The following is a 72,089-nucleotide window of genomic DNA, read 5'->3' as shown; positions in this document are numbered from 1 at the left end:
CCTCATAGCCAGTATATTACCTATGACATCAATCTCCTGACATTAGGAAATGTATGCGCCAGGTCCCTTTAAAAAAAAAAAGTAAGCACCACTGCCTTTGAAAAAAACTCTCTCTTTTTTGTGCATGAGGTATCTTTATTGTAAGACGTTTTGGGCCAAGGGTCTACAAAGGAACAACCTGGGGGCTCATGAAAAAAAAAGAGCTCAATTATAGACACATAAGACACAGCTTGGCTTTCACATCATCGTCTGGGCTAAATATTGCAATGCCATATATTTTACCTCCACATTTGCAACCTATTGTACGTTAAATTGCTGCACAATGATTAAACACAAGCTCTTTAAGCAACTATTGTTTGATTACTACAAAACAAAATCAATCAGATCACTTTGACTGGGTTGTTTTACAGGAAAAGAAACAGGAAGAGGGCAAAACTCACCATCATGATCACCAAACCCAACGCTTGCTCCAAATGGGTGGTCTGGATTGGACCAGTTCTTCTAAAAACCCATAAACTTTCTTAGAGGTTAATTAGGTTTGTCAATATACAACTAAAAGTGCATATAATCCATGACACTCCAGTGGACAGTAATCAGAATTTACAGTTTCATATCCATCATCACCTGAGTGGCCATATGACAACAATGCCAGGTCACATGACAAGTCCCCAGCAAGAGTTGACTGATTAGCACCTGATGCTAGATGTTAGTATTCAGAACTAATTCCATACCATTTTAAAAACATACTAGAACAGAACGTCATGAAAATCACTTGTTTGTTTGTATATTTCAGATGGAACGGTTCTGAAACGATTAACGTTTTATCTGCATTAATGATAATCATAGCGCGTCCAATGTAAGTTAACTCGTTTGTTTTTATGAATCATACAGCGCGACCAGTCGAACCTGAATCCGCGTAACTTACTACTTTATGTTTCTGCAATTTACAGAGCGACCACTGAAGTCTGAATCCTTAAAATAATGAGTCTTATAAGTTGGTTCTTTTTAGTGAATCAACAAGATACGACGCGAGCGACCAGCAGGGGTTCATCGTATCACTTTTGTTCGAATCAAAAGTGAAAGACTCGTGTGAGCCGGTTCTTTTTTAGTAAGTTAAATCAGAAACATTTTTACAGCGCGCCCAGTGATGTACGAATCCTGAGCTAGTGAGCATTTTCCTTTTTAGTAATTTTCTATTTCTTTCTTTTAGTAAGTCCGATTCCCGAGAAAATGACTCTTAGGAGCCGGATTGTTTTAGCGAATCAAAAATGTCACGACTCCTGCTCGATATTCTGAGCCGGTTCTTTTTAGTGAATCACAACACTGGAGCAGTTTCCAACTTAAACTGAACTACTACTGACTCGAACCATGGAACTGTATCATTTAAGAAATCAGCAGCATTTTTATTAAAATAAATGGAATATGTTTCCAGATTTTTACCAGGTTTTTGTTGTTTTACATTTATCATTGAAATGACTGGTGGAACAAGAATGTGGTGATTAACATGTTTTCTCTAAGCTAAGTCTCAATTTTAACTTTATTTGCATTCATCCTGTGGTGAGAAATCACTCTTCACGTAGACCTTTCACTATGATGTAAGAATCGCTAAAGCTCTTTTTATTGATAATAAAGCCTCCTTTTAGCTCCACACATGATGGATGATGTGTCTTTGTTAAATATGGATTTGCAGAACATCATGTAAGTGGTATGCACATGACTACGTTCAAACATGTATTTTCTTTGCTCTGGCTATGTTCGGGCAGACTCTGGCTCAGCTGTGAACAATAACCCAGGATACCACTAGGGTATCTCATGGCCAACTGATGCGTGAGTGAGTAATAAAATAAAAGATATATACTACGTCTCGGGCTGATGGGCTGTTTGGGGCCTAATCTGAGGCAGCCGGAACAGAGAGCTTTTCATGGCACTGTGGAGCCTAGCATTTTTTGGGAAGGAGCCACAAGTAAAAAAAAGAGCCTCCTCCACCCCCTTCCTCTAATCATTTTACTGCCACCCCTTTGTGGGGCTTTTTCACTTTGATTTCATGTTTGCCCATCTTATCCTCCTGAGAGGGGGTATCCCAAGATATTTCTCTGTATACAAAAGCCCCCACTTCTATCAAGCACCCTTTCCTCTTTCTTTTTTCGTGCATTTTTTTTTTTTTTTTTAACATTATACTACTTCGAAACAGCTGAAAGGAGGTGAATGATTTCAAGAGATCAGGACAGGTTGTGGAAAAAAATTAATCACTGTCCTTGTTTTAATGTATTTTTTTAAATAGTTTGGCATACAAGCAGTACATATATGATGTGAAAATACTTTTGTTATATAAAAAATACAGTTATATATATATATATATATATATATATATATATATATATATATATATATATATATATATATTATGGTAATGATAATAGAAGAATGACATTTTTCCCACATTAAAGTAAATAATGTAAAGTAAATATTCATTTAAATTTTTGTTTAATTCTATGCATCTATTTTTGGTTTTTTTTGAAATAAAATATGACAATTAAACATTTTCTTCACGGGTTTTGTAAGATTCACCTATAGGTTATCATTTTTGTCTCCAAATTCATGAAGGCATACAGAAAGTAGAGCAGAAAGCAAAGTTGGAGCAACTTTTATTACGCAATTCATAAATTAGAGAACAACTAAGGAACATTATGGCAAGTGCTCTTTTTCTTTTTCATGCACTCATCATCTCCTCACTCTCAACTTGTTTCTGTCAGCTAGACATGAGGTGTTTCTCCAGGATGGGGGGAAGCAGCCACATTGGGTGTTAGTGTTGCCTCTGGAGCTTTATAGACTCCCTGCTGAGAGCATCTCCTTAATGTGCACAATGAGAAGTATTTATACCAGCCTGACCATTCTGACCCCTTTAACTCTCTCCCATCGGCCCAGACTGGCGGATCTTTTCAGAGCTGTGCACAAAGCGCCCATCGGCAGTCTCTGCTCGTTGTTGTACTACTCAGCAACCTGTATCTCACTAACATGGGGAAAAGAGAGGATTAGCATTACATTCATTCATGTTTTAATTATCATCACATTTAAAATAATTGAAAATATATATGAGTGCACCCTCATACTCACTGACTTCCTCAAAATGAAAAGGAAGTTTGAAGCTCCACATAATACAGAAATGAAATTTACACCTTGTGATAACGGATGGAAAAGATTCATGTGAAACAAAATGTTTTGGCTCTCACAAACACTTTCTATTTTGGTCCTTTTTTTTGTTCTTGTCTTTTTCTCGTTACCCCTTCTCATTACCTTGTTCTTTTTCTCTTTTAAAACAGTTTACTTCTTTCATTCCAACTTCCTTTTCACTTTCAGAATTGTTTATTCCTGCTTTCATTCTTCGTTCTCTCTCTTTCAGTCCTTTGGATTTCATTCCACCCCCATTTTCTCTCAGAATGCCAGTGTTCAGGACCCATTTCTGCTGGGAATTGTGTGTGTGTGTGTGTGTGTGTGTGTGTGAGGAGGGGGTTGGGATGTACCCTGTATTTCAGTTTATGTGTGTATGCTTTCGCAGTCCCCTGCCGTGAGGAAGAAGCCTCTTTTTATCTGTCTTTGCATACCAATGCATCCTATACAGTCCCTAAACCCTGCTAAATGTTGAAAAAATTGAGAGAAAGTACTGAATGAATGATGCCTCTGTGCTAAAGCTCTTTCTTATGGATTTAGAATTTTTTTTATTTTTATTTTTTTGCTGACAGATTTTGAAACAGATAAATCCTTAAAGATTTTATTTCGATTTAGTTTCAAAGCATGGCTAAGGCTGACAAAAGGTTCTCAAGTGGTTTTGATTCAGGATTTTACATTGGTCATCAAGAGCGACCCATCAAAGTACTAAAGTTTTTATTGTGCAAAAAATAAAAATAAAATAATAATTCTTATAATCTGATAATTGAATTTATTAATAATGAATGAATAATTATATTCATCATACACACACACACACACACACACACATATTTCATATATATAATCATATTAATAATGAAATCATCTGCATAGGGCAAACAATATGCTAAATAATAGAGCCGAATAGGACAAAATATACATCCTTTTGATTTCTAAATATTTGAATTTTGAAGGTTTCATGCTTTTGGCAGCCAATAATTCAATTGAAATAATTCAAATATATATATATATATATATAATGTAAAAAAAAAATATTATTATTATTATTATTATTATTATTATTATTATTAATAACGATTTCATTTTACCTTACAAAGTTTTGTTTGTGAGAGAATAAAGGCATAGTTTTATTTAAAGGCAAATTTATTTGAACCTGTACAAAAATACTATACTGTTTGATTGGATATGCTGTAATTTTCACGTCTATGATGCCTCGTGGTCATGGCACCCATGGTGCCTGAGGGTGACTCCACAATGTAAGTTAATTAGCCAAATTAAATTGGTGGTTTGCTTTGAACTGCAAAAGGCAAGCAGGAATAGATATCTTCTGAAGTTTCTTCTGCTTACATCAACAAAAAAATCAACAACACAGTATCAGAAGGATAAATGGTGCACAAGCAGAAGCATAATTGCATAAATGCAAAGTACAACATAAATGTATTGCCTGTGCTGTATCTTCTTTTGTTCCACACTTGTGCACTTGTTAGATTAAACTGATGTTTTCTTATAAGAGCAGTTTAGATAATAAACACAGATTTCAAAGCCTTTGATGTTGTCAAGGTTGGAAACCACACATTGTGTGGTTGCAAAATCCATTTTTAACATCTTGAAGTCCTACTTGGCCTCACACTCTTTAAACAAATGTCTGTAATCATTTCACTGTTTGGACTTTCTGCCCAGAGATCAGGGTAGGGTTAAGTTTATGTGAAGCACATTGCGTCTGTGCACCTCACTGGGATCAGGTGGACACTTGTGCTCCACTGGCCTGTGCTATTTCAAGACCTAAACTTTGATCTCTGAGGTCAGTAATGGCTGGAATTCTGTAAATGTCTAGAAGGATCAGATAAGGGAGAGGTTAACGGTTAAACCGGTACCCTTGATTCAGTCAAGATTTTTTTTTTTTTTTTTATCTAGCTTCTGCACACTTCCTAGGGTGAGTAAATGAACACAGTATTTAATTTTTGGCCGAACTATCTCTTTTATTTCATATGGAAGATGAGGAAAAGTTCTTAACCCTATAAAGCATATTGGATCGTATTTGATACATGAATTTCTAAGGGCCCTATATTATCACAACGATCAAAACTTTGCTGAAAGAACTGATGTACACAATCTTCTACATGACTTCTGCCCTCTGATTGATGGTTTATAATTATTCTATTAATTCACATGTCAGACTTTAATGGCTTTATTTTCCATCTAAACAACAAACAAAACTGCAGGAAAGGCGTGCATTTACCATGTCCCACAGGAAGTGGTTCACACTTTAAACTGTAGGAGCCTCTCGGAAAAGACCTAAACTTGTACACTATAGGAAAAAGAAATGGGCTGACTCAACCAGTGTGTATCTGTCTGCAGGAAACAGCTTCATCATGTGAATGAGGGGTGACATCCCTTTGGGTGTGTGTGTGTGTGTGTGTGTGAGAGAGAGAGAGAGAGAGAGAGAGAGAGAGAGAGAGTTGACAGCATTGATGTACTTGGCCCCACACAATGGCCGTAGTGAAGAACATATATCATCACAGCCCCCCAAACAATGACCTTCTGCCTTCAATAGACTCCCCACATTTCCATATTCCAGCTTCGGAAGTCCACGGCTCATTGGAGTTGTTCAAACCCTGGAACCTGCAATATTTCTGGTATACGATTCTCTATTCATGCGCTCAAACACACACAAACTCCATTTTTCCCATTCTAGGCCCTGTAATTCCAACCACCGCACACACCCAAAATTTGTGGTTGCTTGATTCCAAATGATTGCCCTTCAGAAAAAAAAAAAACGCTCTTTAGCCAATGATGGGGAAAAAGCTGGGTGTCCTGACTCCTGTTTCTGGGCCTCTATGAATCTCCCTTAAATGAGGGTGCATCTTCACAGTGGTTCCTTCCCCGGACCTTTTGTGCTGCTAATGCAGATTAGCGCTTGGCTGACTGCCCACTTTGACCACTGCCGACGAGAGCACGCTGCCCTGATACAGATGTGGATATCACTTGCATCTCTGACCTCCTGTATGGTCGTACATCACACACACTCATGCACACACATTCTCTCATTCGTATGATGTACACAGAAGCACAGTGCAATAATATAAACAAGCTCTGATTTATATACAAAGGTGCATACTGTTCATAAGCCTTAAACCCTAATGAATGTAAAATGAAGCAGTTACATGAATCATAAACAGGACTGGCCTGATGAGATTCTGAACTCATCTTCCTGTTGAGAGAAGCTTGCATTTATACCTGCATTTCCTGTTTTAGTTATTAGAATATACCAAATTCTTAAGTCTTAAACTTCTTTAAATTATATTAAAACACATACACAGACATGCACGGTCTGATATAATCTTGTGTGAACGTGAAGACAAAAAAATAAAAAATAAATAAAATGCTGGCCAGATTTATGTATGATCAAGAGTATAGGATTTGTTTTACTTTTACAGAAAAAAAGCACTATTGCAAAAAACAAACAAACAAAGATTATTCTTAAAAAACACCTAAATATCATTAAAACTAAAATTACTTAGAAAAAAAAGCTAAAGATATTAAGACTTGTTTTTCAGAGAATATCTTGAATTAAAATTTTTATTTAGTTTATATATATTATATATATATATATATATATATATATATATATATATATATATATATATATATATATATATATTTGTCTTGTTTTGTGTAAACCTTACTAAATGTGGTTAGATTAATGTTTATGTATTATTTTATAAATATATTGCAATATTGTAAATATGACTTATAAGGATACTTCGTTATTTTGCTGGAAAACAAGACAAAAATACAGATTAGCAGTGAACACTTATTGAACTGTTTTGTTGGAGAAAGCGAGTGTGAATCAAGTATTTCTCAGCTCTGTGTCACTGCAGGGGGTTTTGGGGGGTTGAGAGTAAATTAAACCCCAGCTGTGTGTAAAGGAGCACTTCATTAGTCTCTGGGCTCACTAAAATGCTGTATTGCACAAACAGGAGAGCCTGCCGTTTGATTTGCCTCTGCAAAATGAGTTTTTCAGCTCATGTGTTTCTCTGCTTACGGCAATATATTATACAGCTTTCCACTTCTGTTATACTTTTACAACTCATTAAAAGGTGAAAAAAAAAAATTCTTTGTTCAGTAAGGCAAGCAAGATTCAAATGATTCTTAATAAGGTCTCCCAACAGAGTCATTGTGTTGTATGAGCTCAATGAAACATGACTTTTATTGAGTATGTCATATAGCAGAAGTTTCTCTGGTTTGAAGGAAGACTGTAAATGTTTGTTAGAGCAAAAAAAAAAAAAAAAATCAAATAAATAAATAAATAGTCGAGACGCATGCACATGCACACATCTTTGTGGCACTGATAAAGTGTCTGCCACAGTCTAAGGGATGTGTTTTTACATCCCAAGATCAAAAACATGAGAAGATTGGCCATATCTTTTTATGTTTAAACTTCAAAGATATCTTTTTTTTTTTTTTTTTTTTTTTAATGAAGAGGAATAACTCACCCAAAAATGAAAATGATGTCATCTTTTACTGACCCTTATGTTGCTGATTTATGCATTCAAGCTCCAAAATAAAAAAAAAAATGCCATCAATGTTCTCCATGCACTTTATATTCCAGGACTTCTGGAGACTTATAGCTTTGTATGAGGAACAAACTGAAACTTACAGCCTCAAGACAAGTTGTAAATGTTTGAATTTAACTGATAATACATGATCACAGAATATTAATTTTTGGGTGAACTGTTGCTTTAAGAAAAGTTAAAGTAAAAGCTAAGCGCACAAAATACAGTAGTTTACTGCTATTATGGTAGTATTACGCATTTACCAAAGATATGCCCTGTATTTGATTCCTCAAAGGGCTCCACACTTCTACTTTCCTCGACATGCTCTTGTTCCTGCCAGATCTGCAGATGATAGTGAATCAGTAAGTAGATGATAAGCTGCTGCTGATAACCATAGTATATGTTACTGCTGTTGTTCCACTTAATTTTTCTGCAACCAGAGCTTTTCCACGTTAGCATCGTAACCCAAGCAGATCATGTTGAATGTAACCACAGCATCAAACTTACAGATTTCCTTCTTCTCTGGATTTTCGGTTCTTTATTGATCTGTCAGGGCAGTCAATGAATCAGAAGAGAATTTTGAATACAATATCCATTAAATTGAAATAAATCCATAGTTTTAACCAAACGGTTTTTGGACACTTGGATACAAGCTACAAATGTACAAATGCTTTCACATTGTGCAACAAAGTATCAAATAAAATATTCAAATATAAATTATATATATATATATATATATATATATATATATATATATATATATATATATATATATATATATATATATATATATATATATATATATATATATATATATACAAATTATAAAAAAAAAAAACATATATTGCTCATAAGGAATTCAAACTAATATTTGCATGATATAAAATGTGTTAATTTTCAAAAATGTCTAGACCACTTGTTATCATCTTGTTGTGGACACCATATGTTTGTCTGCTCATTTCTGATGCCAAATGACTCCTTTAATTTTTAACAGACTGCACCTTTCCCAGTAATAAACTCTCTTGTGTGCTTTGTTTAAAGGTGTCTCTTTCCTGTTCACCAACACAGACAGACACACACACACACACTTCAGTACCCTTAAGGTCACACTGCATTCTTTAGAGGCAGCTCCATTTCCAGACTCACTCAGTGAGGAAATAGAGCTGTTTAATGGAGATCTGGGGCTCAGATTAGCCTTTATCACTCTCAATAACTTCCTCTCTCAGGATAAAAAACACACGCTGAAATAAAACGCTGATAAAAACCATTAAAATAAATCATGCAAGTTACAAACACAAACAAGACAAAGGAAAACAAAACTCTCCCTACGGGAGGTTGTGTTAACAGAGTAAATCGTCAGGATCATTTCGGTAACCCTCTGCCAAGTTAAACAGATTATACTAGCGCTAATGATTTTAGGGACAATTTTGAGGTAAATCAGACAAAATGCAGATGGCTTGGGAATTGGTATATGAAATTTGGGACTGGGGTGGGGGGAGCTAGACGTCTCAGTTTCTGATTCCAACAGAAAGGAGACTTCTCTGTCTGTGTGCTGTGTGTTTGCATAATGATCTTAATAATATGCTCTCTTTATTGGACCCACAAAAAATATAAATAAAGAAATTGGAAAAATGTTGACACAACAAAACTACAAAGCTATAAAATTAATATAAATTGCATAATTGTCTATCTGAGATATACAAAATATTTTAATAATATAAAATATTAAATAAATATATATGTTTAGTATCAAAGTGAACTGTCCTGCTGCTCTGGAATACTTATTTATTGCGAAAAGCGTTACACAAATACATTTGAATTCAATATGTTTCTTGTTTAGGAAGTCATCCCTCCTAAGGTAATCATTAAATTTGAGGGTCCTCAGCGCACACACACACACACACACACAAAATAAATGAATAAAACACCTTACATAAAAAGTTGAAGGTAAACAAAAACAAACAAACAAAAAAATCTACATTTAATTTTAAAAATTAATGTAATTGTTATTATTATTAAAATTAATTTATATTATTATTTTTAGGGGTAATAAAAATTGTTCCAAAATCTTTAAAGAAAGAAAGAAAGAAAAGCTATCAAACAACATTTTCCATTTTCTCTCCTTTAATCTAATTTCAGTCTAGGAGACATGGTTGCACTCTAAAAAGGCCTAATATGTGATTTCCTTTTACAAGTTGAATGTACAGCTACGGTGCTCTGTCTGTCCTTTTCCTTTAACACACACATGTATTTCATTCCTGTCTCACCCCTGAGGGCAGCCAAAAGACTATTTGGCCCGGTCATACATCATCTCAGTTTGAAGGAAGCCCCACGCAGGCAGCTAATGAGGCAAAATGAGACTGATTAGCCAACAAACCTTAAAGTCACTGACAGGGCAGCCAGGCAGTCACACTAAGACACAAACACAACCGATAAAACACTGCTACATGTTCTGTTTCTTAGTTCCTCGATAGTCCTTGTCCCCTAAACACAAAAACATCTTTGTTAAAGTCTCGTGAAGTATTTTCAAGGTGTCCTTTTCCCTGAATACTTGCTCTGTTCTCCATAATATCATCCACTTCCATGAATTCACTCCCTTACGTCCAATGACAGGCATGCTCCATTCACATGCGTCACACAGGTGAGCCCTGACCCCTCCGTGCACCGGCATAGTGGTACAGCAGTGGTGACATCAGATAATCCCTCTGTGAAGTGCACATCTCTCTGGTTTCATCAGCCGGCTGCCATGTGGCTCTGCCATTGACCTGAGGCAGGTAATGCTTCACTAATTGGCAGGGAATGACTAAACGCCATGCTGATTACTGACAGTCCACACTGGCCTGTGCCTTCTCCAGAAGGTCTGTGGTAGCTGTTGGCTAGAATATGATTAAGTGCATGGATGGGACTTTTGTGGATGGACATTTTCACACACACACACACACACACACACACACACACACACACACACACACACACACACACACACACACACACACACTCCAGGTCATCGCGAGGACAGGGAGCCATTCCTGCTGGTCATCTGTGGGCCATTGACAGACCTGTCAGCAAGAGAGAGGGTCACATGGAGTGTGTGCATTTGGTTTAAGGTAGCTGTCTATGATTATCTCGGGTCAAATCAGAGGATGCCATGAGTCCCTGGTTAAGTTAAGTTAGTGGTGAGGACAATATATTTTCATATGTGTGTGTTATGAAGTGCCAAATAGGAAAAAATTATGACATTTCAAAATGTCTCACTTTCAACATTTGATATGTTATCTATATTTTATTGTGAATAAAATATAAGTTTATGAGATTTGTAAATTATTCCATTCCTTTTTTACTCACAATTTGTACAGTGTCCCAACTTTTTTGGAATCGGGTTTGTAAATAAATAAATAAAAAAAATAATAATCACTAAGTTGGAAAAATAATCATCCCCTTGTGTCATCCCCTTGTGTCAGCATTTTGATGAACCATAACAAAAAAATTTGTTGAAATTACAGCCTTTAGTCTTTAGGGATATGTGTTTGTCTCTACTAACTTTGCACATGTAGATTTTCCTCAAGAATTTGACGGCATTTTGCCCCATGCATTTTGTCTTCTATCCTGACAAGTGCTCCAGTTCTTGCTGCACAGAAACACCAGCATAACAGTATCTTCTCACCTCCCTGCTTTACTGTATGGGAATTCTGTTATTTGGATGGTGAGCTCTATGGTTTTCCGCCAGACATTTTGTTGGTGTTGAGGCCAAATCATTCAATTTTAGTCTCATCTGCCTCAGAATCTTCAAGGTGTGTGTTGGCAAAGCTCAGTGTGACTGCATGTGGCCTTTTCTTGAGGAGTGGCTTTTTTTATTTCTTGCAACACTCCCATACAAGCCACATTTGTGGAGAATTTGAGATATTGTTTTCACATGCACACAATGACCACTCTTTGTCATAAATGCCTGCAGCTGCTTCAGAGTTGCTATAGGCCTCTTTGTCACCTCTCTGATCAGTTTCCTCCTGCTCTTTCATCCAGTTTGGAGTGATTCCCTGATCCAGGGAGGGTCTCTGTTGTTCCTTCCACTTCTTAATAATAGACTTCATTGTGCTTCTAGGCATTGATAGAGCATTTATAACTTTTTGTATCCATCTCTTGACCTGTGCATGTCCACAACTTTATCCAAGAGATTTTTTGACAGTGCCTTGCCACCCATAGTGGATTGTTTGCTTCAGTTGTACTACCAAGGACAATTTTGTGAGTTGTGCACCAAGAAAATACAGCAGGATAAAACAAAAGCTGTGTCTGTCTTCATTTCAGGCTGCAAAGCAACAAAATGTTATTATTTTAAAGGGGTGGGGGTATGTGTGTGTGTGTGTGTGTGTGTGTGTGTGTGTGTGTGTGTGTGTGTGTGTGTGTGTGTGTGTGTGTGTGTGTGTGTGTGTGTGTGTGTGTGTGTGTGTATATATGATATTTTAAATATGTATTATATTTTAAAATACTGTTTATATATATATATATATATATATTGTGTGTGTGTGTGTGTGTGTGTGTGTGTGTGTGTGTGTGTGTGTGTGTGTCATTTATTAATTTATTCATGTGATGGTGAAGCTGAATTTTCAGCATCATTACTCCAGTTGTCAGTGTCACATGACCCTTCAAAAATCATTCTAATTTGTTGATTTGCGGCTCAAGAAACATTTCCTATTATTATAGATGTTAAAAACAGCTGTGCTTTTTTTTCAGGATTCAGGATGTTTTTCAGGATCCTTTCTTAGATTAGTTTAGAAGAACAACATTTATTTGAAATAAAAATATTTTGTAACATTATAAATTTTTTTTTAGTTTAAAATATTTTGTAAAATTATTAATTTATTTACTATCACTTTTTGATCAATTTTGTGTTGACTTTTTTTATTTTTTTTTAAATTTTATGTTATTATGGGAGAGAAAGCGAACAGGAAATTGGACATGTCATCAGCAAGTAGCAGGTTCAAAGGCCAGGTGGGATGCTGACAGTCCAGTGTTTTTTCCAAGAGCTTAAACCAGATAAAATCCTTCTGTTCCAACATGTTTTGCTAATAAAGACACTGAGAAAAGTCTTGGGTTTTAACAAAGCATTGGCGCACTGTAAAAACTGGAGATGCTAATAAAAACTGAAAAAAAATTATTGGTGATAAAACTATTTCCAATAACCCAAACCTCAAGTGTAAATGTGTATTATGAGTTTAGCCATCGGGCTCTCGTCCCAATTTCATTTAGGATCAATCCTGGACATTATTAATCTTTTAATATATTTGCTCAATACAACAGAAGCAATATAATGTTTAATCAATAAATCAAGACTGATCTGGCTCCAGACTGTAAGATGTAAACTGCTCAGATGGCAGGGAAAAAATGTCATATTTCCTTTCATTTCTAACCCTTTTTAACTATGTTTTGATGTTTTGACATGTATCTATCCTGTAGGCCTGAGTAAAAATACAGTTAGGGGGCTGAGATGGGAATAATCAGACTCAAGGGACTATGCGGGATGCTGAAAAGCTCAGATTGCTCCTCTCACATGTGTCTGTGTTGTTGGGGGAGGGTTGTCTCTTCCTCCACCCCCTTCTTTACCCATGATAACACTGTATTTGGGTGTTCCTGGAGACAGTTTTCCTAGTCTGAGTCCTGGCTAACTGACTTTGACACAAACAGTTGGGATAATGTACAGTCAGATGTAATAAACCTTGACAAAGTGATCAGGAACCCAACATGAAGCTACCAGCTACTTTCCAAATAAATAAATAGATTTGAAATACTGATTTCATATGAGTCTTATGACTACTAGAAGTTATCACTAGCACAACAATTTACGAAATATATTATTCAGCTCGCGCAATCAGTTTAGTCAACCCGATCTCATTAGGAGCGTAACTATTTAATGAGGTGGTGATTTTGCTTGATGTGATTCATATAGAAACATGTCTTTTAGGGTGGAAAAATATAAGCATGAAGGTCCCACCCCTAAGCTACCCATAAACGGTGTAAGCAGATTGTAGAAAAAACCTACAAAAGTGATACTACGAATTAGCTACTAATTTACCCCAAACGTAAAATGGTCTCAAATTAAAATGAGAATTGGTTTAGCGTCATTATACCAAGTTATACTACAGCACTGTTGAATGCTAAAACCAAAACCCACAAAGACACTGACCAAACCAACATTTTTCCTGCCATCAGAGCAGTTTGACTACACTTCTCATCACGGTCTGCAGTACCACCTCTGGTGTGCATTATTTTTCTAATAATTGAACGGCCCATCGTTAATTATTCCTTACATATTTGACCTCAAAATTTTATTATCAATCAATCAGAGTCAAGTATTCCATAATACTGTCACAATCATTGCAACACAAGCTAAAACTTACAAGACACATTTTTAAGTGCAATTAGAGAAATTCAGAGCTTATACACACTAACACACAAGCTCAAACATGTACTGCTGTAATTTATGTTATAAACACCCCTGAGAAAGGAAGCAGAAGTCTATACACACACACACACACACACACACACAAGAACACTCTCTGCTAGTCTCTGAGCTTCTCTCTATTTGAGCAATACATGAACTCTCATGCCTTGTTGAACACCATGGTGGGGAGTCTTGCAGACCGCAGCACACAGACAGGCCTCATACTGGGCGATATTACAAGGTAGCCTATAGACCTATAGTGCCGCTCAAACACCCCAACACACACACACACACACACACACACACACACACACACACACACACACACACACACACCTCCAGACTGATCGATACCTGCTTGCAGTCCAGTGCTGATGTGATCTATCAGAGCCCTGATGGAAGTCAGACTGTTGTTTCCTCATGTTAGCACACACTAATGAGCTCCAGGCTCACTCTTTCAGCCTGAATATATTGTCACAAAGACTATAATATGTGCATGAAAAAGAGAGTTAGGTTAAGATATAAGACACTGACATTATATATCTACATCATATGTTAATTTTTTATAAAAGTGCTGTCCAAAATTTTAAGACCACAGTTTTGAGCAGAATAATAAAAAAAAAAAAAAAATACTAAAAGACAAATTTCTGAAAAAATATTAATTGTCTATATTATATTATATTATATTATATTATATTATATTATATTATATTATATTATATTATATTATATTATATTATATTATATTATATTATATTATATTATATTATATTATTAGGACTTCACACGGTTAATATCAGAATTTTGACTGGGTACCATGAAAGCTGTCAAAAGTTGAGCCGAATAGTAATTTTATTTAACATTTAAGACAAATTATTTTCTTAAACATATTAAATTATTAGGATTAGTACTAGTCCCTATTATATCACTTCATTTTATAGTGCAAAATCTAAATATTTATTGTATGCCCTAACTTCATCTTGCCATTTAATCTAACCCCTACCATTCCCATTTCATGAAAATTTGATCGTTATATATATATATATATATATATATATATATATATATATATATATATATATATATATATATATATATATATATATATATATCTATATATATATATATATATTATATATATATATATATATATAATATATACATACTGTATATGAGGTCTTCACTCTATGTCTTATCTTGCATTTATAAAAAGAATTAAAAACTTTTATCTTTAATTAAAAGGTTAGTTATTGCCTGGAAAAGCTTTGAGATAATAATAATAATAATAATAATAATAATAATAATAATAATAATAATAATAATAATAATAATAATAATAATAGTCTAACATATTTGTGCTTTTGATCTGATTTGCTCTTTGCCAGCTCAGATTGCATCCCTGAGCTTTAAGCACGTTTTAACACTGCTTTAATGGAAATTGAGCAAACACTCTAGTAACTGTGTCTCAAATGCAACAAACAGCCAAACAGAGACACTCAGTCTGGAATGATCTTACTGATGAAGGCCTGTAAAGGAAATATTGTTGCCGAGATTGAAGCGTCTGCCTAATGGAGACGGTTTTTACGACCTCTCCTAAAGGGCCAGGGCAATACGAGGGCCTTCACTCTCTCTGTCTCTCTCTCTTTCAGTTCAAAGCGCTAGCATGGTTGGTCTCCGGGGTCTCATTGCTCTTCCAGAGTTGAAGCAGCTCACGGTGGCTCTGATTGCAGTTAGTGGCGCTGGAGGGGAGAGCAGATAAAGCGAATCTGTCTTTCTATCCCCCCAGGATCAGCTTCATCAACTGGGCATCAATACATCCCAGAAACCCCTCTGTCACCGTGGCTCATTTGAATGCACTTGATGTGGGAAAGCTGGAAGGCAGATTTTAGATTTTTAGTTGAGACACAAAAATAAGCATCAGTCTTTATGTATTATAAAAAGGTTGCTTTTGGTCAGTTAAACCCTCTTATCTACCACTGAAACCTGACAAAATCACGACCAGTTTACCTGTGCTATAGAAATAAAATTGACATTGATATTAAATGTTGCCATAACAACAATTCTAATATGATATTAATCAAATCATTAGAATGTTTTAAACACAAATGAACCATTTGATTTGATCTTTTTCTTTAAAATAAATGGAAAGAAACGTTACATCATATTTGTTATGCCTACAGACTCTGATGGCTGACAATTTTCATTAACGAGAAGACTGATGTGCAGACGGATAGGGAGGCAGGGGAGATGAAGGAAAACCTCTGAAGATACTCACAATGCAAACACCAGACTCTCTTCATACTGTAAAAGTTGACAAAACCATAAAAAGCCACACAAAGGGATCACAGCAGCTTGATAATGGCCATAAAACAGCCTTTGCCATCTAGTCTGAAGCACTGTAAGCAGGTTATCTGGATGTTAGGCTGTTTGAGGGGTGAAGAGGGCTCCTGGCTCTATTGTTACACTAAAAAATCAACTTGGAGACCAACGCATCTGCTTAACAACAGAGACAGACAGCACATCTAGACCTCTGCTGTCCCTAACACATGCTGTCAGTCATATAACGTTTATCTCACACACACACACACACACACACACACACACACACACACACACACACACACATCAATGTTTTAACTTAAGCACGCATGACTTAAACTGAACAACTAGCACATTTGAACATGTTAACTCTATCAAACACAATGCTCAAACAGCAATTGTAGGGGGAAGTAAACATGTGTCCCTGTGACAGACTGGGCCTAGTAACTGGGACGGGTCTGTCATGCATGATGACAGAATGACAGGAGAAGAGCCCATAACCAGACCAGACAGTACACTGATCATGACAAACAGCCATAAACACTGCAGTTCTTATTAACTGGTGGGTCACAACACAAAAATGAGTGACAGGTCTGTTTACTCTGTGGACAGAAGGGAATTTTTAGAGATTTTAGCCTAATGCTGGGTTATTGGAAATATCAATACATGTACACAGTGCTTGTACTATGTTGGGCTGAGTCCTGATGCAAAACCATTTGCAAACCACTGCTCACACTCACAAACACACACACACACACACACACACACACACACACACACACACACACACACACACATATATACATGTTTATATTTATTTTTTATATATATATATATATATATATATATATATATATATATAAAAACATATATCACGCATTTTAATATGTTTAGTGTTTGACATTATAGCAGTCTGTGGCAAATCTTCAGCTTGGACCATTCCAGTGCTTACCTCCACTTCAAACTCATCTCTTTCTCTTTTCTTCCATGTTCAAATGGGACAAGCGCAAATTGCTCCATTTGGCCTGAATCTGCCATTCCATTACCCTCCAGTCCCACTGGGAATGGAGATATCCATGCTCCTCATGACCCCTGACCTCTCGCCATCAGGACATGGGGGGGAAACACAGGGGTATCTTTATGGTCACCCTGACTCTTGGGTCCACAGGGATGTCACCTTGAGATGATTTTCTACTGATGTTTTCCATGGCTCCTCTCTGGAGAGCTGCAACAAATCATGGTAAACTAATGGTACATTCATTTTTTTTGATGGCAACAGCTAGAATGCCGGAGTGCTACAAGAGAAATGTACTCGTTCTCTACTTTTAACAGGTGTCTTTTTCTTGTCTGTTCTCAAATCAACATTGCATAAATCTAAATTAGCTCAAAGACTGATAAACCTTATATGGACTATTTCATAAAATAGCAGAAGATCCTTCGCACGACCCCTCACTAATTTTGAGATAAACTCATTTAGTGAAGGACTAGCTGGAAACTCAACATGGTCTGATTTATTGTCAGGCCAGCAGTAGATCATGCTACCATTTTTGTGTCTCCACATTGGTAATCAAGTCCGTTGGATGCGGCTGGTGGTCAGAGAGCTCAAGCCAAAGAGCCACTGATTTACAGACGGATTCATCGTCTTTGTTTGGGTAAATGCTTGAGCAGATCATCATGGCTAGGTTCACACTATTCTCACAGTAAGATCCTCGCCCATTTCCTGAAAATCGATACCAATGTACACAGCAAACTGAGAAGGGGGGAAAAAACAGAAAAACATTATGATATGTCTCAGTAACTTGGGGATTACGCAATACTTGTCCTGTGAAACACATTGCCTGAGGGCAAGAAAATTAAGATACGAAAAACAAGGGGAAAACAGCTTAAGATAATTAATAAAATCATTTCAATTTTCCAATTGTGCAAAAATTGAGACACAGGACATTAGTGTAGATATCATTCAAAATTTCAATAGGTCTGGCAAGTGCCAAATATTCTTTCTCTGCTCAGTTGCCCTTTCTTCTCTATGACTTTATCCAGAAAAAAAAAGTAAATGTTGGAATAAGTCAATTAATTTCCCTAAGAATGCTTCATTTGTCCCTAAGAAGGGTCCGTACAAACTTTTAAGGATTTAGTGTATTCAAGCAGTGCTGCTAAGTTTGCGGTTTTCTCATGGAATTGGGCTACTTTTATACTGCTGCCGCAGTTGTCCACAGGTTGAAACAAAATCCCCCTGCACACCAAGTTCATTTTTCGTGGATGCATTAAGTTGTATTTAAACAATATATATATAATAAGTGTGGCTTAAGTGTCCAAATAAATAAATAAATTAAATTAAAAAATTGGGGCTACTGTGTATTTGTGAAAGCAAAATGATCTGAATTAAGGAGGGAAAATTTGCACCAATATAGGTGAGTAATAGTGATGGAATAGTCCCAGCAAAACCTTTAGAGCTGTAGAGTGAGTTCACAAAGCAGGAACACATTAAGATCAAAGTGAAAAAAAAAAGCAGAGAAACCTTTTTCATTCCAAAATCTTCTATAACTATAAATACAATACTAGCAAATTCGATGACTGATCTACAGTGAGCCTGGGATCTTTCGGCCTTTTAGAGAGACCCTCAGTTCTGGATTCATTTTCCCTCATAATGAAAGCTTTCCTATACTAATATTTAACAGATGAAAGTCCACCTTTTTCATATTTCCCTCTGATTGCAGTAATAGCCTTATTATGAGAGTCCATTCCAACTGAAGCACAGATCTCAGGCCAGGTGGAGCTGGAAGCGTGATGGAAATTAATCTAGTAATCTTCAGATCCTTTCCTTATTTTTCAAAAACTACCCTAATTCATCACTAAAATCAATGACTTAGATCAGATTGAGCCAGGTCGTTAGGTAAGGCACAATTAGCCTGGAAAAGTCAGGGCCAAAAATGTCCCAGATGTCAAAGAAACACCTGGAGCGAGAGCTTGTGAACGTACGAAGGAAACAGCTATTGTTAATACAACATGTTGTAACAGCAACACATGTAATGTGAGTTTAAGAAATGTTACCTTTGAGACTTCCTTCAGCTACTGTTCAGTTAATGTAATTATAACTTGCATGTTATTCTAGTAATATCTCTAGCACATGCGCTCTAAAGAGGAAACTGAACACAATGGATAAATGTCTTCATCAATAGACACAACCAGATCCAGAAGCCCCCTCAAAGCTCACCAGCATCCAGACCTCTTGCCCACCTTCCCATCCCTGATTAAAACAGAGATGGGGCCCCCAAAATCAGTACATGTGGGCGATTACAAAGAAACCTTCAGCAGTGTAATTTAAGCTAAATGAAACATTTACATTTTACAAAGCCACTAGATTACAATAACCCTATATGGCTTTCAGAAATGTAACATTGTTAATGTTTTTTATTATTATTATTATTATTATATCAGTTAATACATTAACTTTTATAAGCACTAAAATACTAAAAGAAAAGAAAAAAATAAGCATATTATGAAAAAAAAATTGAAACAAAACTGTAGTCATAGTTTCTGTAAACACTACAAATAAATAAATAAACAGATAAGAAGTCACAGTGAAAACTAAAAAAAATATATGTACATTTAAAGAACAAATTAAAAAATAATTAAAACAAATAATTAAAACAAAAATAAACAAATAAAATAGAACAAAAAATAGAACAAAAAAAAAAAGATTAAGATTAAATAAAACTACACAAACATATCTAATTAAATTAAACGTAAAATAAAAACTAAATTAAAAATTCAGTGGCTTTTAGTGCCTTGGCTTACTCCTGGTAGCCCAAACACACTGATTAATTAAGGAGGTTAAAAAATCTGTCTGTTCATGTGCACTGACAGCAAAGATGGCTGGATTTTCCAAAAAGTGGACTCCACTAAGAAAGTGCAAGCCTTTTTGGCTCTTCTGCAGATTGAAAAAAGGTGGTGTGTTGGGGCAATGGTCTGTTGCTTTCTTGTGACCCATTAAATGTTTTACAAAACACCTCCCTAGAGCTGGCATGTCTATTGCTGTTATCCAGGTAGCTGCCCTTGATTACAAGGACAGATGCATCCCAATTAGCATGCCGGTCCGATTAACACGACCACCAGGGCTGACTAATACCCCTGACTAATTGTGGATGGGCTTTAAAAACCTGATCCAAAAGATGAGTCATCCAGCAGCTTCATCCAGATCAGCTCACATCCCACTGCAATCAAGAACATTGAAACCTAAAGAGCCGAGAAGCAATTGGGAACAACTGCTTCCATGAATCCCTGCAGTGAAGTGCAGTGGCCAAATTAATCTCCTCATCTTCTCTCTGGACATCTCTTATCCTCCTCTGTCATAAACTTGGCCGTGCTAAAGATTTACAATCACGTCTTCTTCTCTCTCCTATGCTGCTTTTGAGTCTAATTATTTTAATGTTTAAGCCTCAACCATCTTTTTCAGACACAAATTTTCTTAGTTCCATGAACCAAATGGCAGAAGAGGCTAAGAATAACGGATTTACTTCAAGCTGTACAATAATGAAGTCATTTTTCTTCGAAAGAATTGCATCTTTAGAGATCAGCTGACAAATTTAACCTATGAGCTACTTAAGCCTCATTTTAGCCACAAATAAACCTCAGTAAATGATCAATGACATGTCAAAATATCAGGGACTATTAAATTCAAATGCAGCAGATAAATGGGGATGTTTATTTAAAGACTAGGAATGGGAATAATGTGAATAAGCTGGACTGGGAAGAAACTGGTGATGACCCAAAAATGACTACTTATTTGACTTAATTTGGACTCAAATAATGATATATATGAACCCACCTGGTTTGATAAGGTTACGGTGGTTTTAGCACTTTTTATTCCCAAACCATTTGAAGGTCTCCAGAACACATCCTTGGGCTGTCACTTTTCTCCACAGGGCGGATTTTCCCCAAACTGCAATATTTCCATGTGATTCCTATGTGCCAGAAATGAAACAATATCGGCAACCTTAAACTCTTTATGACAAGATTTGGAGTGTAAATAGGTACTTTCAGCTTCAAGGACAATTTTATCATCACCCACCCAAAGAGCAAGGGTCAGTTATTCCCACTAGAATATTTTCAGAGCACTTAAAAAATATTAATGAGAATTGTTGTGAAATAGTTTCTGGTCTTAAAGGCTAAAGTTTGCTGGCTGACTTACTTTACATTTATACATTTGGCAGGTGCTTTTATCCAAAGTGGCGTACATTTCGTTGAAGGTACACTTTTTTTTTTTTTTTTTTTTATTAATTCATGTATTCCCTGGATGAACTCAAGCTTAAACAGCAGTGCTTCAGCAACATCAAGGTCATGGGTTTGATTCCCAGGGAATTTTGATTTATCTTGGCTAAATAAAGGCAAAATAAAAAAGAAATACCTTGACCTTGGCCTTGTTATAGCAAAGCTCCACGATTTGAGTTTGAGTTTCCCCCAAAATGAAATTCTGTTATCATTTATGATTTTCTGTCATCCATGGAACACATAAGGAGAAAAAAAAGCACTGTAAAAGTCTATCATATGGCTTCTGAAGATATAGAATATAAGACTTGAGTTGTAAAAACTGCTTTTATGATACTTCAGTTGTGATGTTTTAATAATTTATGTCCCAATTCACTTTCATTGTATTAAAAAATAAAATGGGTTTAAATATTAGTTATTATGACAATGCTGCTTGTTTTGTTTTTATTAACAGAAACTGGGAGTAATATATTAATCATGTTTATGATATTATGCTTACATGAATAAAAACGTTTTTCTGTGTCACTTTGTAAAGAAACACTACGAGCCTGCACACACACGCATTCCTATAGACTGAACACATAATATGCATGCATATGATGTCACCATTTTCACAAATTTGATAATGGATTTGTTATTGAGAAGTTTGTTTTCAGGGGCCCAAAATGCCTTTGTTGTGTCATTTTCAGTTTTTGGTAAAACTTTTTCTTACGACTAAAATATTTTAGGCCATACAGTAATAAGCTTTCAAAAATCATTCATTCCTCCATGCTTTTGGTCCATCAAAAGCATGATGACTTCATGCTCCCTGTACAGCAATGTATTTTACATCCATCAAGATCCAGTGATGAGAGATATAGTCAACAACAGTTCCGCCACTCTTCTAACAGGAGTTCAGCTATAACCCCGCCGTCTCTCAGTCTTGTATCACAGCTGACTGGTGCAGGAAGTGAGCAGTGATGTCTAGCGATAAAGTAAGTCTGGTGCAGAGGTCACTGTCATTAGAGAGCCGTTTCTTTTCAGCATTCTTTGAAACTGGGTCAAATCATTTATTCATTCTAGCTGGGAAACAACCATCAAATGTGAGCTGAGCACATGAACATTAGATCTGTGCCGACCGACGTCCCTTGACTTTCCTTTATCTGAAGGCAAACCTCCTGTTTGTACCTAAAAAATTCAAGTGTGACCTTTAGAGTTTGTTATCAAAATCTGAGAGGAAAGAAAAAGGGGGCTGGGAGAACTACTGTAGAAGAACAAAAGCAATCAAGGAGAGAGCTGCACTATTCCACCAAGCGTGGTTTCTCACTTTACAAATAATTATTAAGTATAAAGGCGGTAGTGGTTTCAGAATGGATTCTATTATTACTGTTTTTTTTTTTTTTTTCATCTCTTATTGTTCCCTGAAATTTCATTTCATTTCAGCTCAGAAATAAAAGTGCAGAGAAAGAATGGTCTGTGTGTGAGTGTGTGTGTGTTTGTTTGTGTAGAGCAGTGTGTGATAATAACAGATTATTATTGCTACACCACCATCAAACGCTCTAATAGACATTTTACATCTCTTTCTGTTAGGTTTACAGATGTTCCATTTGTTTGGGTATTAAACGAAAACTGGATAGAAATGGGGCCATCTAGGAACTGCTAGACTGGGTGTATGTGAATTGGAGTGCTTAGAAATTAACTTTGGAGAATCATCAGACTACTGATGGTAAAACATATACTTATATTCTTTATTGAAAAAGTTTGGGGCCTATTATTATTATTTTTTTGGATAATTTTCATATTCTGCTTTATTATATTTTAAATTCAAATTTATTCCTGTATTGGAAAATTATTTATTTATTTATTTATTTTTGGAGGGTTTGGACTGAACTAGACTGAAGTTGAAAGCCTTCAGAAAGCCTTGTATATGTTGTTTTGTGTGATCCCAATTTAACGTTCGTGAGCTCTTTGGTCATTTTTGACAGAAAACTTTTATATTTCGTTTTTTTTTTTTTTTTTTTTTTTTTTACAAAAACTAAGGTTTTTGCATTTGCTATGTGGAAAAAACAATCATGGACATAATTCGAAAAGGTCAAATTAGCCTGAAAGAAATAGCCAAAGTTGTACTCCTTGTGGACAAAAATGACTGCATTGGAAATTAATGGGAAATTAATTTAATCTAGTGGAAACATTTGGTACTGCACCCAAACAGAATCTTACTGAATTTTTAGAGATAATGACTTCGAACTTCAATCAAATGTATGGATTTTCATGGAGATTTAGAGTAAAAAATGTTTCGGAAAATATATACATTTAAACTTTTTATTTATTTTATTTTTTCTTTTCTTTTCATTCAGCAATAATCTGCTAAGTGCATTCTTTAAAAAAAGGCCAAACTTAAGTATGTGCTCCAAAGCATTCATGATTTAATACAGTTTTAGTTACAGTTGAGAAATTTTATTTTCAGGTCAATGTTCAAAAAGCGGATAACCAGTAATAAAAGGATTATAAAGACTGCAAAAATAGTAGTTTTTAAGTTAGTACCATAAAAATACACAATATATTATATATATATATATATATATATATTATATATATTATATATATATATATATATATATATATATATATATATATATATATTTATAAAAAACATTATCAAACTAAAATATGATAAATAACTGCTGTTCATTTAAATATGCACTATTAGATTACATGAATGTTGAACCACAGAGAAAAAGGCAAGAGAAATGAAAAGGATTAAAAAAAAAAGTCTGTAGGCATGGACAGTCCTCAGAAATCTGTGGTGGGCTGGAGAAATGTGGCGTTGTGGTTGGACAGATTCTTTTGACCTGCAGGAAGATGGAGAGACTAATCAGAACGGATCTGACGGCTCGCTTCATGTGCTCTGAGCTAATGAGAACACTTAAATAGTATAATGACTCTCTTTATCTGTAAATCCTCAGCGGTCTGTTTCTTAACCATCCCTCACTTTCCCTCTTTTTCTGCTTTCACACGTGGAATGCAGTGGATGAGGCAATCACTCTTTGTGCATGTAGACTCAGACTGAATCTTTGTAAGCCTTAACTAAGGTTTTGGTGTATATATATCTAATCTAATCGCAATTAAAATGCTGGAATTATCCATTTTACAACATTATTTTTTTTTTAATTTAAGTATCTACAAAAATGTGAAGCTATTTTTGTATTGATGCCAGATTTGTTCATTTGTTAAATAATCTTATGGATATTACCCTTTTTGTAAATCCAGAAAAAAACTAATAATTAATTTATAAAATATATAACTCACTGATTTAAAAATAAATTAAAAATTAAAAAATTAAATTATATTAAATAAAAAGTCCTTAATAGACTATTGCATTCTTTCTACTTCAATAAACTACAAATAATAATAATAATAAAAAATTATAATAATAATAATAATAATAATAAAATCACATTTAATTAAATGTGTTACTTATTTGTGAAACTAACAATTTTTGAGTAAAACTATTTCACCTCAAATTGTTTTATGTGCAATTATTTTATTTAATGTTTTACTATAGTTTGCAAACCTATAAAATGAAATGTCCTACACCACAAACCAGAAAATTTAAACATTAGAAATGACTTAAATGTGTCAGATCATTTTATTAAGAGTTTCTAAGTCATCTGGGGCACATGAAAACATCTAATTAATTACCAGTGTAGAGATTTGCCAGACAGCTCCTCATCAAATTTGGGTAATGACTTCAGGGGAAGAGACTGTTAAACATGGCTGCTTGCAGAGAGAGACAGGAGCAGGCAGGCTGCTTTCCGTGAGGTCCTCCTGGCCCACACAGACTCTTGGGTTTACCTACCGAACGCTTCCTGTCCCATGGGCAATGAAGGATACTGCTGGGAGTGTATATGAGAGAGAGAGATTAGTGGGGGTTAGTTTTATAGCCATTTTTTGTCAAGCACTGCTGGCCACCAGGAAAAGGTGGTGAAAACTTTGCCAAGATTCCAACCTCTGGAATTTAACCTATGCAGGGGAATGGGAGCCTTCGACCAGCAGGATGCAATGCAATATATGAGCAGAACCATTTAGATACACACAGGTTGATTAATAAAACAGCAGCATGCTCTTTCGGAAACAGCCAAATCAATATGTACTACAACCGCTCAGCTTTCAACATATTTGTACTACATTCATTCAAATGGAAAAACATCACACAGTTGGTGGCATACAAGTGAAAAGACTTGGATTTTATTGAAGACTATCTATCATCTAATGTACAGTCAAATTCGTGTATTTCCAAATTATTATTATTATTTGTAAATATGCATATAACTGTAAAGTCTTTTCAAAACATTAAATAAAATCTTCTAAACTTTTGATGTGTGTGTGTATATATATGTGTATATATATATATATATATATATAATATATATATATATATATATATATATATATATATATATATATATGTTTATATGTATATATAATTTATGTCTTGTACTTTTTTAATTTATTTAATTTATTTATTTATTGGAAACATTGACACATTTTACAGGATTCTTGATGAATAGAAAGTTCAAAAGAACAGCACATTTCCATCACTTATAAATTTCCATACCTAAAAAAATATATACATGCATTAATTAATTTGCATGAAGCTATTTGCATTTTGACTTTTAGCCGCAATATCATATTGCATGCACATGATTTAGTTGTTAGTAACAAACAAGCATATTTGTGCCACAAACTTATTTAATGCACACTTCTCTTTTCTCGCTCTCTAATCTGTCTAATTGTTCATCTGGACCTCTCCGGAGGATGCAGAATGCAATCCTCATCCACATCAGAGGCATATCTGAGAATCTGCCCTCTCATCTTCCACCGGTTTGAAATGCTCATCACTAGAGCACCAGTTCAAGACTTGGTTAACATTAGTGGTGCCACGCTTTAGTATGTCTCCATTTAGAGGAACCTCAATGCCTGAGGAAACACCACTAATAATCATTCTGTTTGGTCACAGAGATGGAAGCCTCATCAGTGGCCTGCAGGATCTGAAAGACTGAACACTGAGCAATGCACTCAGAAATCAGAAAGCACAGGAACAAATTTAAGAATTTCCCATGAAGCACATCAGAGTATGGCCAAGTGATGGTCCACACTTAGAAGAGCCACTTACGGCATTATACTTGCATGACTGAGAACACATCATTAAAGAGTTACAATAAAAGACATATGGAAAACAGGATTTTTTTTTTCAGGATTTTCTTTTTGAAGAGTTTGATGTTCTATGTAGACATTTTCAAAGCTCCCTCAGCAGTTCACCGCAATCATTTACGAAAAACTAATCAAAAAGAACAGATTGTACTGAAATCATCATGGTATTAAACATAAACATAAGACAGCCTACATTTACACATCAACACCTACTCAGTACTCAACAACTACACTGGTAAACAGATTTTAGCTAATTATAGAAGGTAATTTACAAGTCTTTGAGTGAAAAAAAGCATTATTTGCGGATAATTCTGGTGATGTTCAATCAAAATCTACTCAGATCAATGAAGCCTATGACCATTCAGTTTCAAATAGAAATACAAAACCTGTGCTAATTGAATGAATGAATAAATAAATAAATAAATTTGGCCTCTGAGAGGCCCCAACTCACAGACTCTGGTCTCTCAACTGAGGTTGTTGAAACCATACTCCATGGTGTGGAAATTGTCAGCTGGTCCCAGTTAACTGCCCGGTTGGTTCAGTTCTGGAGTTCCTGCAGGGACAGCTCTTCGCAGGGTTGACCCCCTCCACCTTAAGCGTGTGTATGTGATGGCCATATCTGCTTACCACGCCCCTTTGGGTGGTCAGTCATTAGGGATAAACCCATTGGTAACATGTTTCTTTCATGGTGCTTTGAGGACAGGAGAAATATGATGGCTTCTAGAGCCTTTTCTCAGGGTTCTCCCTGGAAGATGTGTGTGATGCGGCCGGTTGGTCCTTTCCATGGTTCACCGGGTGGAACGAGACACTGCGTCTCCTTACCATACTTCCTGCATCCCTGTGAGCGGCCTATCCTAGCGGCACATCCCTGTGCTTCGACCTATCAGAAGCTAATGCTGTTTGTTTTCAGATGTGCTTTTAAGCTTCCTGGTCTCTATGGTCACCCCGCCCATGACGTCTCACCATTCCATTGGACTGATATCAGACATGCTTCAGGACATGGTCACACAGTGGCATTCACAAAGTGTTTGTGAAACAGTGTCTTATTCCCCTGGGAAACCATGGTTACATACATTACCAAGAGATGATTTCTAAGCAATTTCTTGTAGACCAGTGAGCTTTGACCGGGAAAACTACAAGTATAACAAGGTGAAAAAAAAAAAAAAATCCAGTTTTCGGGGGAAAGTTGTTATACTCTGTGTGGGAAAGTCAGATTTTACTCCAATGGAAACATTAAGTAGTATTTTCAAAGGAAAAATACTAAATCCATTAGTTAATCAGCATATTATGTTTCATTGGTAAATATAATTAAGTTGTAAATTAACTGAAAAACAATCTAACTTCAGGTGGAAAAAATGCAAATACTGTATTATGAACAGAGGACCCATGACTATACAGGCCTCAGTTTGTCTATATCAAAGATGTAAAACAAGACATGTTTTTACAACAAGTAGCTGAAACATCACCTGCATCACCTGCCAGGTGAAACAATAGCTCAAAATGATGTCACGCCAACCCCCAGCACTAGTCATGTACATTCAGGCTTCTCATGGCTCGGTGTTGACTGAGGTGATGGGGGACATGGAAGCTGCATGACAGGTAAACATTTCCACCGATTCAATAAACCTCTTTCTGCGATGATCTTGGTTCATGCACATGGTCCAAACATATACACACTCTGCCCTGACAATCTGTTTAAGAATAAGCAAAGCACAAAGCATAGCTCCAGACCGCCCTGACTTGTACTCATGTAGGAAAACACGTGTAGAACCATAAAACTGTCAGGCGCAGCCCTATAGGGTGTGTTGAGAGGAAACAAGGAAAACTGCCCGAGGATGTGTTGTTTAATGCGGTGAAAGGTTAATTAGTGGTTATTCGCTAATTGCAGGGAAATGAAAGACCAGAAACCTTTTAGGCAGAATTAGACAGACAGTACTGTAGTGGGGCTGCCGTATAAAACTTCACAAAAGATTAACTGAAGTAGACTGTTATTTCTTAAACTAGGTCATCTTTGTCACTTTATTGTAGAGCAGTGGTTCCCAATCCTGGTTCTGCGGAACTGGCAGAAACTGCAAGCTTTTGACCTGTTGGTGTCTCTACACACACATTTGAGGTCTTGGAGTCTTCCCTAATGAGCTGATGAGTTGAATTAGGTGTGTTTGAATAGGGAGACATCTAAAATGTGCAGTGTTGGGGGTTCTCCAGGACCAGGATTGGGAACCACTGTTGTAAAGGAATCATTATATGCAAAAGAAAGTCAAAGAAAGCCAGAATGATAGAATTATAGAATGGTGGATGGATGGATGGATATATACAGTAGAATGTTAGATAGAATGATAGATAGACAGACAGACAGTATTATAGACATATTTGTTTCTTCTAATATAGGATTTGTGCTGCCCTTCATGTGGATTCCCCTCCTCCTTGTTCGGGGCCCTCAAACACAGGCTGATCCCAAACCACAGCCATATATTTAATCAGGCACAAGCAGAGACAGCCAGACCAGAATATCCTTCACATTCTTGCTGTCATAAAAATGCAACTACTTAGAACATCTGAAAAAAAAAAGTTCCTCCATGAGATGTCCTTGAAGAACATCGAACAATGTGTAGATGTCTGAATATTTAAAAAATCTAATAAACTGATAAAGATTAAAGGAAAATATTTCGATTTAAAGGTAAATTTCTTGAAGTGATCTACCTTGAAGGCGCCCATCTTGGTAACACCCCTAGTAGACTGAACTCTCCAAAATGATGTGTCAAGATCATTTCAATAACAATTTTAATACCTTGATTCTTATCTGAGTCTAATAGTTTGAATAACATTTTGCAGTTTGATTTGGTGCTAAAGCAGAAATGACACTTTACTTTTGAACTTCTCAGCTAACATCTCATTCTTACTCTAGTTCAAATACATTTAGTTACATTTCCAAATGTCCAATCAAACACAATTAAACCTTAAAAAAAACTGACAGACAGCACAAGCTGCCCTGAAGTTTTCACTGTGTATTATTTGCACTATTATCCACTCTCATTCCTGCAATAACTCAATCCATTTTGAGAGGACAAACTGTAGGGACCCTGTTTAATTCTAGCTATTTGTATTTTCAGAGTAAACCCTATTCAAGTGTTTGTGTCTGCGGTCCACACCGAGCCATCTATCAGAGCTAAAGAGCTGTGAGAGGGGCACTGCACACAGACACCACTGTGAGAATGGATTGAGGACTCTGGCCGAACAGAAGACATTAATCAGATACTGTATTCCCTGCCCGGGTAAGGAGAAGACTGGTGAAAGCTTCCTTCAGCAGTATACATGAGCAAGGGCTCCGTACCACACAGGAAGTTCTCGACAGACCGCACTGAACATGTGAGGTATGAACTTGGACTGCGTTACTATACACGGTTTGGCAGGACTTTAGTATTTCAAAGCAAATAAAGTGAAAGGAGGAAAGAGGCTGCGAGAACGAGACAGATAGAGACAGACAGTGTGTAATCTACTGTGTGTGCTGTAGCTGAGAGCGCTAAATAACACACTCACCATTCACTCCTCTACAACTAAATAGACAACAAATGGATGTTTAAAAAATAAATAAAATAAAAATGTACTCAGGGCACTTGAAACTTCTGAGCTTTTTTTTATTCCGTGGAACACAAAATAAAACAACCTGGTCCAGGTAGCAATAAAATATTAAAATCCTTTTTTAAATGTTGTTTGGATGTCAAATTTATTCAAAATATCTTTCAATATTCAATAGAATATTCACATAATATACTAAACATACTAATATATACTGTAATTACCAATTTTTTTTAACTTATTTTTACTTATAAGATTTTCTAATATTTTTGATCAATCTAAAATAAGAGACCAAACCATTTCTGAAGTTTTTATTCGAAAGAAAGAACCTCAAAGTTTTTTTTTTTTTTTAAATAGCTTTCAATAGTTAAAATATTAATATATTTTATGTATGTATATACAGTATTTGAGTGTTTGGGTGTGTGTCCATATAGTTAGCCAAAAATGTACTTATTAATAAACCTTAAATTATATTGAATAGTTTTTGTTCAAAAGAAAGAAAGAACCTGAAAGTACTTCAAAATATCTTTTAATATTCAAAATATTTATATAATATACTAACAAATAATATATAAATGTGTGTGTGTGTGTGTGTGTGTGTGTGTGTGTGTGTGTGTGTGTGTGTGTGTGTGTGTGTGTGAGAGAGAGAGAAACTTACTTATCTTTTTTTAATATATTTCCTTTCAATTTTGATTAATCTCATATAAGATGGCAATTTCTTTCTAATAATATGGCAATTTACTTTTTAATAAGAAGAAAATGAATGAACATTGTACTGTAAAACCTTGTTTATTTATTTACATGTACACTAAAATATGTAATATAATATTAAAACATAATAAACAAAAAATAAAGCTTAAAATTGTTTAAGACATTTAGGTCTCTTTAATCTCATTACTATCTGAGAGAAGACTTTTGTGATTTTTTTTTTTTTCTTATGTGGCACACTTGACTTACAGAGTAGGAACATTACAGCACTCTTCCTAAATCAGTGTTTACAACGACTCATTTTGAAAAAATAAACAGAACACACACTCAAACAAACACTTTCAGACCGCAGCTGCCGCATGTGTACACTAAGCACAACTGAGAAATCTGATTTGTGCATACAAAAAGACATGCACACTCTAGAAAAAAAGTCCAAGGATTTGTAATTTGTGAATAAAATGGTTTTTAAGTAATCCAGGTATATGCACAGACTACGGAAATCCAGGCCCAAATAAACATGCAGGCATTAAGACTCATGATGGTCTGGGAAAGGCACGGTAGTGACTTCCAAAATCTTTGTTTAAAATCACACATTTTGGAAGCGTGAAACTAAGGGGAACAAATACATACAAACAGAAAACTGCCTCAGGTGAACACAGAACCGGGACGATCTGATACGCACCGACAGTGATGCATCCAAACACTCAACATCTGGTTGCTGAGACCCGACTATATGGTCTAACCCGGGGCTGATCTGTCATTAGGTCCAGAGATGTAGTCGGTAAACACTCACAGATGAGGGAAGAGCTGCACGTCCCCCACCTTTCAGTATGCACGTGTGTATGTGTGTGTGTGTGTGTGAGGGGGAAACCCGATAGGCCTTCTGTAATCAGTCTTGTTAGTGTCCGTGAGCAGTAGCCCCCGTCTAACCTGCCCTCGGACAAAAACATGGCAGTGACGGAAAGAAAGGACTTACTCCAAACCCAAAACAGATGGCTTTAACGGTTGATTGTGTATCCTATTTGTGTGTGTTAAATGTTTTGCATTGTAAGTTTCAGCATTTGAGTCTGTGTTGCTCCAGAGTGAGTCTTTAAACATTTTCTGAGGGAATGCCCTGACAGGATCAAAGTGACATCAGTGAATACTACATGCTTGATTTAACACACTCCTAGTCAAAAGTTCAAAAAAGGTATGTTGAACAAAAAAGTTATTTGTTAAGGTCTGAATATTATATTGTAAATCTTGATAATACTTAAAAATGAATGAATATTGTGCTGTAAAACATTACACATTCCATCATACTAGATTTACTGATACCAACTATAACAAATATAATATTAAAAAAGTAAACAAAAAAAGTTAAATAGTGAACAAAAGAAATATTAAAAAAGTAAATGCATATTAAAAATAGTAAATACAAATAATTAAAAAAAGTAAATAGTAATAAAATGTATTACATTCTATTTGACCAGATTTACTGATATATCAAATAATTTTACTGATATAGTCATATAATATTAAAAACAGTAAACAAAAAATAAATACTTAGAATAGTAAACAAATATTACAAAGTAACCAAATATATAAAAAATAAATAAAATAAATATTATAAACAGCAAATAGTATTGATACTATACTAAATGGATAAATATTGCACATTCTAGCTTGCCATATTTACTGACATCGTAAATATAATAAACAATATAATATTAAAATTAGTAAACGAAAACAAATAGTAAAAATAGTAAACAGAACAAAAATCAATTAATAAATAATCCTTTTAATACTTTATATAATGCTTTTAAACATTTACTGCACATACATATTTTCCCACCTTTAAGAAGTCCAGGTATGGACATAATATGTTTTGTTGCAGAAAGCAACACATTTAGCTAGGCACAAAAATAAGGTGTTTTTCTGCAGTTAATGATCTACATCTGAAAATAAATTTAGTTAATAATAATAATAATAATAATATTAACAAAACTAAAATAAGAAAGAAGGTAAATAAATGATAGCATAAGTTGTGACAGCTTAGAAGTAAGCATTACGTCATTTCTTCATTCTCATCCAATCATGCATCTTCTGTTTTAAATGTCCTGTAACATCTGCATTCACACAGACTGGTCTCCAAGGATGTTGCACTGGCTTGTTACACATTTTTTGTTAATGCACGTTTATGGCTAATCCTGCATGCCCTTTGATATCTGATAACATACTCAGCTTGACTGAACGTGGATTAGAAGCCATCCGCTTCTACAGAGCAGTGTTCTCCTTGTTGTGGGTCCGCTGTGACAGAACACAGATCAAGGGAGCGGAACACTAGCAGACACTCCTCAGCTGCCGTGACTGAGGCAGGAGAGAATGCGTAATTAAAGTGAAGCATCTCCTCTTCAAATGAAGCTCTGAGGAGCTTCAGTATAATTACAGTTCTGTAGATAAGAACCGGCTGCTACACAAGAGAGTGGAGTGTTAACATAGTGATTTGGATGTGAAGGGGAAAAAAAATCTAATTAAAGAGTAGCATAATTAACTTATCTTAATAATGTATAAAAAATACATAGTGAATATATAAGACAAGAATCAAAAAATGTTAAAACATTAAGAGAACTATAAAGGGCCTTTGTTACTCACTATGTAAATGATATGTCTTTTCTAACTAGTGCATTTGAGCAGGAAGCAGACATGGTTTGCCTAGACAGAAACTATTGGAGCCAGAATAGTGATGTAAGGACCAGACGTGACGGCACACAAGAAACAAAATTTTCCCCAATGATTTGGTCTTTTTGAATATGGGTGTTCCCGTTTCATTAACAAAAATAATAATATAACACAAAATTAAGAATAGCAATATAAAATAATAATAATGCATTAAAATCCAATTTAGATTTTAAATGAATTAAATTAAAAAGCTGACTCAAGAAAACAACTGGTTTCATAATGACTAGAAAACTAGACTAGACTAAAAAGAGGTATCACAGGTTTACAAGAGGTTTTTGCAAGAGGATCACGAGAAGAAAGATGTGCACTGGAACACCTGCGATATTTGTTCTGAAGAAAAAGTATTCGACCAAATAAATTTCACATGACAACCACTTATTTAAATGTGCAAATGAAGAGTTTCACTTTTACTTTACCTAAAAATTGAGGCCACTTTCCCATTTTGTGTGAAGTCTGGCTACCACAAGACTGTTACAATATCAATCTATCCTTAAGGGCTAACTTTGAAGATGAAAGATTCTTAGTCTTGGGCCGTCTCTTAACTTAACCATTGGCTTGGTTTGCTGTAAAGGATTTGGCATCAGTACTAAGCCTGTGGTTTTTGGCATCTAGCACACGCCTGCATGTCTTTGGGGATGTGACAGAGGGAGTTGGTTGCGTAAAGGTGGGCCAAGCCCTTGCTAAGCGGGCCATATGCTGCCCCTCTCATGCCCAGCGATGCGTGCCAAAACACACAAGCTGTACCAATTACACCACCCACCTCATCTTTGATACAGTGCCCATCAAAACGCTCATCTTTCTCCTACTACTTTCCACACGTTCTCTCTCACTCTTCTCAAAAATACATCTCTAACCACAATTGCAGCTTGTTCTCTTTTCCTCATCAGTCTATTATCTGTACATTTAATGGAGAGCTCTACTTTAGGTTTTCTAGACATTGTTGAACTGTTTCCCCAAAACAAATATATAAAAAAAAAAGTTTCAGTTTGCTTTCCAGTGCAGTACAGTTGGAGTTCAGAGTGACTTGCACAGTACTGTGCCATTCACATTTAATTCATGAATTTGAATTGAGGTAGCAAATAGGACACAGAACTAACAATTCAGATTTAAATTCAATTAAACTGACTTTAAATGTACTGAAATTCAAATAAATTTTTAACTATAAAAAAGTTTGTAAATACAAACTGTTTTTTCTTCAAACTTTTATAATTTCTGAAGGATCATGTGACACTGAAGACTGGAGTTATGATGACTGCTGAAAATTCAGCTCTGCCATCATAGAAATACATTACATTTGAAAACATATTCACATAGAAAAGTGTTATTTTAAATTGTATATTATTAGTATATATATATATATATATATATATATATATATATATATATATATATATATATATATATTATATATATATATATATATATATATATATATATATATATATGACCCTGTCTGTGAAATCCAAGCTAAAGTCTCAAAATCTAATTATGAGATAACAAGCATCAAAGTTTGATTTCAACCATTAATTTCACTATGATTTCAATCTTTGAAATGGTCTTAGTCAGTAATAAAGATATCAATATTACATTTTTACAGAATGTTCTTAACCTTATGAAGGATGATTTTATATAGAAAACAGTAAATCACCAAAAAATGACTTTAGCTGGGTTTTCACAGACAGGGTCACAGATGTTCTGGGTAGCATTTCAATGCAGTACACTGCTATCGATGCAGGCTACGCTACTGCTACTGACAGAGCCAAACCACTCTCTCTTTCTTATTTTTTCATTTCTCTCTCTTGATGTGTCTCATATCAACATGTACACACACATAAACACATAAAGGTGTCTTTTTGGCAGTCTGGTGTACTCTTATCTAATCTCTCGAAGCCAAAATGCATGATGTCGTGAAGGGTTTACAGTGCTACTTGCATAGAAACCTGTATAAAAAAAATGCATAAAAGAAGGACCAACTCTCTTTGAAGACCTCCAAATTGACCTCCGACTCTCAAAGCTCAGCTTTTCCACTTGGCTCTCATTGGTGTTTGCATTTCAGCAGGCCGCAATACAGAAGATAGATGTATTTGCCTAAATCCTGAGACGTTGATGGGGAACGAGGAGATCCAAGGACAACAGCAGCCATGACAAGAGGCACTTCAAACAGAGGTAATGAGTAACTGCAGGTCAGACTCGGAGAAATATGAGCAGAATGACTGCGAGAGCGAAAAAGAGACAATAATGTTTGATCCTGAAGGGAGGCCCGACCCCAAAGTCTGACTCCTGCCAGCTTTGCGTCACGGTGAAATCCTTCCCCCTCTTCACATGCTTTCATTATAGCATGAGAGCTCATTAATCAAAGCTCCCCTAAAGGAGAGAGGCTGAACGCTGGGGTGTGAGTGGCCTTCTGATGCTCTAGTGCCTCCATGCCCTAGTTGGACACACACAAACACTTAAAAATTCTCTGGTTATATATCACCTAGTCTGTGGTAGCTGTATTTTTAACTAAACCGCATAAGGTTTGATTAACATAACAGCTTATTCTGGTCAAAAACTGTCCGATTGGATAGGAAGAGACCATCTGATTGATGTAAAGCAAGCAGCTGCAGTATGTTTTGTTTTTATGTGCCACATAGGGGTGGGTTTTTCTGAAATAGATTATATCACAAAAATAAATAATTTAAATAATGACATAGCATGTCACCATTTTAATACATGGTATACGCAAAACGTTTATGAAAAATCGAATTTTACTCGGATGCAACCATTCATCATAATGCAAGAGGATTCTGTATTTTTCCTAGGAAAATCAACATTTCTATCTGTATTTCTTGTTTGGATTTACATTTGTCTTTATCATCAGAGCATCACTACAGATAAAAGAACAGAGTCAGCGAAAAGAACAGACTGTGAGAGCACCCGCCAAGCTCTGAACTCTTACAACCAATCAACAGATTCATCAGAAACCCCAGTCAATCTCAACCGCAGAATAACAGAGGGAAGGTTTCTCATACCAGAGCCTCTGACTTCTGCCAGCATGACAGAGGTGTTTCTCATGTTTGAATGACTGGTCATATTGAGTACTTAAATGTTAAATATGCAGAAGATGTGATGAATTTGGCCAAGGATCAAAAACAAATCACAGTTTACATTCAGCCTAAGGCCTGTTTATTATTGCATGTGATATTTGCTGGCCATTTTAACAGTTAAAACTTGATGGAAATTCCATGTAAACCTATTCATCAGCAGTGTTTTTCAATATAAGGCTTCTTTGGAGAAATATAAAATACGTCTTTCTACGCAAAATGATAAATTCCTTTTATTCAGTAAATGTAACTGAATCCAGATGATTTAGGAAGTTTACAGCTGCACTTTTAGGTTCCGTTCCGAGTAGAAAAAGTATCATTTGGATGTAAACTTGATCCCCATTCTCATGTAAATAAGACTTTTTATTCCTATTATTAAAGAAAATGTTCAATATAGTTACCCAGAAATCACTATTTTCTCTCTTGACTATGTAGAAGATACGCTGTCAGTGTGAAAACAACACTTTTGAACTGTTTGATAATATGGTGTCTAACATGCTTAATAATCCAGCTGAAATGGGTCAACTGATCTGAACTGACGAAAATATCTGTATGAACACTACTTCTCAAATTTTGGGATCAGTAAGATTTTTTAATGCTTTGGAATTGTCTTATACTCATTAACTAATATGCCATCTTGGTGCTCAAGTAACATTTATTATCATCAGTGGTGAAAACGGTTGTGCTGCTTAATATTTTTTAGGAAACCGTGATATTTTTTTTTTCTTTCAGTATTCTTTAATGAATAGAAAGTTCAAAAGAACAGCATTTATTTGAAATAGAAATCTGTACTTTCATACATGGCATACTCAGAACTGAAAAATTGGGCAACATCATCTTATCCATCAAAGATGACAAACAACCAAGAAATGCTTCTTCTGTCAGCTAACTCTGTCATTCTCCTAAAGCTATGAAACATTCATCATTTTTCAATTTTGGTGCTTTTTTGGATCTAGTCTTCAGAATTAAAATTGATCTCAATTGTAAGGCAAACCTACACATTACTCACCATAAAAAGTCTTTCATAAAGCCCAATGCTCCTTGCTGAGCATAAAGACGAGCAGATTAATGTTCTTCAGATTTGTAAAGTAGGAAGAGGGAGGAGACTGGAAAACTTCAAGAGTGATGGGTGGGGTCAGAAGGGTCCATCAACCACACCACATCAGTCAGGCCCACCCGAGCCCCCATAATCGCCTACAAACATATGTTTCACAGCCTATTTCCTCAGATCACTATTACTCAAACCTACCCATCACTCTTGTACTACTATAAGAGCAGTGACTCACTGGAATTATTGACCTATCTTGACATATTGTAAACATCACATCATAGGTGTTTTATTTTCTTAATTACAATATGTTTATATGCATGTCACATACTGGAGCGCTAAAATAAAGGTCAGGAGCAGCACATTCTTAAAATCCAACCAATCAAAATGCTGAGGGTATATAAACAGAAAAATGCATAACTCACTCCTTTCCGCATTTGTTCTGGCATCTTTCCGCCAACTCCAACTTTACTTTCCATACTTTGTTCAGGAGATGAACTCTGAGCTTATGTGGCGTCTCTTATTTGAAACCTTTGGGACAGATAGTCACATATGTTTATTCTTTTCCATTGCTTTTATAGACTATATGTGTGAACTTATAAAATAAAACATGCATATTAGTCATATTGCATAGTTTAACATAGTCATAAAACCTGACCATGTTAAAGCAAAGTCAAAGTCTTAAATATACTCTGAAATGCACTTGCATATCAAGCTTTAAATCTCATATTTTTCCCCAAACTAAAACTCATGAGGAAAAACTACTTCATCTATTTACTAACCACAAAAAGAAACAGTGAGCTGCTTCATGTCACGCTCATGACAAGAGTTACGTTGGGGCAGATGTAACCCGCTGAGAGCAGTGTGGTTCATGCCAGCCTGACGATTCCACGAAACACAGGAAAGAGTTCCACATTTCACTTTTGGAATTTACTGGAGATTCTGTTTCCATCCTTTGTGTTCTCTCGCCATTAAATTTGGAGATGGAAATAAATTCCAGAAGTGTTTTGAGGGTGGAGTATGAAAACTAAAACAAGACAGAGTCACTGACTCGTTTTAATGACTTTTGTGTGTTGATGCAGACATGAAGTCTTTGTCCATGAAATGGACCATTGTGAGTAAGTCTGGCACCTCCTTCGTTCTGCTGACAATCTAAGTGATAAAAAAGTACAATCTGCACCAAGTCATACATCAAAACACAGTTTTTCAACATTCAGATGATCGTAGTAGTACTTAAAGGTCCTGAGGTGGTCCATTCTAATGAGTCTGTTATCAATAATGTTCATTACCTTTATAAGAACCCCAGGAAGTCCAAAGATTTTCTTATCATTATCTTGCAGTGATGGCCGATTTAATGAAATATTCAGATTACATCTGGCCCTCAAAGACACAAACTAATTGCATTGTCAAAGCACAAACCATCCCTTCAGTGCCTTGATCAGTGGACAGAGCGTAAGAAACTGAATGCTGAAATGGATTATAGGATGATAATCGAAGTCTTTTTTGAAATCTGTTCATGCTTATATTTTCTTAAAATGCCAGGATAAAGACAAGTTACAAGGAAAGAAACACCAAGTATACAACCAATAAAACTATCCGACCAACCAGCAAGTCATTTTATTTTTAAAAATAGTATAAGCTTAAAACAAACAAGACGCAATGTCAAATAGAAATGTTCTAGATTCTTGTATGACTAAAAATAATATTTATTTGATCAAAAGTACAGTTAAAGAGTAATACTGTGTTAAAACCTATTTTAATATAAATTAAAGTGTTATTTAGTTGTTTTTTTTAGCAGCCATTACTTCAATCTCTAGTTTCATATGATCCTTCAGAAATCATTCTAATATGCTGACCTGATAGAAAATGTAATGATAATAATAATAAAAAAATAAAAAAATTCCTTGATGAATAGAAAGTTCAAAAGAACCACATTTATTTGCAACAGAATTTCTTGCAACAGTGTAAAAACTCTTTACGGATCAATTTACCATATAAAATAACAATAAAATAAAAATATTTTACTAATCCCAAACCCAAATTTATGTATGGTAATATATAAGAACATACTGTCTTGGTTGAATCCATCCTTAACATGTTGAACTACACTCAAATGAACCTACTAGAAAGACATGCCAACTAATTCTTTTCTTGATTTCCACCCAATTTTCCTCCATTAGAAAGGAATGGAGAAAATAACATTTTGGAATTACTTTGAAGATTAAGACGCTGTCTTTGAGAGCATCCATCTTTGGCTTTGCTCGACAAACCCATCCTAAACGTATGTGCACACACACACTCGGCCCAAATGAATGCACCCCACACCAAAGAAAGCCGTCTGTTGTAATGATGTGCTCTGCTCTGTAAATTAGCTGAGCTGGTTTAAAATATGAAGTCTGTGAACCGTCAGCACTGCAAATGGCCATGAGTGTTGACTCCCCATAATCTGTCTCTATTAAACTCTCTCCCAACACACTTTGAAGTACTATGGTGAGTAGAGAGCGTATGTGTGCGTGTGATCATGTATGTCAGCTTCATGTCAAATAACATCAAAGTTACTTACAGGAAATTCACTCTGGTGCTAATTCATTTATTTGACAATGTACCGACTGACCGGAGGGAGCTTGAAATGTAATGGTCTATTTCACACAAATTGCAATGACCCTTGTGTCATTTAAGGGTCACAGCATGCATTTTGAGGACCTGATTTTGCTCGGAAACAGGTAGAAAGCATTCAAAACTGCCAATTATGTACCAGGGACAAGTGCTTTTTGTACATCCCTTCTACACAGTATGAAAAAAGCTGAAATGAGTAGGATTAATATATTCATGATACACCACAGTCAAATATTCAGATGACACATTGTAAAAAATGACTTCTCTATAAGTTTCTAATGAGTTTTTCAGTGAAATATATAACATTCCTTAAAGCAAGATACATTTACTTGAAAAGCAACACTGCTATTAGAGATTGCTTCTCTTCTCTTCTTTTTTTTTTACTTTTTATTTTTTATACAGATTCTGTCTTCACTGTGTTTTTGTCTCACTTGTTTTTAGCTTGTTCAGACTTAAAACCAGTGAAAATGCACTTACACTCTCTGAAAACAAGTAATAATATCTCATTGAGTGTTGCTTCTTAAGTAAATTTGTCTTGTTTTAAGGATTTTAACTGGAAAGTTAGACAAAAAATTATAACATTATTATATGTAATAAAAAAATGTTGTATAAAAGTATATTAGCTACAAGTAAATCAACTTTTAGGAGAGTACCAACATGCAGACGTTCTCACAATTCAAGTTCATGGCCTAAATTTCTCATCAATGAAACCTCAGTTTTGATTTCATAGGCCATTAACAATCTTTCTGGGAAACCAAAGGGAATATTTCAGAGAAACTGAACCTATATAAAGTGCATTCTAAATTACTTTAGATAAAAGAATCATCTAAATGAGAAACTAGTAACTAGTCCTGTGAAATTGAATATCATATCATTTTTGGCTAGAGTCTTTGACAGATTTAAGTCTTACCCAAAAAATCCCTGAAGGATATATATCATGCCCAAGAATTCCGGATCACTTTTAATTCTCATTTTCCATCTCATTTAGATTGACAACACAAAGAGAAGAGCAATGACTCCTATATCAATATCCATCAGCTGGCTAAAATGAATCAAAATCAGCACAGAATTCCTAACCGGAGAAGACACAGCGGTCCAGCAGGTGTGAGGATCCCATCAGCAAGCATCCCAGACAAACGTGCCCCTCGGGAGAGTCTGGAATGGCAAGAATTTACCGTTAGTGTAAAGAGTATAAAATTCTGAAATGATCCATTGTGTATGAGAACCTAGTACCATGTGCATGAGGGAGCATAACTCAAAAGAGACTCATGTCCTTGACATTGTCTGGTCATCCATTCCTTTTCCTATAGATCATTCCATTTATGATTTTCCCTCTCACAAACAGGCATTCATAAAAGCAGCCTAATGTCAAAGACAGACAGCAAGAAATGCGGCTGGTGTGTCCATATCCTCCCTCATTGGTCACAGATCAGAGATGGATGAATGTGACAACAGAATAAATCGGTTTAGAGAAGAGTAATGTTATATTGTGTCTTTGTTGTGAGTTATAACTGGTGTCAAGTTGAAGCAACTGGACAGTTGCGATAGTCGATTTGTATGAATAAAATCCAGTATTTATATTATTTTAATTTTTTTTATCATGGTACATTTGGAATATGAGAAAAATTTAGTGTGTGATGACATGACTTAGTGCTGTGGCATTGTGTCTCAAATGATCAGTAAAACTTTTTCAACATATAGAACTTTATTTACAACCATTTTCAGATTTTAATGGGCCTTGAGAGAAAAAATGGACAATATTAAGATAAGAATATGATGGCGGTTGCACAGATGTGCACAGCCTGGTGCAAATGAGGCAAAGAATAGGGAAACTATCCTTGTATTTTCTTTATTAAGCTGATAGGTAGCAGGCCACACTGCCTCGGGAAAACATGCAAAAAGGGAGAGCAGAAATTTCCACTAGATGTTCCTCACACACACATGAGTGTTTTTAAACCAAGCATCTCATTTTCTATCACCATTCTGAGCCCTGTTAAAACCCACATTGCCCTTGTAGCACAAACACAAACATTGGCAAGCCCTCAGAGCTCATAACATCTACAATCTGTATCATACTAATCTGAGCAAAAACTACACAGGGAGCACCGGCTTCAAGCTCTCTAACCCAAACAAGAGATGAATGTAAAGTGAAGGGGTGAGGAGAGAAGGAGGAAAAGCTCTGCCGGTCGAGATCACATCATTCCATTGAGATGTAGAGATTAAATTGTGGTTTGGATCTGAAGTCTTGAGACCACAGTGTTAGACTGCTGAAACCAGGAATAATTTTGGTGGTCTGTGCCCGTTTTATAGGATAAAAAGATGTCTCCATAAGGATAGTAAAACTTAATTTCATGAAAATTTTAAATGAAAATATATAATTATTTTGAAATTTAAATTTAAAGAATACTGAAAAAAAAAGTAAAAAATATATATAGTATTTATTTAACCACGTATGTAATAATAGCAGTAACAATTACACACACACACACGTGTATGCAAGTAGGCTGACACTTTTAGACAGACAGCGGTTTCAATGGAATGGATATGAAGTGCTATTTAAAGACGAGGAGTGATTAATCAATGTTTAGGACTCATAGGTCATAAACAGAACCATTCACATAAAGTTTCACTCCCATCCCTTTTCTCTCCAAATCTAGCTCTACGGTGTCAGCTCTGAAGGAAACAGCTTAATTTCTACCTCTCGTTCTCTCTGAACAAATGATGTACTCCATCCACACTCTCCATCCTGAGGCCACGGTTTCCTGCTGCCTTTATCTTCCTGATAAGCCTCATTGCTGCTGGAAATCTGGCATGAGGAGAGAGAAAGAGAGGGAGACAACCTTATCTGACTTCTGCTGGTACTCTGGCTCACTGAAGGCCAGGCAGGTGGCTATGCATTGGGTGGGAGTTTCTCCGGAGGCCTTTAGGAGTCTGGAACCTTCTCCAGATTACTGTGCGAGTCTCACTCAAGGTCATTTATGTCCATGTGAAAGCAAACATGGGTAAAATAACAAAATCATTAATTGTCTTGTTTAGAGGTAAGCATGAGTCAAATAAATAAATAAATAAAAATACCCATGGGGCAAAGCTTAACTGCAAGTCAAACACAATGACTATGAACTCGAAACACAAAAACACAACAACCAACGAAGACACGAGACAAGAGCGCACGGTGAGGAAGAGATCACTCAACACTACACTCACAACAAATGCAACACATAGAGGAGAGAGCACACGGCGTGAGCGATCTCAAACAGCACACTCACAAAAACAAAAAGATACACAAGTGTCAGAGCTCTGTCACATAACCAAGAATAAACCACACCAAAGTGTCAGAACCTTGACATTAATTTAGTTAGACACTGGAAATGTAATTTTAGAGATTTTTCGAAATCCCTTAAATTACCCTAAATAATCCTAAGCGATCTTACGTTTTTGCCTGGTGGAAAATGGGTCACATATAGGGATCATAATAGCATAATATATAGACTTGGAGGTGCAAGTATCACACAAATATCAAGTTAAAAGTACCAACAGGGAACAAAAAAATGTGACAGGAAGTAGAATGCCTCAATCTGTTGAACAGTATACTTGCACTTCCGCTTAAATATAATCCAATTAATTTAAAACATTCAAAGAAACCCTAGTGAAAGCCAGATTAACATAAATAAACAATATCGGACAGCGAATCAGTTCAAACATTGCTCTAAACTCAAAACAGGCCCATTTACGTCAAACCGATCTGCTTTTTAATTTCTTTAATCCTTCAGCTTCATGTACTAATACACTTTCTACTTGTACGATTCCCATCTTGCCGAAGGCTAATTAGGTATGAAAAGCTTCATTAACTCTTCTAAATGATAGCTTACCTCAGGGCATGGCCACAGTGTGAGTTTCACAAAACACTTAGTCAGCTAATCATCGCTGAGAGTTTCCTTAGGATACGCATTTTAATAGGCTCTTCTATTCCCTTAGCAGTGTATATGCTTGTGTGTGGCCACTGAAAGCAAGCACAATTCACATTAATGTGCTATATAGGGTAGCACATTCACAGAAATGCGCTTAATTGCATTCACACACACACATACGCGCACATGACCCACATCATCCATTGTTTATCATCTGGAAAAGTCTCTAATGGTTTTGAGGCTGTCTGCTTACAGTACATTAATGATAAATGTATCTGTCAACACTTTTATAGAATGACACTTATTCGTTCTAAAACAAAATTAACAGTGCTAATAAACCAAAACAGAAACCATCTATTTCATTTAATTCTCCAGTCCAGAATGACTATCTTTCTTCTGAGGAACACAAAGGGTGATTTTTTTTTTAAACAAATTATGGCCACTTTTTTCAATATTATGGAAGTGAATATTGAAATATAGCCAAATATGGGATTCTAAAATGCACCATAAAAGTGTTATAAAAGTACACAAGAACTTTTATGAAGTTTTTATAAAGCCGTCTGATAATTTTGAGTGAGGAACAGGGTGACAATGAAATCAGGTCTAAATCTTGACATCCGGCTTAACTCTGTTTAGTTGGTTCATAAAAGAACTATACTGATGAACCAGTCCATTGGGTTCACAAAACCATGCGGTTCTCAAGTTCAGCTCATTAATTCAAAGCTCCAGTCCCCATTTGACCAGTAAATTATTCAGAATTTTCCACAGAAGGAAAATCATGAATTTGGAACAACATAAGGGTGAGTAAATTAAATTTTCATTTCTGATGGAACTAATCCCTTAAAGGGATAGTTCACCCAAAAATCAAAATTATGTCATTAATGACTCACCCTCATGTCGTTCCAAACCCGTGAGACCTCCGTTCATCTTCGGAACACAGTATAAGATATTTTAGATTTAGTCCGAGAGCTTTCTGTCCCTCCATTGAGAATGTATGTACGGTATACTGTCCATGTCCAGAAAAGGTAATAAAAACATTTTCAAAGTAGTCCATGTGACATCAGAGGGTCCGTTAGAATTTTTTGAAGCATCGAAAATACATTTTGGTCCAAAAATATCAAAAACTACGACTTTATTCAGCATTGACTTCTCTCCCGGGTCTGTTATGAGCGCGTTCACAGCACATCCGGTTCGCGAACGAATCACTCGATGTAACCGGATCTTCTTGAACCAGTTCACCAAATCGAACTGAATCGTTTGAAACGGTTCGCGTCAACAATAAGCATTAATCCACAAATGACTTAAGCTGTTAACTTTTTTAACATGGCTGACACTCCCTCTGAGTTCAAATAAACCAATATCCCGGAGTAATTCATTTACTCAAACAGTACACTGACTGAACTGAGCCAGATAACGAACGAAACATTGACTCGTTCAGTTGGGACACTGTACAAATTGTGAATAAAAACATAATGCAATGATGTGGAAGTTTCAAATTTCAATATTTTATTCAGAATACAACATAGATGACATATCAAATGTTTAAACTGAGAAAATGTATAATTTTAAGGGAAAAATAAGCTGATTTTAAATCTCATGGCATCAGCACATCTCAAAAAAGTTGGGACAAGGCCATGTTTACCACTGTGTGGCATCCCCTCTTCTTTTTATAACAGTCTGCAAACGTCTGGGGACTTAGGAGACAAGTTGCTCAAGTTTAGGAATAGGAATGTTGTCCCTTTCTTGTCTAATACAGGCTTCTAGTTGCTCAACTGTCTTAGGTCTTATTTGTCGCATCTTCCTCTTTATAATACGCCAAATGTTTTCTATGGGTGAAAGATCTGGACTGCAGGCTGGCCATTTCAGTACCCGGATCCTTCTTCTACGCAGACATGATGTTGTAATTGATGCAGTATGTGGTCTGGCATTTGTCATGTTGGAAAATGCAAGGTCTTCCCTGAAAGAGACGACGTCTGGATGGGAGCATATGTTGTTCTAGAACTTGGATATACCTTTCAGCACTGATGGTGCCTTTCCAGATGTGTAAGCTGCCCATGCCACACGCACTCATGCAACCCCATGAGCCCGGATGACATGGCGTCCCAGTTTTCCAAAAAGAACTTCAAATTTTGATTCGTCTGACCACAGAACAGTTTTCCACTTTGCCTCAGCCCATTTTAAATGAGCCTTGGCCCAGAGAAAACGCCTGTGCTTCTGGATCATGTTTAGATATGGCTTCTTTTTTGACCTATAGAGTTTTAGCCGGCAATGGCGAATGGCACGGTGGATTGTGTTCACCGACAATGTTTTCTGGAAGTATTCCTGAGCCCATGTTGTGATTTCCATTACTTTGCAATTTTTCTCTGAGAAACTCCTTTCTGATATTGCTCCACTATTTTTCGCCGCAGCATTGGGGGAATTGGTGATCCTCTGCCCATCTTGACTTCTGAGAGACACTGCCACTCTGAGAGGCTCTTTTTATACCCAATCATGTTGCCAATTGACCTAATAAGTTGCAAATTGGTCCTCCAGCTGTTCCGTATATGTACATTTAATCTTTCTGGCCTCTTATTGCTACCTGTCCCAAATTTTTTGGAATGTGTAGCTCTCATGAAATCCAAAATGAGCCAATATTTGGCATGACATTTCAAAATGTCTCACTTTCAACATTTGATATGTTATCTATATTCTATTGTGAATAAAATATAAGTTTATGAGATTTGTAAATTATTCTATTTCTTTTTTACTCACAATTTGTACAGTGTCCCAACTTTTTTGGAATCGGGTTTGTATTTCTGCTTCTCTGGGCCACAAACAGTTGCTTTTAGCATGTCAATACCCAGAGCTGGGTTTAAAGTGACTGCACATACATCAAAAATTGGAGGCCAAAACAAATTCATGCCATTTTCTGGCTTGGTTGCAATTACAAATTTGTTGTTGTTTGTTTACTACAGCTTAAGGCACGCCAGGCTATTTAAAAGGGATGTTCTCGTATTGCTTTTCAAAGCTCCGGAGGTACTTGGATATTTTTATGGTTTGGCATTTTCAAGTCAAAGAAATTGGGGAAACCCAAGCTTTTCCACTGGCATTCCTTTGCATTTTTATGATGTGTTTACCAAAGGCAGCACACATTTGTTCAGTGCAACCACTGGAAAACTAGAGGAAAGAAAGGGGAGAAGATGCTATTACATGTATGTGATGAAGGCCATGATGCGCTGCCTCATTTCTCTTTGCCTTTCATTGTAGAAATTTTAGTTTAGATGTGAATTTATCCAGTGACATTCAGAAAGATCATTTCATCCTTGTTTATGCCTGCAGTGTTTCTGCTGTCCCCCCTCATTTGAAAGGAATGAGATGCACTTGGAGTGTGAGAATTGCCTGAAAAATCAAATCAGTTTCAGAAAGTTTTTAAGCAGAAAGGCACAGCATGAATTATGATTTTGAAAGTGTCAACGTGTAATGAGAATAACAGTCAAATGTAGTCCTGAGAAAAATGTAATAATAAAGCTTGTTCATTCAACACTTTCCATAAAAATCTAATTTACTACTAGATAAAATCACACAGGAAAACAGTCCCTTAAAATAAAGTCAAATTTGATGCCATAAAATAATTTTTTTGGGTCTAAAGTTCGTAAGTATGTCAAAAAATGTCAAATCAAGAACTTTTACAATCTACAAAGAACCATACAGCCACCACAAGGACCCTATAGGTCTTTTGTTTCCCTGACAGCACTTCTAGCTAATCACTGCTAACAATCTAACAACCTTTAGAGTTTTAATGCTACATAAACACTTAGGAAGGCATAATATTACAGTAGAAATGTTAATCTTTACTTAAAGTGTAGAAAAGGAAGGTGGAGGTTGTTTCAATGTCCAAAACATCAAAATATGTCCCGTATGTTAGCCTCCGGCTCTGGCAGTCAAAAGAGCCTGTTATTTTGCTAACTGAGAATCAGAACAAGCCCCTTGGAGAACCCCCCTTTCCTGCTCAAATTCAAACAATTTATTCATTTTTAAGAAATGACGAATAAAAACATCTAAGCCCATTAAGGAAACTGAGTGAAAATCCTCATAACACTATGGAAGTACAAGGGAGGGAATCTGATATCCACGTAGCCATGGGGAATGGCAGTGTAGCAGACTAGCCTGTCTCTCAACCTGCCTTCAGCTACACTAGATTACCTTTCCCGAGTCCCATGGGGAATATAGGTGGTGTGAAATGTCAAGAATGTTACAGTCAGATTTGACATGCAAAGAAGATTGTTTCATACAGATTCTCTTTCACCTCTCTCTCTCTTTCTTGCACTCTCTCGTTGATCTGTGTATTTTTTGCAAGTGCAAAAAAGTGAGCTGACTTTATATCTCGTGTTGAGCATACAACATCTCTGGCCTGAAGGTTTGAGAGCAGTGGCCGGTTGAATAAAGCCACAAGTCAGTTACATAAAAAGGTAGTTTGATTGGAATTTGAACCCAAATAGTCTGATTACCTCTAACTAACTGCTAGTGAGCACATTGGTGAGCATCTTCAAGATGATACTGTGATTTGAGTGCATTTCAGTCCATTGTTTTATTACTTTAGTCTATCAGGAGCTTTAAAACTGCACAGTCAGCTGCTATCCATTTGACCACCTTATGTGTTTCCGAGCTAATCTAGTGTCAGGTGTATTGATCTTTTCAAAATGGCCCCAATGTAAGGGCACATTCTCGCAGACTGTGATTGCAGTTTGGGTGAGTAGAATTTGTAAATTATCTGGCAGCATAATGCAATTCAATGATTTTGGAGACTTGCACGGCAAAGTAATCAGGTCCATTTTGTGTTCTCAAGCTTTCCTGAGGTGGTGTTATTATCGTCTTCGATGTGAGTTCCGGAGGTTATCATTATATATTGTTATCTATACAACTCAGAAAATGTTGAAATAGGAAAGTATAGGAAAGTAATCTTATTTTAATCAGCTGCGCTGCTTTCCATTTTCTGTTGTTGTATGTTGATGGTGGTAGTGTTGTACTCTTAACTGTGTGTATTTTAATGTAAGTTTATATGTGGTGTCATTGATGTATTTCTGTTCGGAGAAGTCGAAGACAAATTTCCACTAAGGTGGACAATAAAGTCTAATGAATGAATGAATGAATGAAGTACAAAGAAAAAGTAGAAAGTCCATCCAAAAATTAAACGTTTTAAGTCATACGCAAAAAAAAAAAGTAAAAAAAAAAAGTATATATATATATATTACATTTTTGGCACCAAACCCCCAACTGCTCCCCGGGTGCCGCAGCATAAATGGCTGCCCACTGCTCCGGGTGTGTGTTCACAGTGTGTGTGTGTGTTCACTGCTGTGTGTGTGCGCACTTTGGATGGGTTAAATGCAGAGCACGAATTCTGAGTATGGGTCACCATACTTGGCTGTATGTCACGTCACTCACACACAAAAAAAAAAAAAGAAAATCACAAATAAGATCTCTTTAAAAATTAGTTTCAATGTATCTCCTAGACATCAAATGGAATCTTCTGTTTCTCAGAATTAAGTAAGACCCCATGCAGTAATCTTACATGTGTCTGCACTACTGGTACGTTTACACAACAACCATGTTCTACAAAATGGAAAAGGATTTCCATTGTGTTTTTGAAAAGTTTTGCATAAAGATGACAAAATAGTCAAAATGATCCCCATTCACAATGATCTGTGAAAACTGCAAAAAACGCTGTATTATGCATGCCAGGTCAGTAGTTGGCGATTTCACTCTAAGAAGTGCATGACGTCATTGTTTTCATAAAGTCAAATTTTAAGATGATGATAATGGTATTGTTTTTAAAAACTTGAACTTTGAAATTCATTTTCAAAAGTTTGCATTTTCAGGACCTCAAAACACTTTTGTGTAAATGAATAGCCAAAACACATAAAAAAGATTTCAGTTTTTTGTTGAAAATGGTGTTGTAAACACCCTCTAAAAGACAACACAACAGATTGCACTCAGATTTTGCAATCATATGTCAAAGATTTTAATATGACCTCAAATATATCTAATCAATTCTTCTATGACAAACTCTATCTAATGCAAGTTACATTAAAATATGCCAACAATTTTCTCATTTGGGTAATATTCATCCTGAGGAATTTTAAGGAAAATGTCTAAAACATTGTGGATACATAAAAATTGAGAAGTCCATTTAGTTTAATAATAAATAAAAGAGCAATAACATTATCCTCTAGGTATTTGGAAGTCAACAATGCCAATCTACATATAGTTGTTTTGAAGTTACAAATGACAGATATAGGTAATAGTATGAGCTTTCTAGAAGGCACATTCAGAGGTTGGAAAGGACAAATGCAACAAGTAGAACACCTCTAGCAATGGTATGATCGGGGCTCAGGACTCTGAAGGGGGTAGAGGTGGATCAGGACTGTAAGGAGGCAGATGGCCCTGGTGGGGTAGGAGCCATACAATTTCACGCTGAATTTTGTGCAGATGTGTCTGCGGTAACTGAAGCTAAAGGCTGCAGGAGTCAGTGACAGCCTTGATTGATACTCTCACTGCGTAGTCCTTGCACATACAAAAAAAAACCTCTTATATTTACCTCCCTGAGCAGTTAAAGAAATAGTTCACTCAAGAGTGAAAATGCTGCCATCATTTGCTCATTTAACCTCATGTCATTCCAAACCTGTATGTTTTCTCTCTTTTTTGTTGCATGTGTGATACAAACAGATACATTTTGAATAATGGTTGCTCTCCGAGCAGTTACAATGAATGGGGGCTGGAGCTTTCAAGCCTCAAAAAGGATGCAAAAGCATCAAATTATCATAAAAGCAGACTAGTGCGCTATATTTTAAGTCTTTGGATACAATAAGATAGCTTTATGTGACGAACACACTGAAATTTACTTGAGAACTCATGAATCAGGTCATGAGTTTGAATTATTCAGATCAGTTTTGTCAAATGGATCACGTGAAACAATCCATTGAAAAGATCTGACTTAGAAGAATAATGTGTTCACAAAAGAAACTTACAGTAAGGGGGTCTAACAACTAAAATTTCAGTCAATCTCAAAACTGACTTTCAAAAAGACCTGAAAATATAGTGAACCACTTTTATAGTATTTTTTGATAATTTTTGATTATAATAACAGTCTCATTTACATTCATTACTGGTAAGAGATATTCTTTAAACATTCAAGTTTTTGGTTCGACCAAAGATAGAAAGTCATTTGAGTTACATTTGGAAGTGAACAATGACATCATTTTCATTTCTGGATGAAATAGTTCTTTAAAAAACATACAAAATTTTTGAAACTGAATTTAGTTTGGACTTTCCATGTTTCATCACTGAAAACTGAGAGGAACGAGTGTATAATCCAGAGAACAGTACATTTCAAAAGACTGGACTGACTGATGGACATTGATGGGATACAGCTGGTTAAAGGCTATTTGACCTTCTCTTGTTCTCTCTCTCTCTTTCTCTCAAACACCAGTGTGCTGGATCTGTTGACAGAACATGAATGAGTTCATCAATCAATTGACTGCATTATTGATCAGGTCTTAATTATGCTTCGAATAACAATCCTGCAGTAATGAGCAATTAAGACAGAATACTAAACAAAGAAACACATGGATTCCAGGCACCCTTCATATTTACATTTAGCACATTTTTTATTCAGTTTGGAACCTGTGAATTGATCTTTATTTATTTATTTACTAGCAAACCATGTAAAATGGATTTATTTCAGCACAGTCTGAAACAAACACTTTAATCATGCTTGCAATCAGCCCCAAACTTCCTCTTGGCAAGTGAACTACACTTTTTGGCTTCTTTGCAAATAAAAGGCATGATGGTAAAGAGAAAGAGAGAGAGAGAGAGAGAGAGAGAGAGAGAGAGAGAGAAAAAGAGAGAGAGAGGAAGGTACAGATGAGTACTTTTCCATTCATTAAAATCACTGTGCCATTTCCTTGGAAGGTAGGAAATTCCCAGCGAATGAGCCAATAACATGATGGTGATGCACTATTGGTGTGATGCATTGGTTGTTGAAAATTTAACAGATGTTTCGTTACCAGGACATTTGTTTTGTTCAGTGCATTCCTAATGTGCCAGATTTGGGTTTGTGGCACTCCAAATGAAATTAAATGAAAATGTGAACAGCCAACCTCAAAAATTCACCATGCTTTGCTTTTTCCTTGTGTAGAAAATCACATAAGAATGTCCAAACTCATTTCCAATCCGCAACCTCTCAAGCATTGAGTTGATGAACATTTGGGTCACTTTAGGTACTTTAAAGCTGTCATGATCTCAATTAAAACATGAGAGAATGAGAGAGATTTTACATGAATTGAAACTGCAGTTTGGTTTGATGTCATTTAAAAACTCACATTAAATTCAGGGAAGTGTGGAATTTCCCCACATTCCTAGTACCGCCCCTCACTTTTGATGATGATTAACACGTCCTGCCCATATCCCCTGGCTGTCCGGCACATGCGTTTCCTTTCACTGTAAAATCACAGATACAGAAGAAAATATACATTTAGGATGGACAATATCAACATCACAAAATAGACTGTGCTCCTTGTCTGGTATTTTACTGTCGCTTCTGTTGATTCAGTTTGATGCCAGCAAAATACTGTAAATCTACATTACAGTAAACAGAAGCATGTTAAAACGAATTGTATTTAATCATGTTTTTATACAGGGAACCCCAAACAGAAGTAATGAACACTTTTTATGGAGATTGTGATTTTTCAAATATAATATTTGTTTAAAATCAGTTCTCAGAAAATTTGGAAAAGTCACGAATTATCAACCGAACACTTAATTATGTTAATTATTCAGACCCCAAAAACACAAAAGCTGAACAAGTGTGAACATGTTGTACTAAGAAAAAAAAAATAATCAATATATATTAAAACAAATCCCTGATTTCACACTATAGACTTCACATGAAGATAACTATGGCTACTGGAAAATAACTGTTCTAAACAGACTTCTCTCTTTTTTTACGAACTGTTAAAAGCGCTTTAGATAGGACTCGGTGAAAGCCTGTGCATTAAGCTCACTCGCACCTTGTAGCTTGAAGGAGGCCATTGGTGTGCTTACCCTTGTGTGGATGCCAAGAAACCAACAGCGACCCCTTAGTTTAGGCTGTTACTGGAGGAGAGAGGGTAAATATAGCCTAGCAAGAGCCAGTATGTCTCAGGAAGGATAAGGGTGGAAACTGACACATGTGGAGCCAATTCTTGTGCTTCCTTTGCTGTCATCCGTCTTATTGAGGGGTGACAGTGGTGAGGCTAATGGTACTTACGGATCCAAGTTGAAAATCTAGTCAACAGACAAGGTAGACTGTAATCTGAATTGCGTTAGCCCACTCAGAAGGATTTTAAAGCCCTACTGCTTGAGATTAGATAACATTGAGCACAGATGACAAGAGGCCATGGACTTCAGAGGCAAGCTGGGAAATTGCTCTAAGGGGGACAGGAAGAGAAGAGTGTAATTTTAATAAGTGTGAAAGTTTTATGTATATATATAACGTTTCACACTTTTAATTTACTATGCACGCATACATATTTGTGCAAATCACGATTCATCAAGTTGAATCTCTAAGATTCAATTTATTATTATTAAATATAAAATATCATAAATACTATAAAACCATAAAAAACACTCAGTTTATTTAAAAAAGGAACTCTAAATGTATCCAAAATGTGAAATGAAATTAAAAGCATATGCCAAAAACACTATATTTAGGAAAGTGTCAAATGTTTAACAAACATAAATATCTATAGTAATAAACAATAAATATAGTATCTAGTTATTATTAAAAATATATGTAGACTAGTGCTGTCTAAAGATTAATTGCATCCAAAATAAAAGTTTTTGTTTATGTAATAAATGCACGTGTACTGTGTATATATGTATATAAATACACACACATGCATATATATATTTAAGAAAAATATGTTGTGTTTATATATACAATATTTATATATATATATATATATATATATATATATATATATAGATCTTATATATATATATATATATATATATATTAATATATAAACTTAAATATTATTGCATGTAATAAAAAGAAAAAATGTTTTGTTTATATATATATATCTATATATATATATATATATGCATATATATATATATATGTATATATGTAATTTTTTTTTTAATTCATACATGTATGTTTGTGTATTTATATATACATAATAAATATACACAGTACACACACATATATTATATAAACAATTTTTTTTTTATTTTGGATGCAATTAATCGTGAATAATTGTCTGACAGCACTAATAGACACATGCACAACATTTTATAAATATTTGAAAATGCTGAAAAACTAATTGAAAATAAAAACATTTGCACCTGTACAAATGAGGTTCGGCTGAATCTCCTCATATGGAGATGGTTTGGGTGTGTATTATGCTAATTACTATCTGCAGGCATGCACTCTCCAGATGTACATTCATTAACATTTCAACAAAGGTAAGAACTAATTTATGCATGTGCGTAACCAGATATCTTTTTCTCTGCATTTCATCATGCAATTTACACAATTTTAATTTGCCCAGTTCAGTGAATGTGGTGAAACAACGGGAGCATACACTGAAATACGAAGAGTCAGTTTTCTAAACCAGACCACCACAGCCACATGTAAAGAAACAGATGAGTGAATTGATATTTGCTGAAAGATATCAAGACAACATAAGTGGTTGGATTTCGGAACTATCAAAGTCATGCCTCGAGCAAAAGAAGATGGTTTACTTCCTTCCGAAGGAACCAGCTCTTTTGGTAATGCTCATGTGAAAATACAACCATGTGTGGACGTTGTGTGATGTGGATGGTTGAGTGTGCGTGTGTTAGAGACTAAAGGAGGGGAAGTATGGTTTCATCTGTTTTGTCCATCTGTCCATCATTGTCTGTTCATTCTTTTAGACTGTAACCAGTCTCTCTTTCCCTTCACTCTCAATTTGAATGTTCATATGGTGATATGTCAAAATCTGTGGGTTTGCGTTCTGTACCCAAATCAATATGACAGGCTTTTAAGTGCAAAATTGCCACTATGTTTTAAGTGTTTATTTTTGTATCTGCCATTTTAGTGTTTGCATGATTATGTACTGTATTTTTGTCTTCATATATGTAATTTACTGAATATCGGTCTTACCATTCCAAACCTATTCTGTCCGAAGAACGTCTCTGATAGGGGGATTGATCGCCTGTGGCCAGGAAGTGCTCCTTGTCAACACCAGCTCTCTTGTCATCAGCCTCCCAGATTTTCTGCTCAGATGTGGCTCTCTTTCCTGAAATGTCTCATGCCTGCGTTGTGTTTCTGTCTGCTTGTCTCATGGTTGCTCTTGACAAGAAACCACTTGTTGAAAGTTGACCCTTACTGTGGGAAATTAAAAAGAGGAAAAACTAAGAAACCAATATTTCCAAACAAATAAATAAATAAATAAAAACTAAACGCTAACAGCTTGTCCCACTCTCACTGATTGATCACGGGCACAAGTTAGTGTCAATTGCTTTGGAATGATGCGAGAAAACAAAGATATGAGATACGAGATCTTTCCTGCTTGTGTCCTACATCCCAAAGTCCAGAGTGGGATTATCTTTGTGGAGAAACAATGTGAAAGTGAACAATGAAACTTGACTTAGTTACTAAATTTCTATTGATTTCCATGTTCTTAGTATTGGACTTTATATTGTTTATATTTTAATGCACTTTTTAAAGTTAGACTAAGGTCACATTAAAGTGTAATATGTACTTTGGGAATTACTTGCGCAAATAATCATTTAAAAATGAGTTTTACAGTGCAAAGGAGAAGAGTCTAGTTTCATAAACTGCCGGCATTGAAAAGAACGAGTCCAGAGTTTGCATTACCAGTGCCAAAAATATACACAGTTCATTTCAACCTGAAATGACAGATTCTTAAGAAATGCTTGGCCAGTCAGAACAGGAGTTAATATCACATAGCACTGACAAAAATAAGAGAAACTGCAATGCTCAAATATGGCTGCTGTAGAAATGTAAGTCAAGTCTCCTTAAAGAAGTCATTCAACTTTTTGATACAAACATTACCGGTTTTTACTCTAGAGAATGCACAAGCTGGACCAATTTTTTGTGTTATTCACATTAAGAGCCAAAATGTATGCTGAATTTTAATGCTGATTTGGAAACTAGTTGGACATTTCATTTTGTACCCATCCAAATAGATAAGAGTTGTACCTGACTCCTGCTTACATTAAAAAAAAAAAAAAAAAAAAAAAAAAAAACAGCCCGAGGGTGTTACAAAGATGACCACCAAGTAAGCTGACTTGCCTTGAAGAGACTTTGCAAAATTCCATTAGACATGAAGACATGGCTACAGCCAGGCAACAACTTGCTTATTTGTCCTTCTGTGAATGAAAAAGGGAGTGGGGAGTGATTTTGTGGCCATTTTCCATGCTGTTAAGGCTTTTGTATCATTATTGTCTACGCTCACATGTTTTGCTGTTCACTGAAGCTTGTAAGCCCCAAAGACATTAAACACAAGGGATGTATTTAATGTCTTCGGGTATTACGTTCTTATCAAGCCGGACATGGAGACACATTAAAGGGAAATATTTTAACTGCTCTTTAAATCCGGAGGATCAACAACCATATGTGAAGTCCACTAATCTTATTTGAAAAGGCCTGAAGCATCGGGAGATGACAGAATGGTTTGTATTAGCCAACTGAAACCGATTTACCAAACTCTCCAGCCAAATGTACAGGAGATTAGGGGGAAAGAAAGAAATGGGATTCACGGACAGGGTGGAAGCTATGGGTTTGACAAATCCAGGGAAGACATGCTCTGTGTGTTAAATGTGCATATATTTGTGAACGTATGTTCAGTTTTGCGCTACAATCTGGTGTAAAGTAAATAAAAAAACATTGTAAAACTTAACTAAAGGAAGTTCATTTTAGCACAATCTTCATGCCGGGAGGAAGGGTGAGAAAACTGAGAATGAATGTAATTAATGTAATTCTTCAAGGACTTCTATTCTTATCTTACTGGAAAAATGGAGTACAAAATGGAAAAGCTTAAGTGATGTCAAAACATCTAAATGAAGTGGCCTGTGAGTCTACTGACAGTAATGTGATTGTAAACCAAACAATAGTAGAATTAAAGATCTATGATATTTATAGTGAATCTGAGGCTTGCACAGCGGTTTTAGACTTCCCATGTGGAGAGATGGAAAATCCTACTAGGATGAGTGTGCCTTTTGTGTGCTGCTCTTTCAAACATAAAAGGGACTCCAGGGATTCCACTCCAGCTTCAGCAATATTGAGCATCTGTGAGCATGAAACCACAGAAAAAAATCTTTGTGTTGACAAGACTTATTTAATGTGAAGGATGGAGTGCACTTGTAAGTGCGTCTCAGAATAGCAAAGAATTGAGTTGATACAGAGGTAATGAAAGCAACATTAGATTTAAAGCTTTTGGGTAAAATGTCAGAGCTTCGTCAAACAATTTAAAGCATAATGCACAGAATCTGATATTATAGTAAATATATAAAAGTCATGGCCTAATGGTTAGAGAGTTCTCGGGCCGGCAATACCACTGCTCCGGGTGTGTGTTCACTGCTGTGTGTGCACTTTGGATGAGTTAAATGCAGAGCACGAATTCTGAGTATGGGTCACCATACTTGGCTGTACAGGTCCTTCTCAAAAAATTAGCATATTGTGAAAAAGTTCATTATTTTCCATAATGTAATGATAAAAATTAAACTTTCATATATTTTTAGATTCATGGCACACCATCTGAAATATTTCAGGGTCTTTTATTGTTTTAATACTGATGATTTTGCCATACAGCTCATGAAAACCCAAAATTTCCTATCTCAAAAAATTAGCATATCATGAAAAGGTTCTCTAAACGAGCTATTAACCTAATCATCTGAATCAACTAATTAACTCTAAACACCTGCAAAAGATTCCTGAGGCTTTTAAAAACTCCCAGCCTGGTTCATTACTCAAAACCGCAATCATGGGTAAAAGGTTAACCCAGAAGGCCATCATTGACACCCTCAAGCGAGAGGGTAAGACACAGAAAGAAATTTCTGAACGAATAGGCTGTTCCCAGAGTGCTGTATCAAGGCACCTCAGTGGGAAGTCTGTGGGAAGGAAAAAGTGTGGCAAAAAACGCTGCACAACGAGAAGAGGGTGACCGGACCCTGAGGAAGATTGTGGAGAAGGACTGATTCCAGACCTTGGGGGACCTGCGGAAGCAGTGGACTGAGTCTGGAGTAGAAACATCCAGAGCCACCGTGCACAGGTGTGTGCTTTTGAACCAGAAACGGCGGCAGAAGCGCCTGACCTGGGCTACAGAGAAGCAGCACTGGACTGTTGCTCAGTGGTCCAAAGTACTTTTTTTTCGGATGAAAGCAAATTTTGCATGTCATTCGGAAATCAAGGTGCCAGAGTCTGGAGGAAGACTGGGGAGAAGGAAATGCCAAAATGCCTGAAGTCCAGTGTCAAGTACCCACAGTCAGTGATGGTCTGGGGTGCCATGTCAGCTGCTGGTGTTTGTAGACTGTGTTTTATCAAGGGCAGGGTCAATGCAGCTAGCTATCAGGAGATTTTGGAGCACTTCATGCATCCATCTGCTGAAAAGATTTATGGAGATGAAGATTTCATTTTTCAGCACGACCTGGCACCTGCTCACAGTGCCAAAAAACCACTGGTAAATGGTTTACTGACCATGGTATTACTGTGCTCAATTGGCCTGCCAACTCTCCTGACCTGAAACCCATAGAGAATCTGTGGGATATTGTGAAGAGAAAGTTGAGAGACGCAAGACCCAACACTCTGGATGAGCTTAAGGCCGCTATCGAAGCATCCTGGGCCTCCATAACACCTCAGCAGTGCCACAGGCTGATTGCCTCCATGCCACGCCGCATTCAAGCAGTCATTTCTGCAAAAGGATTCCCGACCAAGTATTGAGTGCATAACTGAACATAATTATTTGAAGGTTGACTTTTTTTTGTATTAAAAAAACACTTTTCTTTATTGGTCGGATGAAATATGCTAATTTTTTGAGATAGGAATTTTGGGTTTTCATGAGCTGTATGCCAAAATCATCAGTATTAAAACAATAAAAGACCTGAAATATTTCAGTTGGTGTGCAATGAATCTAAAATATATGAAAGTTTAATTTTTATCATTACATTATGGAAAATAATGAACTTTTTCACAATATGCTAATTTTTTGAGAAGGACCTGTATATCACTTCACTTTCACTTTAAAGGGTCGACAGCTGCATTGATCGAACTACACATTCAGTAGCCCAAATGTCCAGATAAGTGGTTCTCAACTGGTTTGTTTTCAGATTCAGGTTTTACTTTGGACATCAAGTCGTGCTTCAAAACAGCAGAAAAAAAAAAAAAAAAAACTGTTTTACATAAAATCATTCATAATGTAAAATCCTTCATAATGTAAAGAACATTCTTTGAAAATGTAACCTTGATATCTTTAATATTGACTGAGTAAGGCCATGTCAAAGATTGAAACATAGTAAAATTAATGGTTGAAATCAAACTCTTATGCTTGTTATCTCATAATTAGATTTTGAGACTTTAGTCTGGATTTCACAGAGAGGGTCACATAAACTAATAATACTATTTAAAATTGATGGCAAAAGCTGAAATTTCAGCAGATATCATTACTCCAGTCTTCAGTGTCACATGATCCTTCAGAAATCATTCTAATATACTGATTTGGATTTTTCTTACTGAAAACAGCTGCTTAATTTTTTTCATGGAAATATATATATATATATACATATATATATATATACATATATATATACATATATATATATATATATATATATACATATATATATATATATACATATATATATACATATATATATACATATATATATATATATACATATATATATACATATATATATATATACATATATATATATATATACATATATATATATATATATATATACATATATATACATATATATATATATACATATATATACATATATATATATATACATATATATATACATATATATATATATATATATTCCCTTTTTCAAAAATCTATTTTTTTGAACGGTTCCGGATATATGATTAAAATATATTGATATTTAAATAATATTGGAATGGATGATATGCAAAATAATAGTCTATTAATAAAAAAGTCTCTTGATTATCTACCAAGGTTTCTGAAGTCAACAATTGTGACGTCAAAACTCACTAGATGAGAACCACTGGTATAGATCAACTCAATATCCTTAAATTGTGTGGATAATAATTATACATATTGATTTCATGTGGATTATTTAATTTTAGGTCCAAATTTAACAGTTGACACAAGGGGAAAATCATCTGCCATGCTGTTGATTCCAGGCAGTATGATACTATTGAAATTCATTCTGTAATGGGTTTACAGAATTGAGGCATAAAGAACAGTTGAAAGAAGCCTTGGGCTTGGAAGCTTTGGCTATATCACTGCAAATTTTAATATATCATATTATGCAGGCATTTATGGCTGTAGTAATCATGGTTAACTATTAGAACAGAACGTCCATACATCCGGCATTCCAGAAAAGGCCGTTTTCATGGGATGTGTACATTCATGGGCATCAGTGAACCATCCATCACTGAAGCACAGGGAATGAATGAAACATGGCAAACAACTGAAAGAGGAACTACGGTGAGAGCAGAAGTATGCCAATAGCAATGTGTGGATTCGATTGAGGAAGTGATTCTGGGACACAGTTAAGTAGTGAGGAAGATGTACAGTAGAGGTTCAGTAAAAACCATAGCGCTGGTGCTGCTGTTTCGAACCAAGACCAGAACGGAGAAGGTGGAAAAACTAACCCATGAGACAGAAACCGAGCAGTTGTTTAAGACATTACTGAGGAAGACACTAAGAATGGTGGGATGAACTTGAATTAAAGCATGACACTTCATGGCACTTGTTTTTTCCATCATCTTAGCACAAGGAGAGAAAAATGAAGCTTTGTGTATTCAGAAAAAGACTTTCAGCCATTAAAATCTAAATAAACATGAATTTAAAGAATGCATGTCTCAAATTCAGCCAATGCTGTAAGTACATGGTCTGTTGGTTCCTGCAGGCGTATTAAATAAATGAAAGTGCTGAGAACCAAATATTGGCTTCGCAATTAAGCGGAAAACATAATTTCTCAGCCAAAATATTCTGGCTTTTCCCAGAGTTCATGCCTTTCAATCACTTCTACTGAGAAACTGAAATGCCTTCTCAAGAAAAACACAAAAATTGAAGACATGACTTCACGTTATGTTCCGGTCAGTTTGACCCGGAGAGGATATTTTTTGTTGTTGTTGTTTTTTTTTCTGATAATGCGGCCTCCACAGATTGTTAAGGAAAAGAAATACAAAACCTGTGCTAACTGAAAGAATATAAGTTGACAAAAAGATTTAGCATAATGAGAGATTTACAAGCCATTTTGAAAGGCCAGTCATTTTTGACCAGGAACACCAAATTAGGTTCTTGAGATTTTTCAGCACAGCACAAGGGTTAATATTATAACATGATCTTCTTTTGGTTAATGATTTTTGTCTTACATATTTCTTAAAAAAAAAAAAAAATCCAATCTCTCATACTCTCTTCTTTATGCTTATACATCCATCAAGCCCCTACCGCCTGCACTTTGCTGACCAGTGTGCTTCAGGAGATGCTGACCTCTGGCCTCTGTCTGCTCTGGTGGTCAGTGTTGAGGCCATTGAGAGGCCATTGTTGGGTCCTCTGGAGGAGGCAGAGCTTTGTGTGGCTGGGACATGACTGATGCTGTGTGACCCCTGCAGTGGTTGACTATGTCCCCTGATGCCGGGGCAGCTTCTGTAATTAGCTGGGATTAGTCCCCTGACAGCTCAAAGTCACGGCCCTCCCACGCCCCGAAAAACATCATTCTCTCATTGCAGAACTGCAGGGGCTGGCCTTCATGATTTACACTTTTTATGTTGGCTCAGGGTGTAAGGGTATGCATATGAAGAGTTGATGAATATGGTCAACAGTGTTCAAATTACTGAGCCTAGTAACCCTCATTACCACAATTATTGCTACTGTAAAATAATACATTATGTGTGATCTCCTTCAAACAAGCTACCATTTTTTTCTCTTTTTTATCTATTGAACAAATAGATACAAAAAAGTAATAATAAAATAAATAAATAAATCAGCAGAATCAACACTAACTTTCATAAGCTAGATCTCTTCCTGTCTGAGATTATTTGGTGCTTTGGTCCATCTCTCTTCTCCTCCTCCTCTCTTCTGTCCATTAGGCAGTTTTCCCAGAGTGTCAGCTGAGTGGCATCAAGCCGTCCTCTCTCTCTCTCTCTCTCTCTCTCTCTCTCTCGGTTTCTGTCTGGAGAGCTCTTCACGCCACCCAGACAGGGCTGTGAACTGATGAAGTGGGAAACATATTCAGCATATGGTGTTTTAGATGAGACACTTCTCTTTCCAGTCATCACAGCCACTGTAAGGAGTTACCTCATGGCATGAGCACTTTTCCTGCTATACTTTGCTCAGTGTTAGGCTTGTTCTTGTTTATTTTGTTGTCATTTTAATGTTTTTAGAAAATGTAAGCAATTCACTGCAAAACAAATCTGTTTGGAAGAGCTGCTATAAAACACACCCCTATTAATGCATAAATTATTGATCTTAAGAGTAAGTTTTGATCATTACATAGCTTCACAAAATATTGTATTTGAATATTTGGACGTAAATGACGTTTAATATGAAAAAAACAAACAAAAAAAACTGACATTTAGTTTTCGTGCTTAGGATTTATTATGGATTCCCAGCATTTACAGCCAGCAAAGCAACACATAATAAAATTATAACAGTGTTTTTTTTTTTTTTTGAGTAATAATTACATAATTATTATTATACATAATTACATAATAATTAAGTCTTAAATCTAGACAAAAAAATAGAATCAGCTAAAATATAAATAAATACATATATTTCAGATCAGAGGTTTGGCATGATTTGGCTGCTTGGGATTTTGTGGTTTCTGCTTGTGGTTTCTGGCCTGAACAGATCAACAGCTTAGCCAAAAGATCAACAGTTGGTCGTCTAATCAGTTCCGCTACTTCTTCTGTCCAACTGCATGTGGTTAATATGACTTCAGTAAACAATCACAATGAATCTCAACAGCAAACATCACAAAAGGGATGCCAGATTGGAGAAAGAGGATATTGATTATTAAACCAGTTCTCCACATGAACAATGCATGTTCTGCAGATGGATGGCTTGTATCATATGACCCAAGCACATCAAGGTGATTCTTATACAACAGTGCTAAACATCCAAACAGAAGCTGTCATGTGTGATGCTGACAGGCCGTTCAGACCCTTTGAGCTCCTGAAGAATGATTATGTAAATGTAAACATTCTCCACACACGCCTCTTCTTGTGCCATTGTTTTTGTCTTATATGCAAATGATAAATAATCTATTGATCTGTCATTTACCCTTCAAGCTGTTCGGGGCCGGATGGGGCATGCATGGCACGGGTCTCACCGCCCCTTGAGGTCAGGATGGGCATTGATATCATCAGTTATTGGTAAAGCTGCGCAACAAGAACATGTGCAAAGTAATGAGTCTACACGTTTTTGCAAGTATTGAGCGTACGAGCCTGTAAAGAGAGTGGGAGTGTGTGTGTGTGTGTGTGTGTGTGTGTGTGTGTGTGTGTGTGTGTGTGTGTGTGTGTGTGTGTGTGTGTTAGACCATGCAGAGAACAGACTGCATCTCTCAAACAGCAGGGCTCCTATTGGGAATTGATCAGTTAACACCAATAAACCCAGCAGGACTCCAGAGACGGCGAGCAATTACAGAAAAAACATCTCTGCAATGTTAATTCAACCTGCCTCACCCGTCTCAACTCAATTTGAAAATGTCTTTTTATACTGATCAAATTTACTAATGTAATGAACAAATGTCCTAATATAAGACTGATTCTGACCCTAAGGGAATGCTATTGGAATTCTGTTATATTTTGGAACCAATTTGAATGGGATCAAACAAGAATCCACTTAGAATCAAATAAAATCCCACTGGATAAACAAGCTAAGTTTATGTTTTTAGGTGTGTCAAGTGATTACAATTTTTTTTAAATCAAATGAATGATATGCAGATTAAATAGTTGAATTATTCGCAAGTATAAATACTTGCTGAGAAATCCCTCAAATATATTATATCATCATTATTATATTATATCTTAAATTAATGTCAAATTGACAGCACAGAATTTCATCTTATCCATTATTTATTAATATTTTATATTTTAATATTTAATATTTTTTTATTTAAACTTTATCTAAGGACACTTGGTTCCTAAATAAATTTCATTACAATTTATTCTAAATTCTACATTCCATTTTTCATTATGATTTACTGACATGACCACCGATCTATAATAGATTATATATTATTAGATTATTAATAGATTATTAATAGATTATTATTAGTCTGCATTTATGGCCAGCAAAGCAACACATAGTAAACTTTTTTTTGAATAATAATCACAGACCGATATTTTATATTTAATAATTATTATTTTTTTTTTTTTACTTTATCTGAGGACTCTTGGTTCCTAAATAAATTTCATTAGAATTTATTCTAAATCCTACATTCCATTTTTCATTATGATTTACTGACATGACCACTGATCTATAATAGATTATATAGTATTAGATTATTAATAGATTATATACATACATCATACATATATATAATAGATTATAAATTATTATATTGATCAGTGGACATGACAAAAATCTCTTTACTAATTTGGCTAAACTGGCTATTTTATCCAGTATATTTGTCTACTAATTTATTTGTAATACTTATTATTAGCTTGGAAACAAACTAACTGCAAACTGTATTGGAATAAATTTCCATTAAGATACTGCCTTAGTAGGTTGCTGGCTATGTAGAACGCAGACTACACTCCCTGGATGTGCAGTACTTTGTAATTGTGGATGTCAAGCATATCATACTAGATTAGAATGGTGATTCATTTTACATTAATGGAATAACTGATTTCCATGTGAGTGGGTCATTTATGAGACAGAGAACATGATTTCCCCTGTCATAGTGTCACGCTATTACATATAACAATCTGAGAAATCACAGAGCAAATTTCATGCGTTTTTACAACAAACGGAAAAAAGTCAATTAAATGCAAATAAGCACAGCGGAAAACACGCCCTCCTGCTCACACGAGCACATATTACAAATGAGAACCATCTGACCTCAGACGGCCCCATCGCTGGGGAGAAGGCCCAAGTTTTGTCATAAATGCCTCCTCTGTCTTAAGGGGCCCTGGAAAACAAAAGGTCTCAAATGACTTTCATACGGCTGTGAAATTAAGCCTCATGGAAATCAAAAGGAGAGATGAAAAGAAGACATGCTAATACAACTAGCTCTCTTCACAATCAGTTGGAAATGAGTAAAATCACATGAACAGATGGTGAGGACTACAGTCAGACGTGTGCTCATGCCATGACTGGGTCTGTATTATAATTCTAAACTATTTGAACTGTTCTAAGGACTGTTGAAATTGTACAATATTCTAATGTTTTTTTTTTGTTTGTTTGTTTTTTGAACCCAAAATATTCATTTTAGTTGTGCTCACTTTTACTGTTGCAATCTACACAACATATTGCCAATATTGGCTCCAACAATGTGCAACCATGCAGAACATTCTATAGGGAAGCAACAAGAATTCATTAGCAACTAAATAGCAATTAAAATAATAATAATAATAAATAAAATTAAATCCACTCTAAAACCCTTTGCAACTGCATAGAAATCAACCACAAATAATATATTATATATATAATATATAATAATATAATATATATAATATAATAAAAAAATACAAATACAATATTAAGAATATTTTTTAATATATTTTAATTATTTTTACCTTAAATACCTAAAAATTAAAAGCAACACTGCATACAACAGTGATTCCAGAGAATATATCTTTAAAATTAGTATAGTTTGTATTATTGTACTAGAATATTTTGTCATTAGTCTTGATTTAAAAACAAATGAAAAGCTGCCAGTGCATTATGACAAAATACAATTAGTTTTAAGATACAAATCAATGTCTTGGTATCTTATGCAGTGTTGCTTCTTAAAATAATTCAACATAAATATTGTTTTAAATATTTTTAGATATGTGCACTGGAATAAAAGATATTTATTGAGTACATATATATCAGTATTTTTTATAAATCAAATATTTTGTGTATTTTTATTCAGTAATTTATAAAGCAAAATTTGAATTATTTCAATTTTAAGTATTTTTTCATTTAAATTTGCAGTTTAGCATTGTGGCTGCGAGTTTTGCATTTGCACCACTCACATTTTCTTCAATTAAAACAACAACAACAAAAACTAGAAATTATTAAGAAACGAAACAAATCTGGACTGATGCAAACTCTTATCGCACATATTATACAGGAGTACCACAATCCAGCATGCCTAGTGCTAGACTCACAAAACGTTCATTTTTATACCAAGGTCTTCAGATAATGAATGTGGAAACCATTCCACCATTTATTAAACCATTTGCCAAGTTTGTTGCTATCCCATCCTCCCTGACTTTTTTCTCAGGACTCCAGAAGAGACAACATTATCTCCAAGGCCAGTGGGAGTTGACACGGAAAGAATGCCTTTGAAAAACATGGAAGAGAGGACTGTGTGAGGAGAGAGAGAAAGCTGGTGTCTCTGCACCTGTTGTCACACACTGCTGGGGTCCAGACAGACCGCGGGACAGCGCTGGCTAATAGTTGAGGGGGGCTGGGAAGGCCAGCGGAATTCTAAACCTTAAATGACAGCTATGGCTGGGTCAACACCCCGCATGTTACTGACAGCAGGAGTGTGTGTATGTGAGCGAGAGTTTCACCTTGTTCACCGAGGTGGCCCAGGGTTGAGGTAATGTTTGTGGCATGTTAAATATTAGCTTAGCTGTTAAAGTCATTAGGAGTGATTTCGTTTAGCCACCTGTTCCGTTGTTACACAGTTAGAGGGTGCTTCAGTCTGCCGGCGTTGAGAACCCAGTGTCCTTCTTTTCAAAACTGTCAAAATATAGGCTGCAGTTCTCCATCGGATTTGTCCTTTTTGGGTGAGCTATCCCTTTAAATGAATAAATAAGTATTGAATTGTTTGTTTAATTGCTGTATTTAATCGTTCATTTTCATGTCTTTGTTCCTTTGTGCTGATCTTCTGCGTGTCTTTTGCATCCACATATTTAGAGATTCAGAGACTCTGGACTCAATTATTCATGTGTGCTCAGAGCTGTGCTGTAATCCTGGCCGACACTAAAAGTCTGTCTAGATTTAGCATCATGAAATTTTCATGGTTAAGAGAGAGGCTCTTTCTGCATCTTTTCACATCTCCGCTGTACACTTTTCTCTCACTCTACGTACAACAGCTTTACGGTTTCATATTCCCCTCTCGCTCTCTCTGTCAGAAACACACGCCCACTTGCACACCTTACACTTCTCTCTGTGCTGATGATGGACAAGGCCTTGAGCCCCGAGGCAAATCAACCGGGTCACTGAAACACATCTGGGGTTGTTAAGTTTCCCTTGATCAGACATGCTGCATTCTGTTTCACAAGGTATATATAATAAATTATAAAATATATAAAATACTTATATAATGTTTATTTATGCATCATTCTTTAGTAGCAGTAGTACTATATTAATATATTTATATTATATTTCTTAATTTAAAGGGATAGTTCCCCCAAAATTTTAATTATTTCTTCATTTACTCCAAGTTTATTCATTCCGAGTTTCTTTCTTCTGTTGAACATAAAAGAAGATCTGTGGGTAAGATAACAGTTGATGGTCCCCACTGACTTCCATAATAAAAAATACTAAGGAAGTCAATGGAGACCAGCAGCTATTTGGTTACCTGTATTCTTAAAAACCAATATGTTCAACAGAAGAAAGAGCCTCATACAGGTCAGGAACAACTTAAAGGTGAGTAAATGATGACATAATTTTCATTTCTGGGTGAACTATTCCTTTAATACAAACAATTATACTCAGTACCAAAAATATTTGACTAAATATTGCAATGTTTAATATGAAAATTCAAGTAAATTTCTCAATTTACTACTACACTATCCTTCGCTGTGCATGTCTCTTTATGAAACGGCACTGTAAGATGTTTTGTTCTGCTTCTGTGTCTGGTTCCCTCAGGCGTAGAAGTATGCTTTTCTCTGAGCAGCTTTAGCATGTGTTAGTCTATCAGATCAGATCATCAAGATCCAGCCAAATGGTTATGTGGCACCAGTCTGCTGTGCTAACCAGAATCATTCAGTTCTGTTTTTCCCTGTCATGAAGACATCTGCTTCCTGGTCTCCAGCTCATCATATGAGAGAGACAGAAAGAGAAGGAAAAAAAAAAACACTATGGTAGTTTTGGGTTGCTCAGTAAACTTCTTATGGATGAAAGAGTAGATTCTTCAGGTTTACTGGAAGGGTTCACACCTGTAACAGTCAAATATCTTCTTTGTCTTAATCTTCTTTTCTTTTTTCACAGAAAGAGAGAACATGCTCTTTGTTAATTTCCCTGAACCCAAGAGCAGAGAAATCCCCCCCTCCCCACCGTCTCTTGACAAATCATAAATACATCATTTATCATACTGAAAATGGCTCCAACTGAGCACTTACACGGAGATCATTTTATGATTTAGAAGTGCAGCTCATTTTTGCTTTTCATACAAAACTCTAAATCAAACCCAGACAAACAGCTGCTTTTCCTCATAAAGCTCATTTTCAGAGTTTTTCTGAAAACCAAATCACAATTTTCACTCTCTATACATTCCCTTTTCTCAAAAGACACCCATTACAAGTGAAAATGTACTTAGAGTCTGGAGACCAGTGAAGTAGCAAACTAAAAACAGTGACATTTTATGGTACCATGATTTTTCAGTACCTCACATAGCTATGAATTCATATGATTTTGCCATTTTGTACAAATTATTCCACATTTTTATGAGACCATGTTGCATCATGCATAAACCTCAAAACCAAGCAAACTGAAAACAATTTTCAAATTAATTTTGGATTGTGATTAATTTAGGTGAATTAGCTTGTTTGGTTCAAAAATATATATTTGTTGTAGAAAAAAATAAATAATTTAATTTAATTAAATTAAATTAAGCTCAATTAAATATAAAAAAAATAAAAAATAAAATAAAATAAAATAAAATAAAATAAAATAAAATAAAATAAAATAAAATAAAATAAAATAAAATAAAATAAAATAAAATAAAATAAAATAAAGACAAGCTACTCCAGCACTCCTAGAGACAGACCAATATGTTTTCAGTTGTAATCATCTGACAGTAATCTCTGTAGCAATGCCAATATTAACATAGCAACATTAGCGTGTCTTCTGCTATCTCAGTGGAAAAGATTGTGTGTGAAAAAAAGAGAAAGCATGCAATTTGCTGCTATTGTAATTTTACTCCTCAAACTCCTGAATCATGGCACAGAGCAGCAATGGAGATCAACTGATAACTCACAATGAGTCTTTCTATTTACAACACAAACCCTCATCTACCTTCCTCATCATCAGTTCTGTTCATCATTAGCCCACCCACTGAACTGCAAACCGACATAATCGGAAAAACCAAGACATGATTACTGCAGACGTTTGGCTTAAACAGAGATAGACAGCTCTGATCCAAATCGAGTAGCCATGAAATCCTGGAAATATCAGGGAATTTCAAAAGGGGATTCAAGACTTTAAAAGTCATAGAAATTAATGAAATCTTAAAGAGTCATGGAAAAATCATGAGCTATTTTAAAATTATGCTAAGCTCTAAAATAATAAAGCATCAAGAATTGTATTTATTTATTTGTTTATTGTGAGTACATTTCAAATTAATAAAATAAAATAAACAACTGAAAACATCATTAAAATTGGTAAGTGTATATGTTTTTGGAACAGAGCCCTTTTTTAACATCTGTACAAGGCCATTTTCATGAACAATTTCATATCTCATTTATATACAATTTAAAATGTGAGGGCTTTTAAGCTAAAACAAGTTTATAAAGTCATATTTATCTCCTTTGAACCCAGCTGGGTAAAGAACAAGTTTTTGAGGGTGTTTTTGAGTGGTTTGTTCCCCCCGTACCATTTCCCCAAAGTCCTGAAGCCTGTGAGTCCATTTTGCTGAACCCTACCAACAGAGTTAATTATGCATGGTCAAGCATTTTTCTTATGGCTGCTTTTATAGGCCACATTTTATGCAGGTTTATATTGCACTCTGCAACACAGAAGCAAACCAACAACTTTCACCTCTCTCTCTCTCTCTCTTTGTGACCTCCTCTTTTGAGAGGAGAGACCCATTAAGCCTTGGTTTTCTTATTTATAATGGTAGGTGTAAAAGCATGTCAGGTCTAGATGTGCTTTATGAGCCTTGATTTAGTGCATCTACTGTCACAGCCTTGTCACTTCACCTGTCTAAGTATACGCCTCGGGTTATGATGTGAGAGTGAGCCACACACAAAAAAATAAATAAATAAAAAACAATGAGAAATGGTACGGACAGGGAAAACAATGAAGATGGAAATCCCCCACACACTAGCCACAAATCTGTTAAAATTCAGACTTCCATGAAAATGGAACAACATCCAATTAGAAAAAAAAAAAAAGTGATCTGATTGAGCTTGATTGAAATGTAATTTCATTGTGATTCAAAAGGTGATCTTTTTGTCAGACAATTTCATGCAAAAAAAAAAAAAAAAAATAAAAAAAAATAAAATTGTGCTCTGTGTTCAAGTGATATTCTGATAGATCAAATTAAAAAATGAAAAATCTGTCATCATTTACTCACCCTCTTGTAATTCCAAACCTGTATGAGTTTCTTTCTTCTGTTGAGCATAGAAGAATTTATGTTGATGGTAACAATTGATGGTAGCCACTGGCTTCTATAGTATTGAGAAAAATACTATGGAAGTCAATGGCTACCATCAACTGTTTGGTTGCCAACATACTTACAATATCTTCTTTTGTATTCATCAGAGGAAAAAAAACTTACACAGGTTTTTACAACTTAAGGTGGACTTTTTTATTTTGGGTGAACCATCCCTTTAAATTACAGCGACATAGTCATCATGAAAGCAAAATTGACTATTCATATTTTTTTTATGGAATACTGCAGCATTTATTATAAATGATTAATGATGTGCACATCATTAAGATCCAATGATCCAACAATTCCTGATTGACAAAACCAAGTCCCGCCCCAACACTTTTTTCTCACTTGAGAAACTGTTTTACTCCGATATATGACAATATTGTTGATTTTTGATAGTGACACAATTGATGATTGTGACTTCTGTTTCATGCTGACTTTAAGAGGAGCACGGGCATAGTCTGTTTGTGTGGTGCATATTAAATCTGTGTATGTAAACACAGTCAC

The sequence above is a fragment of the Cyprinus carpio genome, chromosome A12 (assembly GCF_018340385.1).
Source record: "Cyprinus carpio isolate SPL01 chromosome A12, ASM1834038v1, whole genome shotgun sequence".
In the NCBI taxonomy this organism is placed as follows: domain Eukaryota; kingdom Metazoa; phylum Chordata; class Actinopteri; order Cypriniformes; family Cyprinidae; genus Cyprinus; species Cyprinus carpio.
The sequence above is the reverse complement of the archived record's forward strand: the minus strand, read 5'-3'. Positions refer to the sequence as shown.